Raw genomic sequence first — 72,089 nt, forward strand, 5'->3', positions numbered from 1 at the left:
GATGCTACCTTGACCAAAGTGAAACTTTAATTTATATTCAATATATGAGGTTTGACCTTTAATACAAGTTGTAGAACCTATGTTATACAACAAATTTTATAATTAAACCAATTCTCGATTCAATCTCTAAGTATCTCAAACAGTGCCATCACGATAGGATAAAAATCTGAATTCAGGATTCGAATTCTTCTAAGTCTGAAAATCAGTGTCGTTCGGGTCGACGTCCCGCGTTCCCAAATTTTTGCTAAACAACTCAAGTTTTCCCAAATATAAAAGTTGTTAATAACTAATAGAGGCACAACATATTAAAAGATGGCATTCATACGACTCCGTTTGACATGCTTTGACACTCAGTTTTTGCAAGTTTCCACTGATTTATAACCCACTGACAAACCAATTTTCTTGGGTCTATAACTCTCTAACCAGTGCCCGAATCACCTCAAGTCTTGTATAAGATTTGTAGAGTATACATCAAGAAACATATCTTTTGCAGTGATCCAGGTCCGATTCCAAACAAAAAAGGACGAAAAATGCCGCCCGATGTTGGCACTGTCACAGCTGCCACTGCTCACTGTCACCAGACATGTCCAGAGCTCCTGCTCTATAAATGGCAGCAGCATGCCTTCTCCCTTCTCCCCCCACGCCACTCCTCCCTCCCAGCACACGAGTCTTCTCCCAACCATGAGACCTCCTCTCTACCCCGCGCCTAGGAACACACCAGCCTTCTTCCCCACGTCGAGCTCGTCACCCATGGCCCCTCCTAGATCTTCTGCACGACTTCTTCATCGTCGTGCTCCCCTCTACTCGCACCCAGCCGACTGAGAGTGGCTGCCTAGGACCGGCTAAGCCCCTCCCAACGTGCAGTGGCCCTTGGCTGAGCGCCATGTGCCATGGCCGAACCCCCTCCATGCCATGTTCCTGTACGTACGTGAGATGGAGGAAGAAGAAGACCCCCCTCTCTATAACAAGTGGGCCCCTAGTGGTATGCTATTTTCTGCTGAAATTACAGATTCTGTGTTGGACTTTGGAAATCCGTAGAAAATCGTAGAAAAATCGTAAAAAGGTAAAAGAGGACATTTTGGAATCCTTGGGAAATTTTCTATACAATGGATCTATATGTTAGTATGTTGTAGTGGAAAAGGTTTTCTGTAGAAATTCGTATTTAAAACTGTTTTAGAAAATAAATGAACTTACTTCTCTCCATAGTTTTATTTATAAAAATCCAAAAATGATGAAACTTGTTTTGTTAGTTAGATGTTATCATACTCCATCTGATAAAATATAAAACTTATATGTTGTTCACTGTTTTCTTTGTGTGTTAATTAAAACAAGTTAAATAAAGAAAAGAAGATTTATTTGCTTCTTGTTTTTGTATCTGTAGCTCTATTGCTCCAAATGGATTCCAATTTTTACAGTAGACTCTTGGTGTAATGCTTGGTGACTGGTAAACATTTCATGAATTATGGGGCATGTATGATTAAGTTAGTGATTTAACTTGTTTAATGCACATTAAGTAGTTTTAAATGATTTATAAATGATATATGAATGTAAAAATGGAAAATGGTGTTACATTGTCCTTGCATGATATTATAGTAGCCTAAGAAAACTTAATATGGTCATGCATCCACAGAAAATAATTAGTTTTAGATTTAACTTGCTCTCACATGCTTTATTGCATTAACAATTTGTTATTTTTGTAGTAAATACAATATAAAACCTGGGTATGTGAAATTTATACATTAGTCATAATTTGTTATTACCTATGCCTCATAAAAATTCCAGCCCCAAATTATATAGTTTCATATGGTGCTAAAATGACACACATTTTATAATTATAAGAACAATTAGTGAAAAATTAGAAGTAAACAAAAGCTTGCATGTTTCTTGAAATGCTTAAGTGTCTTGATATAAATTGAAACTTAATAACTAAGTCACAATGATTTAAACTTGAGAATTTGTGGCACTATCGCTCCATGAATTTGTTTGGTGCTTGAGTTAAGTGCTATTATGACCGTAAGCTGAATTTCCTGCGTGTACAGTTTTAGCTGTGCGATTAATCTAGTGAAGTAGAATATATTTTCTATAGAAAAGTCATATATAAAAGTTGTACATAACTTTATTATCTTGCTTGTGTTAAAATTTGACAGCCATAAGTCTAATCGTTTAGACGTTATGCTTTTCACAAGATCAGTAACTGAATTCAGAGATTGCTATAGTTGCTTAAGTTAATTTTGAAATCAGTTATTGGTGGTCACATGAAAGTTGTAGATAACTTTATTACCTTACTTGTGTTAAAATCTGACAGCCATAAATCTGATCGTTTAGAAGTTATGCTTTTCGTAAGTTCAGTCACTGAATCTGTCCAATTTCGGTATAGATTTCAGAGATTGCATTGTTTGCTTAAGTTCAACTTAGAATCAGTCCTTGTGAATTATAAAAAAATTGTAGATAATTTCATTATTGTACTTGTGTTAAATTGTCATGACAATAAATCTGATAGTTTTAGAGTTATGGATTTTATAAGATGATTGTTGTATTCTGTCCACTGTCAGAACAGATTTCGAATACTGTTTTGTTTGATTTAGTCAAACATAAAATCACATCTTGGTGATTATAAAAGTTATGTAGTACTTTGGTCAGGCTTTCCAAAAAGCCTTAGATCACTCTTTTTGGTGGTCTAAAGTTAAAGTTATAGGAGTTTGAAGTGTGAAGTCTGAATATGTAAGACTTCCTAGTGTCTTTTAGCCTTGATACACTTTAAATCAACCTGGGTTGTTTATGAATGATTTGAAGACAATTTAATTATCTTTCTAGAAAGTCTAAGATCAAATGAATTGTATGTCTGAGTCTCTAGTTATGAATTATTGTAGTCGCAAGTCTCAATCTGTCTAAATCTGAACAGAGCTGTCGTTTGTCACTATTTAATCTTGTTAAGTGTCTAATCAGATTAAGATGACACTACCAAAGTTATAGAGAGTTTCTTATGCTTTCTAAAAAGTATTTGATCACTATTTTTAAATAAATATCTTGTGAGTTATGACTGAAACAAGCAACTGATGTGCTGCTGTCCTAATCTTGTTGATTGTGGTTGATTGCTCTACTCTCTTGTCTTGCTTAAGCATGATTGATAGTGTTATCTTAGGATCCCTATATTAGTAGATTATATAATTAGAGGTATACAGGTAACTAGTGCAGAAGTAAATTAAATTGTTGACGTCTAATAAGTAATTAGCTTCGATCAACGTTAATTTAACAAGTGTCAATATATGGACAAGAAACACAATTAACAATATGTTACCATTTCTAATACTTGCGCTACTAATCTAATATTACTAAAGAATCAACCTCATTAGACTAGTATAAAAGGCGTTGTGATTAGGCTAACACCTTCTATGTGTTCTCTTGGGTGTGCTTGCATTAGAATATTAAGAATGTTGGTAGAACCCGATTAAGTGATTATTCCCTATTAAACTAAGTTTGTCTGTATGATGTTTAGAAGTCATAGTAAATGTATGTGTGCCTAAAGTAGTTTAATAATAGAGTAACTAATAAATGATTGAAGTAAATGTGGTAAATGTTTGTACGAGTGATGTCGTGTTTGCGTTGGTTAATTATAGGTAGTTCGTCGTCTTTCCAGTAATGTTGACTTGTTGTGTCCGTTGACGTGTAGATAGCTAGCGCTAGTGTGTGTGGTTGTTCACGATGTCTCGCTATTTAGTGTTTAGTACACTACCGTCTATTTTGGCATTGTCTTGTGATATTTTTCATCACATTCATACATGTGCATCCTGCATCTCATTTTGGACCGAGAGATGATGATCGTCCAAGTGATGTGGTGCCAAGAACAAGATGCAGTTGGTGCAAGACCTAAGGAAGGATGGATATAACCAGTGGATGCTTGCCAAGCGAGTGTCATCTAGCAAACACCACCAGTGTTGAATTCCAGGCAAGCCCTAGTTTTATGCATAACCGTTTATATATGCTATTTTACTAAACTTAATGTTTGTAGGCTTGTACCGTGCACTTAAGTGTAGGAGTTGCCTGAAACCCTAGTTGCATGAACTCAGGATTCCTTTTGAGATGGATACTAGTATGTTAGGTCAAGTAGCTGCTATGCTAAATAAGGATCTCGGTAGAAGTCGAGTGATTTTTCTAGCACTCGCGCGAGGTCAGGAATTGGTTGTATCCATTTTGATAACAGCATGATGATGGTCTGTGGACACGGATCCATGGGGATGTGTTGTCTACGAGACGAAATTGAAATAAGGATTAACGTGCGGATACCTGTGTCAAGCGTTTGAACGTACTAAACACATGTCGGGAAATATGGTAACCGGTAAGCCTAGTACCTGAGTGAAGCTGGGCACAGACTTTCCCCCTCACTTGTCCTGAGACGTGGTCTCCCATTCCGGATATGGTGGGTACAAGTGCGGTCACTGCACGATGGTAGCCGGGGTCAGTGGAGCATTGTATGCCAAGGCGGTGAGCCCTGACCACGAACGGGGGATCGATGGGGACGGTTGACGTGTGTGGGGACAGAGTGCCCCTACATATCGTGTGTTTAGGTTTACCTTGCAAGGTTTAAAACTCGATTCGTATCGTCTGCTTCTCGCAGCTAATGAGACTGCTTGATCTATTGTACTGCATTGAGTAATAAGTGGAAATGAGGTTACTTACAAAAGATGTTGGTTGACTAAATTGCTTGATACCATGTATGGATAGTTAGTGCTTTTGGCAAACCAAACTCCCTCAGCCAAACAGCTTCATGGTCTAGAGGTAGAGGAGTAGACTCCTCACACCGGGTAAGTCTAGCTGAGTATTAGTATACTCAGCCTTGCTTGTGGCATAATTTTTGCAGGCACCTCCTTGATTTGGTTGATGGTGTGACTTGGCCTCCATCCCTGCCACCATAATAGATGGTCAAGTGGGTTGTTGCTTCCGCAGGAGAGGACCAGGAGGAGTAGCGTGGCCAGGCTTCACCATGTTACTCGGTTTTCTCCGTTAGTTATTTCCGCTGCATTAAAAATTATGGTTACTATTTTTGAAACTCCGATAATGTAATCACTACCGATACTTCTTAAATTTGTGGTATTATGCTTTATTGTATTTCTCTGTGCCTCACCTTTGAGTGAGCTAGTGGTATTCGATCCTTGGTAAGTGACTTTATCGGACTAGATTCGAGGGACTGACGAGTTATTCCGGTTTAAGTGTGTCGTTGCCTTTAAGGGTGCGACTTGGGCACTTAAGCTGGAATAATTCGGGCGGTTCTGCCACAACTGGTATCGGAGCGAATACCATTACAGAGAAGTCAATAAGTCATGATTTCCAACCTTTTCTAAAGTAAAACTTGCTTAGAAACCAATGTTGGATAGATCGTCAGGACGATAAGGATAGACCTAGCATGTGAAGCCTTAGGAAATAGATGCGTAGCTAGGTGGCTATATCTATATAAGCCATAAAGGCTATTATTACTACTATTAATAAGGATGTTGTAGCAAGCACCCAAAAAGTAGTTAGGTCTGAGAAGACGTTTAGAATGAGCATGCATCATGACTGTCGCATCATAAGTGTCTCTTGTGGATCAACATGCTTTTCTCACCTTTATTCCAGTAACAAGAAATTGTGAGTGATGTGATGTATTGCTATGTTATGAACTATAAGAAATGCCTTATCTCTTGTCTAATTAGTAAGTCTTGTTAGCTCGTGTTATGTGTTCTCTTGTCTTGCCATCTAGGTGGTATTGTAATTATTCAATCCTTTTTATAAAAAAAGTGTTGTCAGTTCTGCTCATTAAAAGACCCACTCCAAACAACCTTGAGTTTAGCAAGTGAAACCTCTTAAAAAATTATGCTTATGCCGGTATTTTTGAACCCTTGTGTATTTGACCCTTGAAGATACACCTGCACAGCTTGTAGACCCCCACAGCTTAACCGCTAGACCAACCCAAGTCTCCTTGTGCACTTGTTGTGTCAAAAAATTGGTGTTTGGTGTCTAGTTGCACAAACCCTATCAAGGCCATGTTTCTTTCCATAAATCCTTGCCCCCAAAAACTTCATGGCATTTCTATTGATCATCCTTGCTGATCTTGTTTGCCTACCTCTCCTTTCACCTAGATCTGGTAATATGTTTCCTTGTGAATCATGTTGTGACTTATCATCTGAATCCCCTATTGATTCTGCGCCGTTATCTGGTTATCTGCTATAACCCGTTCTCATGTATCAGTTGTGGATCAGCCTAATATCTTATGTTTGGTCAATCTCATGCTCTTCCTTCGAGGATCATGACGTCATTTTATCGGTTTTATCTGTAAACAACGTATCCATTCGGTTCAATGGATGTTGTTGTTATCTTTGGATCTCTCATGTCTCTGAAAAGCTCATTAATCATGAACTCTTAAGTGCTTCCTTCTCGTATCCCATCTCATACTAATCTATGGCCTGATAATCTCCGTGTTGATCATAAAATAGTTCTCTGAGTGGAAGAAAATTCTCATGTGATGCTCTTGTGCCATCAATCTTTGCTTCAACTTTAGTCACATTTTCTGAGCCATATTCTCATAGGTTCCATCTATCTGTGCTATGTGGATTTCTTATTAGTTACATTTGGTAATGGTGTTATGACTAACGACTGATGGTGCCACGACGAAAACCGAGAGCCTCCTGTGTGCGCGCACACAAGGTTGAGCTGCTCGACACGCGCTGGTATCGTGTTTAATAGTTGTGATCCATTATGGGACTATACCGATGTGCTATCTTTTGTGGACATCCTCTCAAACTGATCAGATCATTTTATCTCAATAATGTTGTGATATTATGTCTAAATCTATCTTCTATATCTTGTCAGATACCATCTCATGAATTTGCATCTATCTTCAGCGTGGGAGTTACATGCTTCTCCACCCTTAAAGATCCTCATTTGAATCTCGGGACGAGATTCTTTTAAGGGGGGAAGGTTGTCACACCCTAGGTATCTATTTCGTGTTATGTCGGGAGATTTGTCCCTAACTTGGATCGTTAGTGAAAATTTCTATTTCTCGATCGCTTCTATCTCCATTCATCAAGTTACTTGTGAAAGTTTCACTGAATTTGGAATTATTCGATCTCAAGAACAACCAAATTTGGAGCCTGTTAAAACCTTTTGTTTCTTGAAGAAAATGTAAATTCGAAATTCAATCTCGTCTTGCAACTCCCGTCCAGACTCATTTATTCGAACTCTCGATAGTTGTTATGTTATCCAATCGATGCCCGAATCCGCTTTCTCGATAGTCCGTCTATGTCCAAATACGTAGTTCGAATACGCATTCTCCAGCGGAATCTCTGTTGTGCGAACCTCTAATTAATTCTTATACAAATTGACTTGTTTTCTCTATATCATAATTCATCTCTATCTATCAAGTGTATTCTAAAGAATTCTAGAAGTTTAAAGCAAATACTCACATAAAAAGATAAATCATATACATGCTCGAAACTGCTCGTCTGAACAAATGCAAATTTTGAAATTCAAACAAACTATGTCATCTTGCTCAAACAACTCTATATGAACTCTACAACAAAAGTTATTAAGGGTTCATGTTGAGAAAATATCGAGAAAATACCCCGATTACCTTAAAAATATCATTTGAAGCTTTATAATGATGCTACCTTGACCAAAGTGAAACTTTAATTTATATTCAAGATATGAGGTTTGACCTTTAATAAAAGTTGTAGAACCTGTGTTATACAACAATTTTTATAATTAAACCAAGTCTTGTACCAATCTCTAAGTATCTCAAATAGTGCCATCACGACAGGATAAAAATCTGAATTCAGGATTCGAATTCTTCTAAGTGTGAAAATCAGTGTCGTTCGGGTCGACGTCCCATGTTCCCAAATTTTTGCTGAACAATTCAAGTTTTCCCAAATATAAAGTTTGTTAATAACTAATAGAGGGACAACATATTAAAAGATGGCATTCATCCGATTCCGTTTGACATGCTTTGACTCTCAGTTTTTGCAAGTTTCCACTGATTTCTAACCCACATACAAACCAATTTTCGTGGGTCTATAACTCTCTAAATAGTGCCCGAATCACCTTAAGTTCTATACAAGATTTGTAGAGTATACATCAAGGAACATATCTTCTGCAGTGATCCGGGTCCGATTCCAAACAGAAAAGGACAAAAACTGCCGCCCAATGTTGGCACTGTCACACCTGCCACTGCTCACTGCCACCTAACATGTCCAGAGCTCCTACTCTATAAATGGCAGCAGCCTGCATTCTCCCTTCTCCCGCCACGCCACTACTCCCTCCCAGCACACCAGTCTTCTCCCAACCATGAGACCTCCTCTCTACCCCGCGCCCAGGAACGCACCAGCCTTCTTCCCCACATCGAGCTCGTCATCCATGGCCGCTCCTAGATCTCCTGCACGGCTTCTTCATCGTTGTGCTCCCCTCTGCTCGCACCCAGCCGACCAAGAGTGGCTGCCTAGGACCGGCCGAGCCCCTCCCCGACGTGCGGTGGCCCTTGGCTGAGCGCCATGTGCCATGGCCGAACCCCCTCCATGCCATGTTCCTGTACGTACGTGAGATGGAGGAAGAAGACCCCCCTCTCTATGACAAGTGGGCCCCTAGTGGTATGCTATTTTCTGCTGAAATTACAAATTCTGTGTTGGACTTTGGAAATCCGTAGAAAATCGTAGAAAAAATCATAAAAAGGTAAATGAGGACATTTTAGAATCCTTGAAAAATTTTCTATGCAGTGGATCTATATGTTGGTATGTTTTAGTGGAAAAGTTTTCTGTAGAAATTCGTATTTAAAATTGGTTTAGAAAATAAATGAACTTGCTTCTCTCCATATTTTTATTTATAAAAATCCAAAAATGATGAAACTTGTTTTGTTAGTTAGATGTTGTCATACTCCATCTAAGAAAAATATAAAACTTATATGTTGTTCACTATTTTCTTGGTGTGTTAATTAAAACAAGTTAAATAAAGAAAAGAAGATTTATTTGCTTGTTATTTTTGTATCTGTAGCTCTAGTTCTCCAAATGGATTCCAATTTTTACAGTAGACTCTTGGTGTGATGCTTGGTGACTGGTAAACATTTCATGAATTATGGTGCATGTATGATTAAGTTAGTGATTTAACTTGTTTAATGCACATTAAGTAGTTTTAAATGATTTATAAATAATATATGAATGTAAAATGGTGTTACACTGTCCTTGCATGATATTATAGTAGCCTAAGAAAACTTAATATGGTCATGCATCCACAGAAAATAAATAGTTTTAGATTTAACTTGTTCTCACATGCTTTATTCCATTAACAATTTGTTATTTTTGTAGTAAATACAATATAAAACATGGGCATGTGAAATTTATACATTAGTCATAATTTGTTATTACCTATGCCTCATAAATATTCCAGCCCTAAATTAGATATTTTCATATGGTGCTAAAATGACACACATTTTATAATTATAAGAACAATTAGTGAAATATTAGAAGTAAACAAAAGTGTGCATGTTTCTTGAAATGCTTAAGTGTCTTGATATAAATTGAAACACTAAGTCACAATTATTTAAACTTGAGAATTTGTGGCACTATCCCTCCATGAATTTGTTTGGTGCTTGAGTTAAGTGCTAATATGACCGCAATCTGAATTTCATGCGTGTACAGTTTTAGCTGTGCGATTAATCTAGTTAAGTAGAATATGTTATCTATAGAAAATTCATATAGAAAAGTTGTACATAACTTTATTATCTTGCTCATGTTAAAATTTGACAGCTATAAGTCTAATCGTTTAGAAGTTATGCTTTTCACAAGATCAGTAACTGAATCTGTCCAATTTCTAAACAAATTTAAGAGATTGCTATGGTTGCTTACGTTAATGTTGAAATCAGTTATTGGTGGTCACATGAAAGTTGTAGATAACTTTATTACCTTGTGTTAAAATCTAACAGCTATAAACCTGATCGTTTAGAAGTTATGCTTTTCGTAAGTTCAGTCACTGAATCTGTCCAATTTTGGTATAAATTTCAGAAATCGCATTGTTTGCTTAAGTTCAATTTAGAATCAGTCCTTTCAAATTATAAGAAAGTTGTAGATAATTTCGTTATCGTACTTTGTGTTAAATGTTCATGGCAATAAACCCGATAGTTGGAGAGTTATGAATTTTATAAGATGATCGTTGTATTCTGTCCACTTTCAGAACAGATCTTGAAAACTGTATTGTTTGATTTAGTTAAACATAAAATCACATCTTGGTGATTATAAAAGTTATGTAGTACTTTGGTCAGGCTTTCCAAAAAGTCTTGGATCACTCTTTTTGGTGGTCTAAAGTTTAAGTTATAGGAGTTTGAAGTGTGAAGTTTGAATATGTCCAGTTCTAGACAACAAAGCCTTCCTAGTGTCTTTTAGCCTTGATACACTTTAAATCAACCTGAGTTGTTTATGAATGATTTGTAGACAATTTAATTATATTTCCAGAAAGTCTAAGATCAAATGAATTGGATGTCTGGGTCTCTAGTTATGAATTTTTGTAGTCACAAGTCTGAATCTGTCTAAATCTGAACAGAGCTGTCGTTTGTCACTATTTAATCTTGTTAAGTGTCTAATCAGATTGAGATGACAATACCAAAGTTGTAGAATGTTTCTTATGCTTTCTAAAAAGTATTTGATCACTATTTTTAGATAAATATCTTGTGAGTTATTACTGAAATAAGCAATTGTTGTGCTGCTATCCTAATCTTGTTGATTGTGGTTGATTGCTCTACTCTCTTGTCTTGCTTAAGCATGATTGATAGTGTTATCTTAGGATCCCTGTATTAGTAGATTATATAATTAGAGGTATACAGGTAACTAGTGCAGAAGTAAATTAAATTGTTGACGTCTAATAAGTAATTAGATTCGATCAACGTTAATTTAACAAGTGTCAATATATGGACAAGAAACACAATTAACAATATGTTACCATTTCTAATACTTGCGCTACTAATCTAATATTACTAAAGAATCAACCTCATTAGACTAGTATAAAAGGCATTGTGATTAGGCTAACACCTTATATGTGTTCTCTTGGGTGTGCTTGCATTAGAATATTAAGAATGTTGGTAGAACCCGATTAAGTGATTATTCCCTATTAAACTAAATTTGTCTGTATGATGTTTAGAAGTCACAGTAAATGTATGTGTGCCTAAAGTAGTTTAATAATAGAGTAACTAATAAATGATTAAAGTGAATGTGGTAAATGTTTGTACGAGTGATGTCGTGTTTGCGTTGGTTAATTATAGGTAGTTCGTCGTCTTCCCAGTAATGTTGACTTGTTGTGCCCGTTGACATGTAGATAGCTAGCGCTAGTGTGTGTGGTTGTTCACGATGTCTCGCTATTTAGTGTTTAGTACGCTACCGTCTATTTTGGCATTGTCTTATGATATTTTTCACCACATTCATACATGTGCATCCTGCATCTCATTTAGGACCGAGAGATGATGATCGTGCAAGTGATGTGGTGCCAACAACAAGATGCAGTTGGTGGACGACCTAAGGAAGGATGGATATGACCAGTGGATGCTCGCCAAGCGAGTGTCATCTAGCAAACACCACCAGTGTTGAATTCCAGGCAAGCCCCGGTTTTATGCATAACCGTTTATATATGCTATTTTACTACACTAAATGTTTGTAGGCTTGTACTGTGCACTTAAGTGTAGGAGTTGCCTGAAACCCTAGTTGCATGAACTCAGGATTCCTTTTGAGATAGATACTAGTATGCTAGGTCGAGTAGCTGCTATGCTAAATCAGGATCTCGGTAGAAGTCGAGTAATTTTTCTAGCACTCGCGCGAGTTCAGGAATTGGTTGTATCCATTTTGATAACAACATGATGATGGTCTGTGGACACGGATCCATGGGTATGCATTGTCTACGAGACGAAATTAGAATAAGGATTAACGTGCAGATACCTATGTCAAGCGTTTGAACGTACTAAATACATGTCGGGAAATATGGTAACCGGTAAGCCTAGTACCTGAGTGAATTCGGGCGCGGACTTTCCCCCTCACTTGTCCTGAGACGTGGGCTCTCATTCCGAATATGGTGGGTATAAGTGCGGTCACTGCACGGCGGAAACCGGGGTCAGTGGAGCATTGTATGCCAAGGCGGTGAGCCCTGGCCGCGAACGAGGGATCGATGGGGATGGTTGACGTGTGTGGGGACGGAGTACCCCTACATGTCGTGTGTTTAGGTTTATCTTGCAAGGTTTAAAACTCGATTCGAATCATTTGCTTCTCGCAGCTAATGAGACTGCTTGATCCATTGTACTGCATTGAGTAATAAGTGGAAATGAGGTTACATACAAAAGATGTTGGTTGACTAAATTTCTTGATACCATGTACGGATAGTTATGTGCTCATCTAGTCTAAATTATTATTCTAGAACCTGAAAAGCTAAAACTTGATTTTAGACACAGCTAGTGCTTTTGGCAAGCCAAACCCCATCAGCTAAACAGCTTCATGGTCTAGAGGTAGAAGAGTAGACTCCTGACACCGGGTAAGTCTAGCTGAGTATTAGTATACTCAGCCTTGCTTGTGGCATAATTTTTGCAGGTACCTCCTTGATTTGGTTGATGGTGTGACTTGGCCTCCATCCCTGCCATCGGGATAGACGGTCAAGTGGGTTGCTGCTTCCGCAGGAGAGGGCCAGGAGGAGTAGCGTGGCCAGGCTTCGCCATGTTACTCGGTTTTCTCTGTTAGTTATTTCCTCTGCATTAAAAATTATGGTTACTGTTTTTGAAACTCCGATAATGTAATCACTACTGATACTTCTTAAATTTATGGTATTATGCTTTATTGTATTTCTCTGTGCCTCACCTTCGAGTGAGCTAGTGGTATTCGATCCTTGGTAAGTGGCTTTATCGGACTAGATCCGAGGGATTGACGAGTTATTTCGGTTTAAGTGTGTCGCTGCCTTTAAGGGTGCGACTTGAGCACTTAAGCTGGAATAATTTGGGAAGTTCTGTCACACCTACAAACCACGGTTTTTCCCTACACAGGCTTGTTCACTCCCGCAGTGGTGTTATCCTGATGAGGTTAGGTTTTTTGGCTTTGCCTTTCTTGTCATACAAAGCCATGCCTAGGCGAGCCACCTCTTGCCTTAATTGCCCATTCTCCATCACAATCTCATCCGAACATGTTTCTATAACAACATTCTTAACAAGAACTTGATTGCAGGAATTAGAATCATCAATTAAATCAAAGCAAGAAGTAGAAGCGTCTTTCTTAATAATTTCAGGAATTTCAACTAAAGATGCTCCTGGAGTGCTACCGATGCTCTCTAGTTTACTAGTTAGCTCATTATTATGTATGCTAAGAATTTCCATTTTCTCTAGCAAGTTTTTAATAGCTTCTTGAGAGATAGCTAACTTAGCCTTCCATTTTCATTATTTTTGATAAGGCTATCATCGATAGTTGAGGATAAAGCATTATACTCTAATTGCTCAATTCTAATTGTTAGCTCACAATTCAAATTTACAAATGTTTCAAATTTTTCTAGCAAATATTTATAATCATTTTGAGAGCTAATCAACTTATTTTTCAAAGTTTTAAGTCAAGCCTTTTGTTTAGTGCAAACATCCTCAAAAAACTTAATGATATGCACAAGTTCATCTACCCTCATCATCACACTCATCATCACTATCACTAGAGGATGTGTAACACCCTGAATTTAGGAGTATAAAATTTCTTTCTTATGATCATCCAAATTCAGGTGTTATTCTTCTCTATCTCACTCTAGTTTACCCCCTCTCCTTTTCTTTTAATTAGAGTTAGTTGTATTAGTGAAGGATTATTTATTTTATTTTGCCCAAAACATATGAGTCATGGAATTTTGCATCATATTGAGCCTAAATATTCTTTGAATTGTTGCATATATTTGATTTGGCTTGAATTTGAAACTTGATTTGAATTTGAATTGAAAACCCTAGAGAAAATAAATAGAAAAGCAATTAGAAAATCCCTCGAAAAAGGAAAACCAAATTCAGCCCAAATCGGCCCACTTAGCCCAGCCCCCGCGCCCGCGCGCCCCCTGTGCCTGACAGGCGGGGCCCGCCTATCGGTGCAAACCTGAGCGCGCTCACTCCCCCCCTCTCTCGCTACTCGGTGGGACCGACCTATCGGCGTTGCTTCCCTTGCGCGCGCCCGCTCCCTCTCTCTCTCTGTCCCGTCGTCCCCACCTGTCAGCTCGTCCCTAACCTCTCGCCCACGATCCCTCGCCGTGGACGCGCCCACGTTTGCACGTTCTCCGGCCACGTCCGCGCCCCCGCGCCCCTTTTGAGCCTCGCGCCCTGCTCGCCCACCTCCCCTCTCCCATTCGCGCACTCTGCCAAACCCCCTCGCCCTCTCTCTCGCTTTGCGCGCGCGACCATAGCCCCGCCACCGCCTACCGATGCCCGCCGCCCGTTCTACGATCACCGTGGAACTCCCCGCCGTGTCTGTTGCCCAGGTAAGCTCCGTACTATCCCCCGCCACCTGGAATGCCCTTCGGTTCGCCCCTAATCCCTCTGGTTTGCCCGGTCCACGCTCACCGGAGTTCCTCCTATGCAGTCAGAGCTCCACCACTGTCGCCCCGTCAAGCCCTTGCGCCTCCACCGTTGCTTCGCGACTCCAACGCTTCTGCTCGAGGTGAGCAACCTGCCCATGCCCTTAATTTGGTCGTTGCTACCTTGTTTAGCGCGCGATTGTTCGACGAAGTTGCCCCGTGCCGCCGTTAGCCCGCCTTGCCGTGTGCAGCGCCCTCTGGTGCTCCTGCGCCGGCGCGATGCCCATGGCCGAGTCCGCTAGACCGTCCTGAATGCGCTCGAGCTAAAACCCGAGCCTCTAGTGCCCCGCCGTGGCCAGCCTTCTCGTCTCCGGCGAGCTCTCGCCGCAAGGCCGAGTGGTGCCACCGCGCCCATGCCCGCCCCTGGCCGTTAGATCCCAGTCGTTCGTCCGAGATCGGACAGTTTAGAGCTAACCCGAGCGGATCTAATCCCAGCCCTCCGATCTAGATCTGACTGCCCCTCTCTCTCCCCTTCCCTGCGTCTCTGCCTCTGGGCCCGGCTGGTCAGCCCGCCCTGACCCGTTGACGCCCTGGCCCCGCTTGTCAGCCACGTCCTCATGCCCACGCCCACGCGCGCCCGCGCGATCTAATCTAGGCCGCTGATCTCTGATCCGATGGCCGAGATTACCCCGTACCCCTTCGCATGTGAGTTTTGCTTAAGAGCCCCCTGGTTTTAGGAAATCAACCCGCCATCCTGTGTCTTAGCGCATAGGTCCCATGTTTCTTTTGAATAGCCCCCTGGACTTTTATTTAATCACAGATTTAGCCCTAATTTCATATTTCAAACTTTAAAACTTGTTTATTTCATATTTTTTCATATGAACTCCAAATTTAGTGGTCCAATTGCAAAATGTTCACAAAATTATTCTCTGTTCAAATAAAATATGACCAACTGTAATCTGTATACTTTATTTTTTACACTTAGAATATAGGATTAATGTATATATTAATTAATTTATTTAATGAAATAAATAAAAGGAGAATCCTAGGAGTTAAAGTACATTTAAACTTGGGAGATTAGTGTTATGCATTACATGGATTCATTGTTGGTTTAACCTTTAGGTCTTAATGACATAAATAGAATTAGGTATGTAATTATGGAAAACACTTAAAGCATAGTAAAATTCCTAAATAAGAGTAGTTCATCTTATAATTCAATCTTTTCCCGTTTAATTACTACTTAACCTTTTTGAACTATGTTCCAGACATTTAGAGAGTAATCAATCCCCCAATTAGGATTAGTCCATTTTATAACTTGATCTCATTCCCCTGTACATTTTTTGAGTTGTGTGCCAATGTTTGTACATGTGTGATGTGATGTTCATTTTTACCTTCTAAATGTATTGAATGTATGATCGCTTTATATAGACAACGAGCAGCTCGTGATTCCTGAGTGTGTTGCCGAAGATCCCTCTGAGCAACAACCTGGTGAAGGCAAGTGTCCTCAGACCTATCATGTCATACTTTACTTTATAATTCATTGTCCCGCATTACATTATTGAAACTTAAGGATTGACTAGTCTGTATTTACCTTACCCTTGTTTACCTTTTTGGGTTAATCATGGTTAGCTTATGCTATTGCTTTAACTTAATCAATAAACATGATGTGATCTTTTATGATACGATGATGTTATCCCAATGAGGTTCTTGTGATTACTTTAGGGGGCTCAGGCTGTTTCCTAAGTACCTCTCCGTAATGACCTGTTTGGGGAGTGACAACCCGGGATAACAGTGCAACCATGAGGGTGGAATGGGACGCACTTAGCTGATTAATTAGAGGAAACAAAGGAGTAGTTGGCTTCGCCGTAGGGCCATCAATGGGGTCCGGGCACAGTACTTGCTCTGCCAAGGCTGGTTGCAGAGGTTCTTTGATTTGGTTTTGTTAGTCACCCTTCCTTTAGGGAGATGTACTGTGTTTATCAAACTGGAGAAACCTAACGGACGGCTATGACCTCTGGGAAATCTTTGTAAAGGCTACGTAGTGAGACCCTTCTAGGTCACCTTGGTAGTGATCAATGGGAAGGCTAGAACCCCGGGCAGAATGGGAATCACAGCTTGTGGGTAAAGTGTGCAACCTCTACAGAGTGTTAGAAACTGGTATATCAGCCGTGCTCACGGTTAAGAACAGCCTTGAGATCCTCTTCGATTAGAAGAACTTTGATTACTTTCATGATGATGAATAGCAAGGATGATTATAAATCGGATCTCTGGTATTTCCTCTTGGAGGGAGTGCCTCAGGGTAATAACTGGGTTATTACTAAAATTTGGCTCTACTTATAGTAATAAAACTTGATCAACTAAAAGCAACTGCTTAACCTTAACTCCACATACAGCTAGTCCACTTTAGCCAAACGAGACATTTGCTGAGTACGTTGATGTGTACTCACCCCTGCTTTACAAACCACCCCACCCCAGGTTGTCCCCACTGTACTCAGTGCTTAGGAGGAGATGTTGGCACCATGGAGGACTTTGAGGAGTTCCAGGACTACGACGAGTTCAAGTTTACTTTAGTGGCAAACCCCCAGTCAGCTGCCTGTGTAGGTTTATCTTCTATGTTTCGTTACTCCGCACTTTGATAATATTGTTGAACCCTATGGATATGTATTAGACTCTGTGGATGTCTCAGACATCTTGATGTAATTAAGTACCCTTCCGTTATTTAATTCGAGCATTGTGTGATGATGTCCAACTATGTAATCGCTGTGTACGTGAGTTCTGATCCTGGCATGTACATGGTTCGCATTTGGTTTACCTTCCAAAACCGGGTGTGACATAAGTGGTATCAAAGCCTTGCTGACTGTAGGACCGCTAACCTAGACTAGAATGGTCGCCCTAAGGACTATAGACCCCTACTCTTACCTTGACCTTAGTATCTTTTCAAAAGTTGGTTATCTTGACCAACTCTATGTTATTTACTTATCTCAAAACTTTTGTCTCACTTTTCTTTCTGTTTACTTTCTGGTCTCATAGTTCTACTCTTACTCTTGTGCTTACGATGTCTTTTGTAGATGGCCCGTATCAGGTGCATTGCACGTAAGTCTGTGATCCCCTTTTTGCCTTCTCGCCTGGCGGAGCGTCCACTGCGTCACACGGTGTCAGGTCAGTCCAGTCACCTGGAGAGACTGCATCGAGCGCCGACGCCAGGAGCAGGAGCAGGAGCAGGAGCAGCAAGACTCTTCCCCCTCGCCTCAGCGGGAGGTGGAGTCTGAGAGGCCGCCTTCCCCTGCACCTCTGCTAGAGATGCCCCCTGCACCACCTCAGGGCATCCCGGCTTCTGGAGGAGACCCTAACGGAGACGGAGACGACGACGACGTCGGTGGCAGTTCAAGCCACGACACGGAGCGCTCAGAGGAGCCGGAGCCGGAGGGGTGGATCGCTAGACCCATCACTCATGACGCTGCTCGCGGGTGTCACTTCCACGACACTCTCGATACCCTGTTGCGTCGGGCCTTCGACCGACTCACTTGGTCTATCGAGTACCGTTGTGTAGTCTACCAGCATCATCGCGGGTTATACCCAGACTAGTGGGCGGCTACTTGCTTGGTGCGTCGTCCGGACGATGATCTCCGGGGTGCAGAGGCCTTCTCATAGCACTATTCTATTACTGAGAGGGATATTGCCGAGGCAGCCATGCAGGATGCAGCACGACGAGCACTTTCTCAGTATTGCTCGTTGTTCAACGGGGTAGCTGATGGTCTTGACCTGAAGTACTTCCCTCGCCGTTCGACCGGCAGTGCTGGAGGTGTGATTGTCTCGCCAGTTGGTGTGGGCAATCCCAGGCTGAGCAGCATGGTCAATCTGGCCGCCGTGCTCAACATAGAGTTAGACCACACCCTTGATGAGTTGGGCAAGGTTCGGGTGGAGGTTGCGGAATTGCGTGCTGAATGCGCGGCACGCCACTATCTTGATGGTGGTTCTCCTGCCCCTGTAGGGATTCAGCACCCTTACCGTTCACCGCCCCGTGGTCGCTTCAACTATGGTACCCCAGCCTGTAGGACCCGGATAGATTTAGATCCATAGATTGATGGAGTTGGAGTCTGTAATAATGCTTAATTCAGCGTCTTAGTCTAGTAAGTCTTAGTTAGAGTTAGTTTGTTTATCTTTTGCTGGATGCTTGTCATGATGAACATGTAATGAAGTTGGATCTTTGTAATGATTGTTACTAAGGTGTGGGTATCCTCTGCAACTTGGTGTAGTTATTAATAAAGTCAGTTATTTCGTTGGGTAATCCATTTATTTCCACTTTCCTCTTTATCTGAGAAGTTGTTAGTGAAGATGATCAATTGTTCAGTGCTATGAAGATTTTCGTATATCTTTTCTTATGCTGAAAGGTTGCAGAGTCAGATCTGATATGTGTATGGTTTCTACATACGTCTGAGAACATGTGTAGAGGTGCAAGGTGTGCCCAGCCAGAACAGCAGGCACCCCAGGAGGATGCAGATCATCAGCAACAGTTGCCACCGCCACCCTGATGATAGTTAAGCAGATGTTCATGATGCAAACTCAGGCAGTTCAGGCAATTGGTCAGACCTTAGCAACGATGCAGCAAGTGCAGCAACAGCCACTCCCACCATAGCCTCCAGTGCAAGTTCAAATGCCACAAGTGCCCAGAACCAAGCGGGCAGAGTTCATGAGGGGCCATCCCCCTGTCTTTGCCCACTCTGCTGATCCCATGGACGCAGAAGATTGGCTGCGTACTGTGGAGCGTGAGTTGCACACTGCCCAGTGCAACGATCGTGAGAAGGTGTTGTATGGTCCCCGACAGCTGAGGGGAGCAGCACAGTCTTGGTGGGAGTCTTACCTCGCCACTCATGCCAACCCTAAAGCCATTACTTGGGAGGAGTTCAAGGACAACTTCTGTCTCTACCATGTGCCCGAAGGACTGATGATAGTGAGGAAGGAGGAGTTTCTCGCCCTAAAGCAAGGTCCCCTGTCCGTCAGTGAGTACAGGGATAAGTTTTTGCAGCTATCACGTTATGCCCCAGAAGACGTCAACACAGATGCCAAGAGGTCGTACCACTTTTTGAGAGGATTGGTTGATCCCCTCCATTACCAGCTCACGAACCACACTTTCCCTACCTTCCAACATTTGATTGATAGGGCAATCATGACTGAAAGGAAGCGTCGGGAGATGGAGGATAGGAAGCGCAAGATAGGTGGACCTCAGGCCGGGAGTAGCAGCCGTCCCCGCTACTCAGGCAACTCGCCACAACAATTCAAGCAAGGTCACCAGCATCAGCGTAAGCACCAACACCAGTACTAGAGGCAGCTTCCTCAGCAGCAGCAGCAGCAGCAGCAGTACCGTCAGAACACTCAGCTGGGAGGAAATCAGTACCAACGTCAGAACAACCAGGCATCTCGTCTTCCTGCCCCAGCAACCAACCAGAATGGCCAAGCAGCCCCAGCACAAGTAGGAGGTCGTGCATGCTTCTACTATGGAGAGCAAAATCACTGGGCAAAGAACTGTCCCAAGAAAGCAGCCCAGCAGCCGCCAGCAGTCAATGCCCCAGCAAGACAAGGAGCACCACAACAAGCACCAGGAGTCCGTGGTCAGGCCTACATCCGTGGAAAGGTGAATCACCTGGAGGCCGAAGCAATCCAGGATGCTCAGGACGTGGCAGTAGGTATGCTTCCAGTCAAATCCTACCCAGCAAAAGTATTATTAGATACTGGTGCCACACATTCTTTTGTTTCTACATCTTGGGTAGAATCACATAACATCCCTATAGAACCAATGATCCCACCTTTAAGAGTTAATTCAGTTGGGGGAAAAGTTCAGTCCGATAGAATCTAAGGATTGAAATAAGGGGGATAGACTTCCTCGCTAGCCTAGTAGTAATGGGAACTCAAGGGTTAGATGTCATCCTAGGGATGAATTGGCTACATAGAAATCAAGCCACTATCAGTTGTGACAAGAGGACAGTCAAGTTGGTGTTCCCATCTGGAAAGGAAGTAGTAACCAAGCTATACTTATCTGAACTAGAAGAAGGAGCCTATCACCATTTATCAGTAAATGACAAGGAGTCCAATCCGATTGAAGCAATTAGGATTGTGTCAGAATTCCCTCATGTATTCCCTGAAGAGTTACCAGGCATGCCACCTGAAAGGAAAGTTGAATTTCCCATAGAGCTTATCCCAAGCACCGCCCCTATTTCCAAGAGAGACTATCGAGTGTCTGGACCAGAGTTGGTAGAACTCAAGAAGCAAATCGATGAGTTGTTGGAGAAAGGCTACATTAGACCAAGTACCTCAGCTTGGGTAGCCCCAGTATTATTTGTGGAGAAGAAGGATGGCACGAAGAGGATGTGCATTGATTACAGAGCCTTGAATGAAGTCACTGTCAAGAATAAGTACCCCTTGCCTCGAATTGAAGACCTATTTGATCAGTTGAGAGGAGCCAGTGTGTTCTCAAAGATAGATCTGAGGTCAGGCTACCATCAGCTTAGAATCTGACCCACAGATATACCAAAGACAACATTCATCACCAAGTACGGATTATATGAGTTCATGGTTGTGTCATTCGGATTGACGAACGCGCCAGCTTACTTCATGTACCTGATGAACAGTGTGTTCATGGACTACCTCGACAAGTTCGTAGTGGTGTTCATTGATGATATTCTTGTATATTCCCAGAATGAGCAAGAGCATGAGGAACATTTGAGGAAGGTACTTCAGAGGCTACGAGATTGCCAGTTGTATGCCAAGCTTAGCAAGTGCAAGTTCTGGATTAGTGAAGTCCTGTTCTTGGGTCACATTATAAACCGAGAGGGATTGGCTGTAGATTCGAAGAAGGTAACAGCTATCTTGGACTGGAAAGCACCAAAAGATGTCCGAGGAATCAAGAGTTTTATTGGAATGGTCGGTTATTATCAGCGTTTTATTGAAGGTTTCTCCAAGATTGCTAGGCCAATGACAGCCTTGCTAGCAAAGAAGGTTGAGTTCAAGTGGACCCAAGCGTGCCAAGAATCATTTGAGATGTTGAAGCAGAAGTTGACAACAACACCGGTGTTGGTTCTGCCAGATGTTCACAAGCCATTCTCAATATATTGTGATGCTTCGTACACCAGACTGGGATGTGTGTTGATGCAGGAAGGGAGAGTAGTGGCATACTCATCCCGACAATTGAAAGTTCATGAGAAGAACTACCCCACTCATGATCTGGAGATAGCAGCAGTGGCTCATGCACTGAAGACCTGGAGACATTACCTTTATGGGCAGAAGTGTGATATCTACACGGACCACAAGAGTCTCAAATACATATTCATTCAGCCAGAGTTAAACATGAGGCAGCGAAGATGGCTAGAATTGATCAATGACTATGAGCTGGAGATTCATTATCACCCAGGCAAAGCAAATGTGGTTGCAGATGCTCTTAGCAGGAAGAGTCAAGTCAATATGTTGGCCGCTCACCCGATGCTGTTTGAGCTAGCAAAGGAATTTGACAGGCTAAGTCTCGGATTTGTGAACAACACTCAAGGAGTGACAATTGAGCTGGAACCCACTCTGGAGCAAGACATCAGAAAAGGTTAGAAGGATGATGAGAAGATCAATGAGATCCGGCAGCTAATCATAGATGGGAAAGGTCCAGATTTCCGTGAAGATGCAGAAGGAGTGGTATGGTTCAAGGATAGGTTGTGTGTTCCCAACATCACCTCGATCCGGGAACTGATTCTCAAGGAGGCTCATGAGACAGCATATTCTATACACCCTAGTAGCGAGAAAATGTACCAAGACCTGAAGAAGAGATTCTGGTGGTATGGTATGAAAAGAGATAGCAGAGTATGTGGCCAGATGCGACAGTTGTCAGAGGATCAAGGCAGAACATCAGAGACCTGCAGGTTTGTTGCAGCCGTTGCAGATTCTGCATTAGAAATGGGATGAGATTGGGATGGACTTTATAGTTGGTCTGCCCTGCACTCGAGCTGGTTATGACTCCATCTAGGTAGTAGTGGATCGTTTAACAAAGGCGGCCCATTTCATACCAGTCAAGACCACCTATAATAACGCAGTGTTGGCAGAGTTATACATGTCTCAAATTGTGTGCTTGCATGGTATTCCAAAGAAGATAATATCGGATAGAGGCACCCAGTTTACCTCTCACTTTTGGTAGCAGCTACATGAAGCTTTGGGTACTCACTTGAAATTCAGTTCAGCTTACCACCCGCAGACAGATGGTCAGACTGAGAGAACCAACCAGATTCTTGAAGATATGTTGAGAGCTTGTGCTTTGCAAGAGAAGTTAGGATGGGACAAGAGGCTACCATATGCAGAATTCTCCTACAACAACAGCTATCAGGCCAGTCTGAAGATGTCACCATTTGAAGCGCTTTATGGGAGAAATTGCAGAACTCCATTGAATTGGGACCAACCCGGCGAAAGGCAGTATTCGGTCTAGAGATTTTGCTTGAAGCCGAAGAGAATATCAGGATGGTCTAGGAAAATCTGAAGGCAGCGTAGTCCAGACAGCGAAGCTATGCTGACACCAGGAGAAGGGAACTCAGTTTTGAAGTGGGAGACTATGTCTACTTGAAAGTGTCACCAATCAGAGGAACCAAGAGGTTTGGAGTCAAGGGCAAGCTAGCCCCTCGCTATGTCGGACCGTATCAGATTCAGGCAAGACGTGGAGAGGTGGCTTATCAACTCAGCTTACCAGAGAACCTGTCCGCAGTGCATGATGTGTTTCACGTGTCTTAGTTGAAGAAATGCTTGCGAATACTAGAAGAGCAGTTGCCAACGGAAGACCTTGAAGTCCAGGAAGATCCGACGTACATTGAGAAGCCAACGCAAATTCTAGAGACAGCAGATCGGGTCACTCGGAGGAACAACATCAGAATGTGCAAAGTCAAATGGGGCCATCACTCAGAAGAAGAAGCAACCTGGGAAAGAGAAGATGATCTGAGAGCCAAGTACCCTGAACTCTTTGCTAGCCAGCCCTGAATCTCGAGGGCGAGATTCTTTTAAGGGGGATAGGTCTGTAACACCCTGAATTTGGGGGTATAAAATTTCTTTCTTATGATCATCCAAATTCAGACGTTATTCTTCTATATCTCACTCTAGTTTCTCTCTCTTTAGTTTTCTCCCTCTCCTTTTCTTTTAATTAGAGTTAGTTGTATTAGTGAAGGATTATTTATTTTATTTTACCCAAAACATATGAGTCATGGAATGTTGCATCATATTGAGCCTAAATATTCTTTGAATTGTTGCATATATTTGATTTGGCTTGAATTTGAAACTTGATTTGAATTCGAATTGAAAACCCTAGAGAAAATAAATAGAAAAGCAATTAGAAAATCCCTGTAAAAAGGAAAACCAAATTCTGCCCAAACTTAGCCCAGCCCCCGCGCCCACTTAGCCCAGCCCCCGCGCCCACTTAGCCCAGGCCCCGCGCCCGCCCGCCCCCGGTGCCTGACAGGCGGGGCCCGCCTGTCGGCGCAAACCTGAGCGCGCTCACTCCCCCCCTCTCTCTCTCGCTGCTCGGTGGGACCGACCTGTCGGCGCTGTTTCCCTCGCGCGCGCCCGCTCCCTCTCTCTCTGTCCCGCCGTTCGCACCTATCAGCTCATCCCTAACCTCTCGCCCACGATCCCCCGCCGTGGACGCGCCCACGTGCGCGTGTTCTCCAGCCACGTCCGCGCCCCCGTGCCTCTTTTGAGCCCCGCGCCCTGCTCGCCCACCTCCCCTCTCCAATTTGCGCACTCTGCCAAACCCCCTCGCCCTCTCTCTCGCTCTGCGCGCGCGACTAGAGCCCCGCCACCGCCTACCAACGCCCGCCGCCTGTTCTACGGTCGCCGTGGAACTCCCCGCTGTGTCTGTTGCCCCAGTAAGCTCTGCACTATCCCCCGCCACCTGAAACACCCTTCGGTTCGCCCCTAATCCCTTTGGTCTGCCCGGTCCACGCTCACCGGAGTTCCTCCTGTGCAGTCGGAGCTCCACCACCGTCGCCCTGTCGATCCCTTGCGCCTCTGTCGTTCCTTCGCAACTCCAGCGCTTCTGCTCGAGGTGAGCAACCTGCCCGTGCCCTTAATTTGGTCGTTGCTGCCTTGTTTAGCGCGCGATTGTTCGCCGGAGTTGCCCCACGCAGCCGTTAGCCGCCTCGCCGTGTGCAGCACCCTCTAGTGCTCCCGCGCTGGCGCGATGCCCATGGCCGAGTCCGCCAGATCGTCTTGAATGTGCCCGATCTAAAACCCGAGCCTCTAATGCCCCGCCTTGGCCAGCCTTCTCGTCTCCGGCGAGCTCTCGCCGCGTGGCCGAGCGGCGCCACCACGCCCATGCCCGCCCCTGGACGTTAGATCCCGGTCGTACGTTCGAGATCGGACAGTTTAGAGCTAACCCGAGCGATTCTAATCCCAGCCCTCCGATCTAGATCTGACCGCCCCTCTCTCTCTCCCCTTCCCCCGCGTCTCTGCCTCTGGGCCCGGCTGGTCAGCTCGCCCTAGCCCGCTGATGCCCTGGCCCCGCTTGTTAGCCACGTCCTCGCGCCCACGCCCGCGCGATCTAATCTTGGCCGCTGATCTTTGATCCGATGGCCGAGATTACCCCGCACCCCTTCGCGTGTGAGTTTTGCTTAAGAGCCCCCCTGGTTTTAGGAAATCGACCCGCCATCCTCTATCTTAGCGCATAGGTCCCTGGTTTCTTTTGAATAGCCCCCTGGACTTTTATTTAATCATAGATTTAGCCCTAATTCATATTTCAAACTTTAAAACTTGTTTATTTCATATCTTTTTCATATGAACTCCAAATTTAGTGGTTCAAATTGCAAAATGTTCATAAAATTATTCTCTATTCAAATAAAATATGACCAATTGTAATCTGTATACTTTATGTTTTTACACTTAGAATATAGGATTAATGTATATGTTAATTTATTTATTTAATGAAATAAATAAAAGGAGAATCCTAGGAGTTAAAGTATATTTAAACTTGGGAGATTAGTGTTATGCATTACATGGATTCATTGTTGGTTTAACCGTTAGATCTTAATGACATAAATAGAATTAGGTATGTAATTATGGAAAACACTTAAAGGATAATCAAATTCCTAAATAAGAGTAGTTCATCTTATAATTTAATCTTTTCCTGTTTAATTACTACTTAACCTTTTTGAACTATGTTCCAGACACTTAGAGAGTAATCAATCCCCCCAATTAGGATTAGTCCATTTTATAACTTGATCTCATTCCCCTGTACATTTTTTGAGTTGTGTGCCAATGTTTGTACATGTGTGATGTGATGTTCATTTTTACCTTCCAAATGTATTGAATGTATGATCGCTTTATTTAGACGAGCAGCTCGTGATTCCTGAGTGTGTTGCTGAAGATCCCTCTGAGCAACAACCTGGTGAAGGCAAGTGCCTTAGACCTATCATGTCCTACTTTACTTTATAATTCATTGTCTCACATTACATTATTGAAACTTAAGAATTGACTAGTCTGTATTTACCTTACCCTTGTTTACCTTTTTGGGTTAATCATGGTTAGCTTATGCTATTGCTTTAACTTAATCAATGAACATGATGTGATCTTTTATGATACGATGTTGTTATCCCGATGAGGTTCTTGTGATTACTTTAGGGGGCTCAGGCTGTTTCCTGAGTACCTCTCCGTAAGGACCCGTTTGGGGAGTGACAACCCGGGATAACAGTGCAACCATGAGGGTGGAATCGGATGCCCTTAGCTGATTAATTAGAGTAAACAGAGGAGTAGTTGGCTTCGCCGTAGGGCCGTCAATGGGGTCCGAGCACAGTACTTGCTCTGCCAAGGCTGGTTGCAGAGGTTCTTTGATTTGGTTTTGTCAGTCACCCTTCCTTTGGGGAGATGTACTGTGTTTATCAAACTGGAGAAACCTAACGGGCGACTATGACCTCTGAGAAATCTTTGTAAAGGCTACGTAGTGAGACCCTGCTAGGTCACCTTGGTAGTGATCAATGGGGAGGCTAGAACCCCGGGCAGAATGGGAATCACGGCTTGTGGGTAAACTGTGCAACCTCTACAGAGTTTTAGAAACTGATATATCAGTCGTGCTCACGGTTAAGAGCAGCCTTGGGATCCTCTTCGATTAGAAGAACTTTGATTACTTTCATGATGATGAATAGCAATGATGATTATAAATCTGATCTATGGTATTTCCTCTTGGAGGGAGTGCCTCGGGGTAATAACTGGGTTATTACTAAAATTTGGCTCTACTTATAGTAATAAAACTTGACCAACTAAAAGCAACTACTTAACCTTAACTCCACATATAGCTAGTCCACTTTAGCCAAACAGGACATTTGCTGAGTACGTTGATGTGTACTCACCCTTGCTTTACAAACCACCCCACCCCAAGTTGTCCCCACTGTACTCAATGCTCAGGAGGAGATGTTGGCAACATGGAGGACTTTGAGGAGTTCCAGGACTACGACGAGTTCAAGTTTACTTTAGTGGCAAACCCCCAGTCAGCTGCCTATGTAGGCTTATCTTTTATGTTTCGTTACTCCGCACTTTGATAATATTGTTCAACCCTATGGATATGTATTACACTCTGTGGATGTCTTAGACATCTTGATGTAATTAAGTACCCTTTCGTTATTTAATTTGAGCATTGTGTGATGATGTCCAACTATGTAATCGATGTGTACGTGAGTTCTGATCCTGGCACGTACATGGTTCGCATTTGGTTTACCTTCCAAAACCGGGTGTGACAGGATGTAATACTTATTTTACCTCTTGCCATAAGGCATTTGTGAGGTAACCATGAAGAGCGTGATGAAGACCGGTGGCTGCAATTCCTTGGAGGATCATGTTCACTTGAAGAATCATCCCAAGTCTTGACACTTGTGAGTGCCTTGCCTTTGCCCCCCTCTTTGTTGGTTCGACCATATTTGGACATTTGTCTCTGAATTGGCCCTTCTCCCCGCATGCAAAACATACTCTCTTTCTTTGCTTTTTCATGTCAATGTTAAAGAGAAGATCCTCAACCTGTAGGGGCACATCCATTAGATTAATCTTGTGAATCATCCCCATTACCTTTTTGTCGCGTCGAACTGTTTCTTCATCCTCGAAGGATGATGTTGAGGGTTGATCTCTTTCATCATCATCATCTTCTTCTTCTTCCTCTTCTTCACTTGAGCTTGGAGCCTTCTTCTTGCCTTTCATCTTCTTGTGTCCATCACATGCAAAAGCATATAACTTAGAAGAAGTTGGCTCCTCTTGTTGACCCATTTTCCACGACATCTCAAATGCCGCAATTTTTCCAATCACAATCGTCGGTGTCATTTGGCTCTAATCTTTGAGGTTGTGAAGGATGGTGATAATGCTCCCAAATGATGAAAAGAAGAAAAAGGAAAGGAGAACTACATATTTGGGCCCAAACTACCTTGGCCCAGCATACCTCGTGCATGCACAGCAGCCCAACGGCACCCGGTGTCCACACCCAGCCCCGCATGTCGGTGGCTCAGCGCGCACGTTAGGATGTGCCGATGTAACACCCCGTCCAATCCCGGACCGGCGGTACTCACTCCTGGCAGTTCTCTAGGATAATATATCGTCCTCATAGACCAACACAGGTCTTTTGTGCGCACTTTGTCCTCACTCATGCGCACCCGAGAAAACATCCCGGTCGGTCACCCATCCCAAATTGCTCTAAGCCAAGCACGCTTAACTTGGAGGTTCCTTCGAGATAGGCTTCCGAAAAAGAAGATGCACCTTGTTGGTATGTATACTCAATTAATGCTATTAAGCCTATGGCCAGGATATCACCATCCCAGGGGCCAGGATATCACAATCCACCCCCTTAGAAGACTGACGACCTCGTCGGTCAACCCCAATCTAGGAACCTCCCCTCTTAGCCACGTCTGTGTGTCTAGTGTCATCATATGCCATGCCATGTGACCACTCCAGGCCCACATGCACCATGCGCCATATACCTGAACCCTCTAGCCCACACACGCCCGTGAAACCTTGAGGGTTGGCTCTAATACCACTTGTAACACCCCGTCCAATCCCGGACCGGCGGTACTTATTCCTAGCAGCTCTCTAGGATAATATATCGTCCCCACAGACCAACATGGATCTTTTGTGCACACTTTGTCCTCACTCATGCGCACATGAGAAAACTTCTCGGTCGGTCACCCATCCTAAATTGCTCTAAGCCAATCACACTTAATTTGGAGGTTCCTTCGAGATAGGCTTCCGTAAAAGAAGATGCACCTTTTCGGTATGCATACTCTATTAATTCTGTTAAGCCTTGGGCCAGGATATCACCATCCCAGGGGCCAGGATATCATAGCCGACCAGTGGGCCCTCTCCGTCAGCCGCTCAGCACAGCCCTGTAGATCTTCTCAACGGATCGCCGCCAACCCTGCAGTCGCAATGGCCACCACCGTGATCTACTAACCCCAGCTGGCCTTGCCAACCGACTCCCCACATCTATAAGTGTGGTGAGTCCCCTTGGCCATGCGCACTACACCCCAACAGCGACAAAACCACCGCCACTCGCTTTGGGAGAAGGGTAGGTGCCACCGCAAGCATTACCGACTCGTCGTTAGGTCAGCCTCGTGGCCACGCGTGGAGAACCTCGTCGGGGTGTCATCGAAGCCAGTACAGGGATCACCCATGGCCAGAGTTGTCCCCCGGCCGTGAATTGCTCATCGGGGCAATTATCCACCGCGGACCCGCCATGCCACGATTCGTCCCGACGGCCGCACCACCCCTGGTGAGACTCGGCCCTAGCCCTTGCCTATCCTCATATGACGCTTAGCATTGGTATTTGTAGATTGATGAACATTCTAGTCGTGTGAATTGCTCGCCATAGTCATTGCGCCACCGAGGTGCCACTAACGCGCGTGGTAGGGACCATACCATGCTTCTACTCTCAATAATAAGGCTCTGGATAGCTTCGCTAGAGTCTCGACATTGTGATACATCGAACCACCATGGGATTAGGGCCCTGGATCCCTAGATTACCTTCTCCGGTGAAGATCGTCGCCGCGGAGGCTTAGGCACCGCCATGGTCAGGTGCGCGAGCATGGGTGATGCGTCCACGATCGTCAGATCCGATAGGGTCGGTCCAGATTGAAATCACGAATACCTCTTCGTGTTAGTTAGCTCCGACTGCTGGATTTTTTTATCAACGGTTGTGATAGCTTACCACTTCGGGATGACCCCCATCTAATCTAATCCCTTGATTCTAGATCAGGCGGTTGATGTGAACCCATACCCCTTTCAGTCACCATCTTTTGCATGAGAGCCCTTATGCTATTTATAAAACAACCCACCGTCCAGTCTAAGTAGTAAAGTCATTGCGGTTGAGTCCATTTTTACGAAACCGACCCTCAGGTCTTTGTATTAATGCCCGCTGTCCAGAGACTAATGTGTTTCATAAATTCATTCTGAAAAATCATTTCTACTATAAAAACAATTCATAAATGCTTAGAAAATCCATAACTTTCTCGTTTTAACTTCGTTCCCCCTTTCCAGTTGCGTTAACTTCATAAAAATATTTCCTACGCACTAACAACATAATCTATACCAGCACACATATGTTTATAGTTAGAAAATGTTCCATATATATTCAGTAGATTAACTCCTCTATTCTAGGTTAATTTATATATTATTATAATTTAACTCAAATATGATTTCTAATCAAGTAGTGACTTGGATTAAAGTTAAACAAAGTTAGTTATGTCTTTTCTGACATCAATTATATTAATTAACATAGAATATATATATCTTCATTATTTAATCATCTAGAACTTCAGAATATCATATCTTTATAACCATAACTTCGATGTTAGTGGATCTTGAACCTACGATCTTGTATCGACGAGTAGAACATTAATATGCAATTCATCCTCATGTTTGGTGTGATGTTAATTTCTCCTATGCAAATTGTTTGTTTGTATTATTGCGAATAGACGAGCAAGTGACCGAGGAGCCCAGAGTACAGCAGGTTGAAGATTCTGAGTAGGAGCTCATTGAAGGCAAGTTGTGCCCTCGATCACTCCTCTTTACCTAATAATGTTCCTGTTAATCACTGTGGCATGCTCGGGTTAATTTGATGGGACCTAATAGGTCACCCTAGTTTTGTTTACCCTACACCTTGCATGCAAATGAATTATTGGGTAGTTTGGCTATGCTCTACCTGATTTTTGGGAAGTAATACGATATGAATTAAGATCATACTTTATTATTATTGTAGGATTATTTACTTTCATGATAAGATTATTGTGTTAACTGGAACATAGAGAACCACCTGGAAAAACAGTGCTACCTGTTGGGGACTTGCTCTCAAATGCTATGAATTAAGAACAAGGCAACATAAAATGTCAAATATTAATGCCCTTCGTCCGCTGAAGCATTATTTCCCTAAGGATTTAATGAACTTCGGACGAAGACCATGAGCAGAATATTACGAAGGTTATACCTTCGTAATTAAAATTACAAAGATAATACAAAGTAATATACAATGTGAAACATTAAAGATGAATATATCGGAAATAAGTGACATTATTCACATATCTTATCATACGAATTTAAGATGCTTGAACATAATGTTTTATGAACATTTATACCTCTGCCTTGACAAATAATAATTCCCGAGTGAAGCGTTTGCAATTACAGGAATGCGTGAACAGTAAAAGAATACTGTTCACTATTTATAGGCACAGGACACGACCCGTGAGGAATTACAATCATACCCCTCGTAAAAATTTACAACAATGACTCGGACTCTTATGGACTAAAAAGTCATTCTATCTTTAAGTCGGTTTGTAATTCCGAAGCTTCACGAAGTGGCACCTTCGGCATCGCGTACAAGCAGCTTCAGCCGAAGTTGTTTCTTTCTACAGGACATTCGGCGACGAAGCATGGTCCCAACACTACCATAAAGGTGGAATGAGATGCCCTTGGCTAAATAATTAGAAAAGCTAGTGTGAGTTGATCTATGTTTTCCCTTTAGTGTGAGTTAATCCATGAGTCACAAACTCGGAAACCCTAAACCCTAAACCACTGGAGGAGGACTACTATGACGAGCTCGATGAAATGTAGATATCGTCTCCTAGTCACCTGTTGGCGCCAAGGAGATATTTATCTTAGTTTAATTTATTTATTATCAGTTATTTTGTAAGATATTTTCGTTATGTAATAAAGTTTGTGATATTTCTCTCTATATACTGAGTTATTATATGTGTTAATTTTGTTTGACTCATATTTAAGACGCATCTGGATTCGCTCTTAAATACTATCGAAAAAATGGCGCAACATACTTTCCCAAATACAGACTCCTAGAAGGCGCAACACTGATGTCAGCTCTAGTGGGTCTATAATTTCATTCTAGGCCAAACAATAATAGTCAGACTAGTGAGCTCCAAGTGAGAGCGAGTTAGTGATTTTAGGGGTCACAAGGGGCTAGGAATGAAAGTGGTAATCCGAACTGATAGAATAAATTTAATATTTTAAAATAGATATGTATAAAATTTGATGTTGATCTTTTTTTATGTTATCTAGCACATTAGTATAAATATGAATAAAATATTACATAAATTTTTTTATATATTATTTGCTCCCTACAACATAAAAGGTTAAAAAATTTACCGAAATTGTTTCCGAATCCATACCAAAGTTTATATCTATTATTTAAGAAAATATATGATGAGTTTGATGTTTACCTTTTATGAATCTTTACAAGCTAGATGTTAAAAACAAGAATACAAATTTGTATTATAGATTATATATCCTATTTATTCGCAATTAAAGAAAAACAACTAAAAAACTGATTATCAAATAAATACCGTTTCCGACCGTTTTTCATCCCTGTAGAGGGCCCACGTTAAAATAACCCACGCGCCAGGGCCAGGGCGCCACACGGGCACAGCGCAGCGCACCCGCCCACAGTTTCTGCCCGCCGCCGTGCGTGACACGCGGGTTCCACGTTTCTTGCCCAGCATGTCAGAGAGAGCGGCCGGACGGACACGCGCGGCGCGGTGCTTTCAGTTCGTGCTCCAGCTTTTCCGTCTAGTTTAATGGTTTTTCCTAGTCGTCCTCCGTCCTCCTCAGCTCTGGCTGCCAACCCCAAGAAGAGAACAGCCTTGCCTAGTCACTAGGCCCTAGTGTGCCCATTGCCTAGGGAAGGAGGAACCCAAGGAGAGGTGCGCGGCTGGTGGCATGCGAGTGGCAGCGGTGCCGCGGGACTCTTCTCCTCGCTGGCCGTGCGCGCCGTGCCCCGACGGTGAGCATGTCCACCCGCTTTCTTTCTGGGACATGGTGCTGTACTGAGTGCTGTTGTGTCTAGCTGCCGTCGTTTCTTTTTCTGCCGCTATTGCGATTGCGGTGAGGCCAATGTGCTGTTCCTGGTAGTGGGTGGTTCTTGCTCCGCTCGTAGGCTGCCTGATTGTAGGACTGCCGTCATCGGCGCAGCCGCGCAGATTCGTTCTCGTCGATAGTAGGGGTCGGGGGTAATAGATAGTTGATGCGGTTCATTCTAAACCTTTGATTCAAGCTCCGCGAAGTCTCAATTATACCGGGCTTATTATGATACCGGTATGGGATCTATTGGGGCTAGGCGAAGAAATGGTTCCCTGGTGGCATCAGGATATTAGCTCTGCAATTTTGCCCTGTTTATTGGAATGAGCATACCTTCTTATCGTAATGTGAATATGATGATGCTCGCTACATCAGTGTTATCCTAAAATCATTATTAGATACAGATAAGAATCCATGTTTTGGGTGTATGTTCACCTTTAGATTGATGGCAACGACTGCTATGCAAATAGTCCTTCTGTGCAAGCGTGCAAGCAAATCATCTGATCCATTAGATCGTGATCCAACCGTAAGTCACATTTAACACTTAAACCCTTCCACCACCAGCTCAATAATCTTTATAAAAAAGCTCCTAACAAATCATGGTTGTATCTATGGTTGGATCGTAATCTAATGGATCAGATAGTTTGCTTGCACGCTTGCACAGAACCACTGCTTGCATAGCAGTCGTTGCCTTGATTGGTTACCCATTTAGGCGGCCAACCCATTGCTGAAGCACGAAAATACTATGTTACCACTAGCTACTAATTAGGTATCACCACACTAATTGTATGGAGTTTTTTAGATACTGAAGTTAGTCACTCACTTCTATATCAAAATGGCATCTTTGACGACTAGGTGAACAAGTTGTTCTCTTATATAAGTCAATGATAACACTAGCTACTATTGACCATGTCTTGATATCTTGTGTGTTTTCACGCCTAGCGTGGTTTGCTGTGCTTCATCGTCTGGGACTTAATGTCCCTGCGCCATCACATGACGATGATAAATTCCAAGCATGGTGGTGATGAAGCATGAGGAGGGTGCCCAAGGCAGCAAGGAAGGGACTAAACACATAGTCATCATCATTGCTTGGACGATCTTGAAACATTGGAATCAGTGTGTGTTTGATGTCATGTCACTGTCGGAGCTGACGATGTTGCATGAGTCGAACGAGCCATGTCACCTCTGGGACATCAGTTGGGCTATGCTGTTTCTATCTAATTTAAAGGGCTGTACTGAGCTCTCTCCTAGGACATTAGCTGGGCTATGCTGTTTCTATCTACTTTAATGGGGGCAGATGTACAAGAAAACTAACCAAAGCCGTGGAATCAGCATGTATTCGGACTGTTTTGTCTATCTATTAATGAAATAATATGCAGTCCTCCTGCGTGTTTGAGAAAAAAATGCCGCCTCACTAATTTAGGAAAAAAAATCAATGACCTAGGTAAAATGGCTCCCCGCAACTTCAATTACAGCTCTCATTACTTTACTCGATCCAGTTTCTGACTCCCTGCAATGTTTCCTTTACATGCTGCCACTCATTTGGTTACAAATTATGATATCATCAATGCAATCAGGAAGATTTGCTGAGCTGAATGGTCTCACTCGTATACCACTCTGCAAAATTATCTCTAGAGAAATATGGTACAGAATTGTGTCATCAAATTTCATGTTTTCCTTTGATCTTAGGTGATCCTGCTAAAAAATTGAGCTCTGGCCGTGCTGTGGTTTCACACATAAAAAAGTGAATATGCACGGAATGGATTTTAAAATTTCATCCCAAATTACTTTTCCAGGAATCCAGGTGACACCCTGATATTGATGTGAAGTTTTGTGGAACCTCCTGCATCCTTATATGGTATTAACAATAATTTAATTGTCTGGGTGATCCATTTGAGCAAATGGAAGGCAACGACCTACCCCCTGGAAACATGTTGCAAGGGGCTCCCTATGATAGTTTAGACTTACATGGCGACTCTATGGCAAAACATGCCCCAAACTCAGGAAAACAGATCTTCAGCAGCTCCCAGATGCCGGGGACTTTCACAATGTCTATGACCAGGGCTACAGAACCTGATGACTTTCCTGGGTTTCAGTTCAAAGAACATGGAAAGAGTGATGACCACCACCACCACCAATACCATAGTCATCACCAAAAGAACTGCATGAGTGATGGTGAAGAACATGATATGGCTGAAGATGCTACTGATACCCCAAGTGGAAAAGGCAAGAAGGGCTCTGCATGGCATCGGATGAAGTGGACAGATTCAATGGTAAAACTTTTGATTACAGCAGTGTCTTACACTGGAGATGATCATGGTGCTGATTCTGGTGGTGGCAGGAGGAACATTGCAATAACGCAGAAGAAGGGCAAATGGAAGGCGATATCGAAGGTTATGGGAGAGAGAGGTTGCCATGTGTCACCGCAACAGTGCGAGGACAAGTTCAATGACCTTAACAAGAGATACAAAAGGCTGATAGACATCCTTGGCATGGGCACTGCTTGCAATGTTGTGGCTAATCCAGCACTTCTTGATAGCATGAATCATCTTTCTGATAAGATGAAAGACAATGCAAAAAAGATACTTAGCTCAAAGCACTTATTTTATGAGGAGATGTGTTCCTACCACAACAACAACCGTGCAAATTTGCCTGAAGATCATGCACTTCAGCATTCACTACTGCTTGCCCTTAGATGTAAAGAGGAGCATGATCTTCGGAGAGCAAGTGGAGATGCTGATGAAGACGATCGAAGTGCGGATTCTGATTATGGGGAGAATGATGAAGAGCAATATCCTGTGCATACACGCATGAGGGAGCCCTCAACCACCAAAAGGAAGCGCCACAGAGATGTGGCTTTGGTCACATCAAACTCTCATGAAGGCAGTGAGAGGTCTGATCCCCATGATGTAACAGTGGACATCAACAAGGCTTTCACAGATGCAACCAACATGGTTTTGTTGCAACAGGACTTGGCTTCACAAGCCATAGAGATTCAGAAACGTCGCTTGCAGATTGAAGCAAAGGAACTGGAACTCACAAAGCAACGTCACAAGTGGGAGCGGTTCAGGAAGAAGAAGGACAGGGAGATAGAAAGAATGGCACTGGAGAATGAACATATGGTGATTGAGAACAAACGCTTGGAACTTGAGCTGAGACATAAGGAGTTAGAGCTAGAGCTTAAGCTGAAAGGCAAGGGGAACCATCCATAACTTAATTCTTGATCAACACTACAATATTTAAGATGGTAAACAAGTAAGTGGGCTTTTGAACTATCTTTACTAAGGAAAGGCTTTCTATTCATCATCTTTTTTTTTTCTCAAATGCGCACGAGAGGTGCACATAATTATATTAAAAAGAAAAGAATTGAACTGCTATTTTTTATTCAAACCTTTTCTGTTTTAATTTACTAGATATGGAACTTATTCTTGTTTGTGTTTTCTGTTAATATAGACATTTTTTATCTGTATATTAAAAAAATGCATCAATGTTTGTTACCGGAGGGAACCAAAAACAACAGTGTAATGAGTTTTAAGCTAGGTGATTCCTAATATTTCTGCTCATATTGGATTTACATATAATCAAAGCATTGCTTTAATCATCAACTTGTGATTGGCTACATTTACCGTATCTATGCTAACTGCAGTTATATAAATGATCTAGGAATAACAGACTATTTACATCAAGTGTGGAAGAATTGTGGTATCCATACTGACGCTACCCTGATTTCACATTATTTGTGCACGATGTGCTTGCTGGTTATTGGGGATTGTGGGAGGGCGCGCAGGGCCCTGCCATTCTCTCGTGCCCTTACACTTCTCCTTAGAATTTTCAGGCCGAACGGATCATTCGCACCACCACTAAAATGATCTCCTGCCTCCCTTTTCAGGCATCTCTTCCTACCAGCTACTTCGCAGAAGCCCTGAACACTGCTACCCATCTCCTTAACCACCGGAGGGAGGGCGTGCGGGGGCCCCTGTCGACAGAGGGTGAGGGGCCTTGCCTCCGGAGGGCGCCCGACCACCAGATGGCACACCGTAGAGGGCTATGGTGGAGGCAGGGGACTAAGTCTCCAAGGTGAGCTCCTCGAGGACAAGCTCATTGCGGACGTTGTGGAAGGTGGGGAATGGCACAGTTCGCTCGATGAGTGCCTTCAAGCTGCTATAGCGGGGGCTAAGGCCACACAGAAGGTTCAGCACTAGGGTGCGGTTGACGATGGGCTCACTGAGATCATGGAGAGAGTTCTCCATGGCACCATGCCCTTCATCCGACGGCAGTACTCGCTGACGGAGAGGCCCCTCTAGGAGAACAGGTGGAACAACGCGTCGAGGTGGAGCTCCCGAGCCTCCCGGTTGTCGAGGAACTCGTCCTCGAGGGCAACCCAAGCCTGGCGAGTGGTGAGGGTGCCAGTAATCCATGAGAGGAGAACATTGTCCATCTAGTGCCATGATGGGGACAACGGGGTGGCTACGTCACCGAGAACGTGGTCAACGAGGGCGAACCACCGGAGCGTGAGGAGCACCTGATTGTGCCAGCGGGGGTATTGTGGGGACGGCGTATCCAACATGACGGACACCAGACCGGATGTTGTGGACATCGGGGGTCTGAGAGTGAAGGGCGGCGATGGTGTCGACGTCGAGCCCGGAGGCGTGAGGAGCCTCGGGGCTAGGGGGCTGCACTACGGTCGAGGAGGAGGCGCTGAGTGGTGGCCATTTGAGAGGTCAAGGCGGCACCCACGGTGTGCTCATGCTCCCAAGCAAGAGACACAGCACGCTCACGTTCTTGCGAGGCGGCCACAACAGCCTGGATGGTGGCAAGGGCCGCAACTAGAGCAGAAAAGTCTTCAGTCGGTAGTGGAGGTGGTGGCAGGGAGGTGACAGAGCAAGGAGGAAGCCGGAGGGCATGCGCCGAGCGTGTTGCGTGGTGTAGTCATGCGCACCAGGAAGAGGGCTCGTGGCCGCGGCCGTGCCGGAGAGGACAGGTGCAGCGACAACGATGTTGGGGATGAGGCTGGACGACACGGAGGAGAGGGCGTCGGGGCTCTTTGCGGCTGTAAGGTTTGGCGCTGGAAGGGAGACGTCGGGGAGGGGCTCGAGGCCGGCGAGGCAGCCCTAGTCCCGACGGCGAGATCAGCGGAGTTGGGGTGCGCCGGAGAGGAAGACATGGACGCGACGGCTTCATGGCAGGAGTGGTGGCGGGACGACGGCACAGGGGGCGACGCGGTCCAGCGGCGCGGGCGTGCGTGCTCTAGGGAGCGGCAGGGGTGGCGCAGTCCGGCAGCGGGGCAGTGCGTGCTCTAGCACCATGGCGTGGCGGGGACGGCGACGCAGGGAACACCGGCGACGATGCGTTTTGGGGACATGGCAGGCCGTGGGTGGCCGGTGACCGGGTTGGGAGGGAGGGAGAAGAGAGAAAACGGGAAACCTAGCTCTATACCATGTGGGAAACCCTAACGCTAATCCAGGGTTGAGTGTATATTATATAGGGCAGTTAGGTGGGCCAAGCCCATTTTATTGGGGCTAAACAGGTAAATACAAGAGAGCCCTAGGTTAACTCTAAATAGGAGTCTAACAGGGCTGACGAGACATCTTTGCCGCTTTTGGCAGCATGCAGTTTGATATGGCAACATCCATTACCATTTACACTTAAACTGGAAATTGTATGGTTATTAAATTGGAATCGCTATGGTCCTCTGTGATGCTGAAACACCTGTAGATGTGAGGTATACAGTAGCTATGCTTTGCTACCTTTTTTTTATTGGTTCCTCTGCCCGTTGTACATACTACTGTCCAATATTTATGTGAAATGAATGAACGTTTCTTCCTACTGCCGTTTGAATGAATCATACTCCCTCCATTTTTTTATTTGACGTTTTGTAGTTTAATTTTACACTATTTAGCGTCAAATAAAAAAGGATGGAGGTAGTATAAGCCAAGCATTCTTCATAAGTAGCAACATGATTTGCTCATTAGCTTTGACAAGAAGTTACATAGTTGAGAGCTCGGAGACCCTTGGATGCTTATGCTTGTTCTAGTACCGAAAGCCCAACTAGTAGAAATTACATGGGTGAGGATTAATTTAGTCCAAATACTTATTATTTTAAGGCTTGACGATTTGTTGCTTATTGCTTAATCTAACCACACGCTGGTTATCCTGGGCTTTGATGGTGAGTACTAACATTCCTTCTTTTTCTGTTGTTTCAGGTCACGGTTGAGCTTCTGGAAGATAAAGGTGGTAGATTAGAGCAGAACCTGACAACCATTTCTGTGCGTATGACTTTTGTTCTGTGTTTTTCTGCCCTGTGTCATGTACTGGTTGGGCCTCCTGCATGTTTACCCTTTCTGCGGCAGTAGTATTGGGCTTGATGTGATCTGTAAGACTGTTACTTCCATCTTGCCCAGTGTTTCAATTTTTTTCGTCAGCATGTATATCGAGGTGATGCGATGATGTGAAGGTAGTGGAAGGTCTGCTGATCCACATTGGCTTCAAAACGTAGCATTACCAGAGATAGCAGCAACTGACACTACACTGAACCCTTGGATGGCCCACGCCCTTGATTAGTACGGCGAGAACGAAACTCAGCTAACTTCTCTGGATACTTAAGAAAACATTGATCAGACCGATGCGTAGGCTCAAAGTAGCCACCTTTTCCATCATACTTGTGAGAAGCTGCTAACACATTATGGGACAAAGGAGTATGAGGTACATACATAGATGAGAGGTGAGTCTCCTCAGCAAGCAAATCATATAAAGCCTCTGTCATGGTCAGACTTGTAGATCTATGAAGCAGCTTGGTACGAATAGCCTCAAAATCTGTCCTGAGACCCATAATAAATCTATATGTGAAGACTTTTTCAATAACTTATGGGCAGTGCACTCATCAGCAGTGCATGAAGGAACCATAGACATCAAAGGACCCATCAGACGATCAAAAGCTGAATAATACTCATCAATGGACAGATCATGCTGCTCTATTAAATGTATTTTCTGCATAAGAGTATGAAGAAGAGCACCACTATCTTGAACATAACGCTTCTGTAAATAAAACCACATAGCTTTTGCAGTCTTGAATAAATAAAGACTCATAATCATGGATGGCTTGATACTGTTAACAATAGCAGCCATCACTTTTCCATCATTAATTGTCCAAGTCTTGATTTCAGAAGCATTACTGTTATTTGCAGTAGGCACACGTGGATCATCAATCAAATGAAAAGCAAGACCATGACCTCGCAAAGCAGTTTCTACACAGAAGTACTATTCACAGTAATTTTGACTATCCAAAGTGATATTGATAATAATTGTAGTAGTGTGTGACATGGTATACTAGCACTGAAGATTGTTCCAACCAAAACTGACCAGAGGACCAGAGGAGCAGCTTGATGCAGACAGGAGCAGAGGGATGGACCTTGACCGAGGATGAGGAAAACCTCGTCTGGACGATGGCCGGGGCGTGGGATCAGGCGGAGCAGGGCGCGTCGTCTAGACGATGGCCGAGGCGTGGGATCAGGCGGAGGAGGGCGCGTCGTTTGGACGATGGCTGGGGCACGGGATCTAGCGGAGCAGTGCGCGGCCGAGGCGCTTGGCGCAGAGAAGAGGACAAGCCGCAACGACGTCCGACGAAATCCCACGAACCGCGACGGCGGTGGCGCAGAGAGGAGGACGAGGAGCCACAACCGCGACCGATGAACTCCTGACGAGGAAACGCGACGGTGGCCGACGAACCGGACGAGGAGCCGCAACGACGGCTGACGAACCGCGAGGACGAGGAGCCGCAACGATGGTCGACGAACTCCTGACGAGGAAACATGACAGCGGCCGACGAACCGCGACGACGACTGACGAACCGCGGTGGTTCCCGATGACGAACCGCGACGGCGGCAGCCGACTCCCGACTAGGAACCAGGATTAGTGGCTAATAAGCCGGATCTAATTGGCTCTTTGATACAATGTTACATATAATACGTACCAGGAGATTTCATAATAATTATACAGTCCCCTGATGACTATATATATAGGTATATGAGCCAATATGGGCCTTAACTTTTTTGTCAGCATGTATATCGAGGCGAACATGTTAAAGACACAACCCCGATTTGTGATTTCGTTGCCATGGTGACAAAGAAGAAGGATGGTCTACTCCCCCCGCCGGTGCCTCTCAGAAGGAGAAATAAACAGTTACCGCCTGATTTTATCCCTCGCCGAAGTAGCAGATTGGCAAAGCGGAGGACCCCAAATGATGCAACCAGGCAGATCCAAATTGACTTACTAAGAACAATGGATATTGTTGATGCGGATGAGGCATTCAGCGATGAAGCTCTTGAAAAATATGGCAGGCTGTTCAACTCCCCCCTGTCTGAATCCCATATTAAAGCCTTGGCTGCTTTGTTCGGATGGTCAGTGCCTGTCGATATCCATCTTCAGGATGTCCAGGTGTTGCCTGCTGACCTAGGTCCAGAGGATATAATGTAAGCCATCACCCATGGTTATGTAGTTCTTGTTGCCCTTGTTTCCTATGGATCCATCAAAAATTCTTTTTTGGAATGTTAGAGGTTTGAATAGAAAAGTCAGAAGGGATGTAGTTCGTGCTATGGTCAATAGTACTTGTCCTGACGTGGTATGTTTACAAGAAACAAAGAAGAGTTCTATCTCTCGTTTCATGGTTACGTCTCTCCTGGGAGTTGTTTTGATGAATTTGTAACGCTCCCGGCAGTTGGCACTAGGGGGGAATTTTATTGGCCTGGAAAAGTACTTCGTGCAAGGTTATTCAATATAGAATTGACACCTTTTCAGTCTCAGCTCAGTTCCAGCATAGCGATGGCACTCCCTAGTGGCTCACTGGAGTTTATGGCCCCCAATTGGATAACCTCAAGATTCTATTCCTGCAGGAATTGCAACTGATTCGTAATTTGTGCAATGGCCCGTGGATGATTAGGGGGATTTCAACCTTATTTATAAAGCTGAAGATAAAAACAATGGCAACCTAAACAGAGCTATGATGGGAAGATTTAGACGTCTGGTAAACGAGCTAAATCTGAAGGAGCTGCCATTGCTTGGAAGGAAATACACATGGTCCAATGAGAGATCTTCCCCCACCCTGGTCCGTTTAGACAGGGTGTTCCATACTGCAGTTTGGGAAACCTTATACCCCAACTCTGTCCTACAAAGCTCAGCTTCCATGATTTCTGATCACTGCCCCCTTTTACTTGGTTTGCATGAACTCGTACAAGGAAAAAGAAGGTTTCATTTTGAGAGTTTTTGGACAAGAATAGAGGGTTTTATGGATGAAGTGCAGCAGCCTTGGCTGCAACCTTTGGAGGGTTGCTGCCCTCAGTAGTGTTTTGCTGGGAAACTAAAGAGGCTGTCCAAACATCTGCATTCTTGGAGTCAGAAAAAGGTGGGCAACATAAAAAGACAGGTGTTGATGGCTAAAGAAATTCTTCATAAGCTGGAAATTGCAAGAGATCTAGATCTCTCCCCCCACAAGAAGAGTGGCTAAGGCAACGATTAAAACATCATTCTTTGGCTTTGGTTTCCCTGGAGACAACCATAGCTCGTTTGAGGAGTAGGCTGCTGTGGATGAAAGAAGGTGATGCCAACACTGAATACTTTCACCAGCACGCCAGATATAGGAAAAATAAGAATTTTATTGGAAAACTCCAGGTTCAAAACAGATTAATCGTTGATCAAAAGGAGAAAAAGGAGGCTATTTGGGATTTTTATAATTCACTGCTTGGAATGGTTCCTCCCAGAGCTTTAGCCCTGAATCTGGAAGCCTTTCATAGATGTCCTTTGAACCTCCATGAACTTGAGCAGATGGTCACCGAGGAGGAGGTTTGGCACACCATCAGGTCGCTTCCTTCTGACAAGGCCCCGGGGCCAGATGGGTACACAGGTAGATTTTACAAAAAGGTTTGGCCTATCATCAAAATGGATTTTATGTTAGCCTTGAAGAAAGTTTGGCAGGGGGATGCTTCTAGATTATATCTGCTCAACTCGGCCTATGTTACTTTGTTGCCAAAGTAGAGTGAGGCCATTTAGGTGAAGGATTTCAGGCCAATAAGCCTAATTCACAATTTTGCAAAAATTGTTACCAAGATTTTTGCTAATAGACTTGCTCCTAAGCTCCCTGACTTGGTCTCTGTGAATCAAAGTGCGTTTGTGAAAGGTAGAAGTATACATGATAATTTTGTCATGGTGCAGCAAACATCCAAGGCCATTTATGGGCAAAAAATTTCTAGAATCTTATTGAAGTTGGACATTGGAAAGGCTTTTGATTCTGTCTCTTGGACCTTCCTTTTTGAGGTTCTTAGACATTTGGGTATTGGTCCTCTGTGGTGTGGAATAATCTCAAGGGTCCTGAGTTCATCCACTACTAGGGTCTTGGTTAATGGAGAGCCTGGGGATATTATTCATCACAGAAGAGGTCTTAGGCAGGGGGACCCCCTGTCCCCTATGCTCTTTATCATTGTTATGGATGTCCTCAACTCGTTGATTCTGAAGGCACAAGATCTGGGTTTGTTGCATCCTCTTCTAAGGCGCGGTAGGGGCCAACGCATTTCCTTATATGCAGACGATGTGGTGCTGTTTTTAAAGCCTGAAAGAGATGAGCTCAGTATGCTGAAGGAAATATTAAGGATTTTTGGGGAAGCTACGAGTCTTGTCACAAATATCAACAAATGTAGCATCACGCCCATACATTGTAATGAGCAGCAAGTTGACATGTCCCAGGAGATTTTCCCTTGTAATGTGCAGCAGTTCCCCTGTAGATATTTGGGACTGCCTCTATCAGTAAAGAAGCTTCCAAAGATTGCTTTTCAAGAACTTATTGACAAGGTGGCTGACAAATTGCTAGGGTGGAAATCTGCCCTGATCACCAATGCTGGAAGACTGACATTGGTTAAGGCTGTCCTCACTGCCATTCCTATATACCATCTTCTTGTCCTTCTATGCCCTAAATGGGTTATCAAAGTCATTGACAAGATTCTCAGGGGTTTTCTCTGGAAGGACAGAAAAGATATCAAGGGAGGCCATTGTGCTATTGGATGGACAAGGGTGTGTCGACCACTTAAGTTTGGCGGCTTGGGTATTCACAACCTGGAAATCCTTGGTTGGGCTCTTAATGTGAGATGGCTCTGGCTCAGAAAAACGCAGGTAGAGAGACCATGGACTGAGTTCGACATAAAAGTTCATCCCAATGCTGAAGCTCTCTTCCAGGCCTCGGTTCACTCTTCTGTGGGGGATGGTGCCACAACCCTCTTTTGGATGGATAGGTGGATTCAAGGATAGTCTATTGCAGTTCTTGCCCCTTACCTGTTTAGCTGTATTCCAAGGAGGGTCAGGACAGGCCGTACGGTGCAGGAGGCTCTTGCTGATAATAGTTGGATTCAGGATATCTCTGGGGTCTGACTGTTGTTGCCATCAGGGAGTTCCTTCTGGTTTGGGATCTGATTCAAGATGTTCATTTACAGACAAGAGTTCCTGATGTCCACATTTGGGTGCCTTGCGCTTCTGGCCTCTATTCCTCTAAGACGGCTTATAACAGCTTTTGGACCGGTACAACATCTTTTGAACCAGCTAAAAGAATTTGGAAGAGTTGGGCTCCTCCAAAATGTAAATTCTTCATTTGGCTAGCTTCACTCAACCGGTGCTGGACGACTGACAGATTGGCCCGGCGAGGTATGGATCACCATGACAAATGCCTCTTTTGCGATCAACATGAAGAAACAGTCCATCATATTTTGCTCTCTTGTGTGTTCTCTAGAAACATTTGGTGGCAACTGTTGTGTAAAGTGGGGCTGCAATACCTGGCGCCTGGGTCTGAGGACATGATTTTTCAAGATTGGTGGAGCAATGCCGAAGGTCAGGTTTCTAAAGAGAAGAAAAAAGGTTTTAACACGTTGGTAATCTTTGTGGCCTAGTGGCTGTGGAAGCATCGAAACACTTGTGTCTTCGAGGGAGCTTCTCCGAGCACTAGAGGTATCCTGCAGCACATCCACGAGGATGCAACGCTGTGGGGTATGGCCGGGGCTAGAGGGCTTAGGGGCATTTGGCCTTAAGACTAGGGGGGCCTATTTTTGTGTCATAGATAAGGGATGAGTATGTTTCTGTATTTGTGTTTTCGACCTCCGTAAGGAGTCGTTTGTACCCGGTCTGTTCTCAGACCTCTATCTCTTTCTTAATATAAATTATACGCAGCTCTCCTGTGTGTTTCGAGAAAAAAAATATCGAGGCGATGCGATGATGTGAAGGTAGTGGAAGGTCTGCTGATCCACATTGGCTTCAAAACATCGCTTTCAGATATTGAAGCGACGAAGCTGGTCCCAGGAAGCAATGTCTCAGGTGGAAGCGATTCACGGAGAAAAAGGAATAGGGCATGACATGGGTGAATGGATATATCAATATATATATCATGAGTGAGAACATACAAGATCTAAAGCTAACGACCAGGGGAATCACCCAGGACCTGTGTAAAACGTAATCTAAAGCTGAGAAAAGTTGAGTATCTTGAAAAACTTGTTCTTTGTAAAAATTAAAAAAAGGAGATCGAGTTCCTATCCCTGCTAGATGTGGAACACATATGCGCCGGTTGTGCTTGTTATCTTTATATCGCGGATCTGCGCCAATATTTCATACCAGAGGGAACTAAACAACTTAAACCTCACTAGTTGCTCCTGCGTTACTACGGTTTGGTAGGTCTTAAATATAATAGTTATTTAAACATGGTCTAAACATGTATAAGCACACATACTAGTCGGCGCGCCTCCAATGCCTCACGTAGATCTATGCATTGCGGTGAGTGTAGCTAAATCACCCAGATTATTTCAGCTTAAGTGTCTAAGTCTCGCCTTAGAGACAACATCACACTTAAATCGGAATAACTGTCAGTCCGTCGGATCTAGTCCGATAAAACCACTCAACAAGGATTGAATACCACTTGCTCACACGAAGGTGACACACAAAGAAATGCAATAAAGTATAATACCATAGATTAATGAAGTACTTGAGTTATTACATTAATCGGAGTTCAACAGTAAGAAACATTGTTTTTAGTGCAGCGGATAACAACTAATTGTGATAACCGCGAAGTAGGGTGAAGCCTGGCCCACTACTCGTTCTGATCCTCTCCTGCTGAGGCAACATCCCGCTCGACTATCCAACCCGGTGGCAGGGTGGCTGGCCAAGTCACACCATCAACCATTTCTTGCAAAAGACCTATAAAATTATGTCATAAGCAAGGCTGGGTATACTAATACTCAGCTAGACTTACCCAGTGTGAGGAGTCTACTCCTCTATCTTTAGACCATAAAACTGTTTGGCTGAGGGGTTTGGTTTGCCAAAAGCACTAGCTGAGTTTATGTCAAATTTTAGCTTTTTCAAGTTCCATGATATTCCCTAAACTAGGTTTGCTCTTCTAAGCATACATAGTAACAAGCATTTAATGCAATCAACACCTTATCTCATGAAACCTCTTTCACTTTTTACTCAATGCAGTACAATGGGTCAATCAGTCTCATTATCTGTGAGAAGCAGACGATTCAAATCGAGTTTAAACCTTGCAAGGTAAACCTAAACACACATCAACTGTCCCCATCGATTCATTGGCAACAGAATAGGGCCTCGTTGCCTTGGCATACAATGCTCCACTGACCCCGGCTGCCACCATGCAGTGACCGCACTTGTACCCATCATCGCTAGCATGGGAGACTCTGTCCTAGGACCAGTGAGGATAAAGTCCATGGGCAGGTTCACTCAGGTACTAGGTTTACCGATTTACCATATTTCTCGACATGTGTTTAGTATGTTCAAACGCTTGACACAAGTAGCCGCTCGTTAATCCTTATTCCAATTCCGCATAGACAGGGCATCCCCATGGATCCATGTCCATAGACAAATCATAATTCTATTATGAATTGGATACAACCAATTCATGACCTCGCGCAAGTGCTAGAAAAATCACTCGGCTTCTACCGAGATCCTTAATAAGCATAGCAGCTACTCGACCTAGCATACTAGTATTCATCTTATAAAGGAACCTAAGTTCATGCAACTAGGGTTTCAAATAATCCCTACACTTAGTGTACAATACAAGACTACAAGCAATAGTTGCACTAAAATATCATATTAAAGGTTATGCATAAAACTGGAGCTTACCTTCAGGTGCAGGTGCAGCGGGGAGTTCCTCAACGACAGGATCGGGAGCTGGCTCATAGACTTCTTCTTGTTCGACTCCTTACTCATATTTGTATTAGTGCTAGGGACTTTATGAACTCAATCCAAAAGGAGCAAAAGGGATTCTAAATAGAGAAGAGAAAGTTGGACTGCATTGAGTTGCACCGAACGGTCCGGTGCCACCCACCGGACAGTCCGGTGCACGGTCCAACCAACTGCTTGCTCTCGAAAATTTTTAGCCAGCGTCGACTATAATTCACCGGATGATCTACGCAGAGTGCCGGTCAGTCCGGTGTGTCAGCTAGCCAATGGCTAGCTGTCACGTCGGCCGAGGGCCCACAGTCACGTGGTGCATCGGACGGTCCGGTGCTACCCACTGGACAGTCTGGTGCCCCCAGAACAGGAAACCAGCCAATCACACGATTCTCTGTCGGTGCATTGTTCACTGTCCAGTGTGCACCGGACAGTCCGGTGCACCCGTGGACAGAAGGCAACCAAATCCTACCAAATGGAGCTCCAACGGCTCCTAGGTCTCTTAGGGCTATAAAAGGGACCCCTAGGCACATGGAGCACTACACCAAGCATCCTTTGAACATCTTTAGACACCAAGCTTCCTTTGAACATTTTAAGACACCAAGACACTGCGATCACGCTAGAGCTTTTATAGTTTGAAATTCGAGCAAGGGTTTGAGTTGTAATTCCGTTGTGTTGTTTCTTGTGCTCCTCTCTCAACTTGTGAGCATGTGTTGCTGTGATTTTTTGTCTCATGTGTGTGTTTCTACTCCCCCCTTACTCTTGAGTTCAATTGAGATCAAATTGTGTAAGGCGTGAGAGACTCCAAATTGTGAAGATTCCTCACAACTGGGTAAACATGAGATAAGAAAGAAAACTGTGGTATTCAAGTTGATCTTTGGATCACTTGAGAGGGATTGAGTGCAACCCTCGTCCATTAGGACGCCACAACATGGAATAGGCAAGCATTTTAGGCTTGACCGAACCACGAGATAAAAATCACCGTGTCACCTGTCTGTTACACTTTATTGTGATTCTATTCTTTCTAGCACGTCACTTCACTTCATAATTGCTCTAAGTTTAATACTCACCTTGTGAGAGCAATTAAGTGAAGAAGTTCTCTCCTCTCATTCTATTCATTCAGACTTGGCTTTTGATTTCACTAATTCAATATTAGTCCAAGTTTGTTTTGTTGAGTTATTTTTACAGGATTACCTATTCACCCCCTCTTTAGGTGCTCTCAATTGGTATCGGAGCCGTTCTCTTCATCAAGGGACTAATCGCCTGAAGAGATGGATCCTAAGGGCAAGAGAATCATGATCAACGACAATGAGAAGGAGATCCTCAACGTCAACGAGCCAAAAGGCGACAATGTCACGGACTCAGGTTCGAATAATAAGAGAAAGGACGGGAATAAGAAAATGTGCATCAAGAAGATCATCTACTATGACAACGACGCCTCCTCTTCTTCACCAATGGATGACGACGATGAAGACTCATCTACGAAAAAGAAAATAATTAATCAAAATTATTCATTTAATTATTCTCACATTCCGTACAATTCAAATGCTCATTTATTGTCTATTCCACTTGGAAAACCTCCTCACTTTGATGGAGAAGACTATTCTTTTTGGAGTCATAAAATGCGTAATCATTTATTTTCTCTCCATCCTAGTATTTGGAAAATAGTGGAAATTGGAATGCAGTTTGATAGTAGCGATAATCCCGTATTAATAAATGAACAAATTCATAAAAATGCCCAAGCTACTACTGTTTTGTTAGCATCTCTATGTAGGGATGAGTACAACAAAGTCAGCGACTTGGACAATGCCAAGCAAATATGGGACACCCTTAAGTTTTCTCATGAGGGAAACGACGTCTCTATGATCAAAAAATGGAGTTGGTGGAAGGGAACTGGGGAGGTTCGCCATGAAAAGGGGAGAGGATCCAACTGAAACCCGCAACAGGCTCAAGACCCTGGTGAACAAGATTCGAATCTATGGGAGTACAAGATGGACGGATCATATGATGTCGTTCGACTCATGCTAAGGTCATTTACAGTTATTGATCCCCATCTTGTAAACCTTATTCGTGAGAATCCCAGGTACACCAAGATGACGCCCAAGGAAATTCTCGAAAATTTTGTAAGCGGGCGTATGATGGTGAAAGAGGCAAGGTACGTTGATGATATTGACAACATACCACTTTCTCTCTACGAGCCGTATCCCGTTGCTCTCAAGGCAACAAACAGCAAGGAGGCCCTACCTAACAAGGTAGCACAAGTGGAGGCTGTCGAGCTTAACAAGAAAGAAATGGCGTTTGTGATCAAGTGCTTCATGACTGCATTGAAGGGACATAAGGAGTACCCCAACAAGAACAAATCAAGGGGAAAGCGTTCTTGCTTCAAATGTGGTAAGTCTGTCCACTTTATTGCACAATGTCCTAATAATAAAAATGACCAGGGACAAGAAAAGAAAGGGAAGAAAGAGAAGAAAAAGAACTATTGAAAGGCAATGGGCGACGCTCACATCGGCAAGGAGTGGGACTCAGACTGCTCTTCATCCGACTCCGACGATGAGGGACTTACTGCTTCCACCTTCGACAAGTCCTCCCTCTTCCCCAACGAGCGACATACTTTGCCTCATGGCTAAGGAGAAGAAGGTACCTACACAAGATACCCCTAAGTACACTTCTTCTAGCGATGAGGATTCCGATGATGAGTTAGATTATAGCGATATCTTTAAGGGCTTAGATAGGTCCAACATTGATAAAATTAATAAATTGATTGATGCCCTTAATGAGAAGGATAGACTATTAGAAAAACAAGAAGATAGTCTTTATGAAGAACATGATAAATGTGTTAATGCTGAAAAATCTCTTGCTATAGAAATTAAGAAAAATGAAATTATGTCATCTGAATTGTCTTCTTGCCATGAGTCTATTTCTAGCCTTAAAGGTTTAAATGCTGATTTAAATGCTAGAATAGAAAAATTAAATGTTGCTAGTCCATCATTAGAGCATGTTTCTATTTGTAATAGATGCAAAGACTTTGATATTGATGCTTGCAATAATCATGTTTCTACTATATCTAAGTTGAGTGATGAAGTTGCAAATCTTAATGCTCAACTTAAAATTCTCAAGAATGAATGTGAAAAAAATAAAATTTGCTAGGGATGCCTACACCATTGGTAGACATCCCTCCATTAAGGATGGACTTGGCTTCCAAAAGGGAACCAAGAACTTAATAAGCCAAAGGACTTCCAATCTCATCAAGGATAAAGGGAAGGCACCCTTGGCTAGTAGTTCACATTCTTTTCATAACAAGAAGAACCATGCTTATTTGTATGCTCATGTTAAGAATGCCTCTAATGTTTCTCATCATGATAGTTGTTATGATCATGCTGTTTTACTTATATGTCATGATATTGTCTTTGATTCTCATGCCATGTTTGCATCATCTAGCTCTTCATATGTTCATGGTAGGAGTAGATTTAGGCACCATGTTGAAAATGTTGTTTCTCATACGCCTAGGAATGCATCTAATGATGAAACTATGCTTTATCATACTTATGATGCTTCATATGTGCTATACTGTAAAAATGGTAAAGTTGTTGCTAAAAATGTGGGCCTAAATGCAAGAAAGAAAATACTTGCATTTGGATTCCAAAATCTTGTATGACTAACCTTGTAGGACCCAACAAGAGTTGGGTACCTAAATCCAAAGCTTAAACTACCTTGCAGGTTTATGCATCCGGGGCACAAGCTGGATTATTGATAGCGGATGCACAAACTAAGATAGAATGTCAGGTGGCTGTAATTGACTTTGGTTCAGAGTTGGAAATCTGAAAACCAGTGAAGAATGCCAAGTTTGGAGTTCTATTGTGGCAGATCCTTATGGTTTTGGACTAAGAATTGTATATTAAAGGTGAATACCAAGGTATGGTAAGTAAGTTCCCTAAAGTGAGATAGACTTGGTTCTATATAAATTTGGGAGTAAAATGCCTCCAAACTTCTGCTGTCAGACATAAGTTGAGATGAACTTAGTGGACTGTTGCTGTGTGATTCAGTGAGTTTTTACCCACATTTGGAGCTCTCTGGTAATTAACCTATAGAGTATGAGCCCTACTATATGCAGCAAAGTTAAAGATCATTTGACGAAGAGCAAGTTTTATGCAGAGGGTTGGCTTGCTACTATATAGGATTTAGAGAAAAATGGGTGGCAAAACCCTCTGTCAGACTCATTGTGGTGCTGTTTCAGACTTCTGAAACTGAGTTTTCAGTGATTTTGGTTAAACTTTGGAGCACCATAGTTTTTGTTCTATATGTTTTCAGTTAGGGGTTGCTATACAAAAGAGGTAGATCCATGAATAGAGAATAATTTTGGCTAAGGGAGAGTGGTCTGTTGCTATGTGAATTGTGAGATTAAAGGGACTAAACAGGGAGGGTGCAATGGAGAAATGAGTGCTGTTTCACTGAACTAGTGCCTGAATTGGGGGAATTTGAAGCAGAATCTCCTCTCCCTGTGATCGCACTTGTAGGTTTAAATGAAGATAAGGGTGAAGTGCTTAGCCTTGGTACTAGGGGCTACTTTCCCCACTGGAAATATCTTGTTTGGACTATATGGGAGCAGTGAGAAGTGGGTATTAATTGGTTTTGGTTGTTGTCTGCAGTAGGGGAACAAAGGAGATACTTGTGCGTTGGGATTAAGATAAGAATGAACTGGACAACAAACATTCCAGTGGCCTCACCCTCTCCTAGAATATCAAGTTTTAGGCTTGTTTGAGCCTACCCACACTGGTGTTCTTGTCTGCTTATTTTCTGTATGCAGTATAGAACAAGTGGGATATTTGCAGCAGTATCTGTAAGCTAGCCTAAATTCAATGCTTTGTGGTGCTTCACTCCACTGCAAGGACTGAGATAAGGTTGGACTATATAACAAAGGTTCTAGTGGTCCAGTTGTACTGCAGAAAATATCACCCTTGAACCAATTAGAGCTTATCCATAAGGATATTTGTGTGCTGCAGTTGCAAGTGGACTAAGTTAAATGTCCCAGCTGCTTCTGTGATCCTATGTTGTGCTGGTGCATGGGAGCCACGTTGGTCAGCTCATATGCTACTAGCACCCTGAGAATACTCCTCCACTGCATGATGGACATGTTTAATGGACATCTGCCTATTTCAGTTACCTTAATGGGTAGATTTCAATCAGGTTTATCCCCTGCCTTGAACTCTAGTCAGAGTCCAAAAGGTGGGAGTGGTAGTCCTTGTGCTCCTGCTGAACCTCTCACTAGTCCTCAGGTCTACTCCGTCCCAGAGCCTGGCATAACATCTTGTGTCTGTGGTGACCATAGCCCGCCCCCAAGTGTTCACCTCGCCATGACCAGGTAACTTCAAGGGTTTCCTTAGCCAAGCTGTGCATGTTTTGTGCTCTGCATAAGATAGTGAATCTCATATGATGGTGAACAAATACCGTTGAGACAGTTTGGTTGGATGATAGATGAAAATTGGAGTAAAAGCTGCCTAAAGTTGGGCTGTCGGGTTAGCTGTGATTGAGTTTGTTCAGTTCCTGATGTTGGGGCGAAGGCGAAGACGCCACCCTTCGCTCGATGCCTTCGCCGTAATCGTCGGACCAACGGAGACAAGACAGCGGGCAGGTTCACCCTTCGCCCCATACGTCACCAGACGAAGACCTGTGACGAGGTCGTCCTATCTTGCAACCTCGTCCAGCATGGAGGCCCACGTGTAATCCGGCCCATTGTAACAGGCCCTGCGTGGCCGCTGCGCATTACGAGCCTAATTTGTAAAGGCATCCCTGTAATTACGGTCTGTAACCCCGCTTTATGGGAATATTCCGGGGATAACCTAGGTGTCCGAGGGCACATGCGTCCTTAACACAGGACGCTGGACACTCAGATACCTATAAATACCCCCGCACAGTGCCCGTGAGAGGCTAGATTAACAGAGCTTTTGCCATCTCGTGCGAGAACCCTGTTTGCATCAACTCTCACCCCCGTTGGATCCCCTTGCACCTGGTAGCAAGTTCCAACATTTGGCGCCCACCGTTCGTGCTACGAAAAAACCACCCGCGATGGCACCCAAGAAAGCTAGCTCGAAGGCTGACGAGGCTGCGAAGGCTGCACTGCTGGCCGCAAAAAGGGCAAGGCCCTCGCCCTCACCCACTCCACCCACCAAGAGGCTACTGGAGACGACATTCTCCGCACCTGCGAAGACGACGCTCTCCGCACCTGCGGCCTTGAGGGACAATCGCAGCCTCCCCCAGGCCTCGCCCCACCGGAGGGCGCGGACCTCACCGAGGACGGTGAAGTCCTCGGCGTCTCAGCGGAAGAACAGCTACAGCTGCGCGCCCTGCGCCTCAAGAACCGCAATCTCCAGAGGCCAAGCGCCAGCGCGTGTCCGCACTAGCCAAGGTGCGGCAAATGATACGCGACGAAGAGCAGAAGGCCCAGGACCTCGAGCGGGAGATCGCGCTGATGCAGCGCGAAGGCCACCTCGGCCTGCAGCACGAGCCACCCCTGCAACAGCGCGCACAACTAGAAGACATACGCGAAGGCCACCTCGGCCTACAGCACGGGCCACCCCTGCAGCAGTGCGCGCAAATGGAAGACCCACACTTCCCCCAGCGCGACCACACCTTCCCACACGCCGCGCCATTCCAAGGGGTCAACTACCTCGACGAGCGAAGTCCCCTGGCACCACACCTGCAAGTGACACCCTGGCCTGCCAACTTCCGGGCAGGGACCTATCCCAAGTACAACGGCAGCACGAACCCAGCACAGTACATCATGAGCTATCAGGTCGCCGTTGCATCTTCCGGAGGGGACGACGCCACGATGGCCAAGTCTTTCATCATCGCCCTCGAAGGCCCAGCTCTCACCTGGTTCACCAGGTTGCCCCCGCTGTCCATTGACTCCTGGAGAAGCCTCCGGGACAAATTCCTGCTCAACTTCCAAGGGTACCACCCAGACACCGACGCCTTGGCCGAACTCTCACTCTGCAAGCAACTGGAAAAAGAGACTCTGCGGGAGTATTACCGCAAGTTTCTAACACTCAAGTCACAGCTGCCCTCAGTTGATGACCAGATCGCCATCCACTACGCCATCAGTGGCCTTCGCGCCGGCGTCCTTTACAGCCACTGCATCAGGGACCCGCCCAAGAACCTCCAGGAATTATATCAGCTTTTTGAAAAATATGCCAAATCCGAAGAACTCCACCAGCGCAAGGTTGAGTTCTAGAGGAAACCCAAAGATGCTCCACAGTCCAGCCGCACGTGGACGAGGACTCCGCAGCCAGACTCCGGTCGAGACGGCCGCAATCAGCAGCAAGTGCACAACATCACCAACCAGCACCCCGCTGCTGACGCCCCTCGCCGCCAGGAGTATCCCCCCCCAGGGCCGCGGAAATGGAACTCGCAGGAGGGGTCGGGGGCGTGCGCAGCCGCCGCGTCGATTCTACTGTCTTTTTCATGGCGAAGACTGCGCCCACCAAACCAGAGACTGCCCAGAAACGAAGGCCACCAAAGACAGGATGGCACGGGCGCAGCCAGCCGACAACCCCAGAGTTGTCGCACATACTTATCAGCAACCCCCTCCACCATACATCCACGCCCCCGCCCCGCATCCACCGCACCACGCATACCAACACCACCAGGAAGTACAAATCGTACCTCCCCCACCCCCACCTCCACACCAGCAACATCAGAACATCCCCCACCCCACGCCCCAAAACAAGAAGACTTCGCCGATCAGCCGTATCGCGGAGTCATTCATATGATCACTGGGGGGTCCAGCACCGACTTCGACACAAAGCGGCAGAAGCGGGACCACTACCGCAGCATCAACCACGTCGCCATCACCGGCCCAGTCGTGCAGACGAACTGGTCCCACGTACCGCTAACCTTCGACGCACGAGACGTCGACCTGCGCAGCGCCCCCCACATCGACGCCATGGTTATCAACTGCAGCGTGGCAGGCTGGGACCTGCACAAAGTCCTAGTCGACAATGGCAGTCAAGCAGACATCATTTTCCTCCATGCCTTCGACCGCATGGGCATAAGCCACAGCCTGGTCAAGCCTTCGGACAACCCATTGTATGGTTTCGGCGGCAAGGGCACTTTTCCTGTCGGCAAAATAGAGCTGCCTCTCTCCTTCGGTGTAGCACCCAATGCCCGAAGTGAGCAAATAACCTTTGATATCGTCGATATGGTGTATCCGTATAACGCCATCATGGGCCGGGGCTCTATCAACAAGTTTGAGGCAGCCATTCACGGACTGTACCTGTGCATGAAGATACCAGGTCCGTTAGGCGCCATTGCGATCTACGGCAATCAACAGACTGCGCGCAACATAGAGCGGGACTTCGTCCCCGGACAAAGAAACGTGCACTGCCTCACGGCCCAGCGCGAGGTCCCTGCGTCCGTCAGCCCAACCGACAAAGAGCACGACAAGGCACAGCTGCAGAGCAACGACGGGACCAAGACTGTTCCCCTCGACCAGGCCACGCCCAAGCAGACAGTCATTATCAGCGAAGACCTCACTTCGCATGAAGAGGAGAAACTCCTCTGCTGCTTGTCCAAGAACAAAGATGTCTTCGCCTGGTCAGCCCTCGACCTGGTCGGGGTCAGCCGATCCATAATTGAGCACAGCTTGGGAATCGACCCTTCGGTGAGACCGAAAAAACAACGTCTTCGCAAAATGTCCGACGAGAAGACAGAGGCCGCCAAGGCAGAGGTACACCGCCTCCTGGAAGCCAAATTCATCGAGCCGGTGGCCTACCCCACGTGGCTCTCCAACGTTGTGATGGTGCAGAAAAAGAGCGGCAAGTGGCGAATGTGCATCGACTTCACCAGTCTCAACAAGGCCTGCCCAAAGGACAACTTTCCACTGCCGCGGATCGACAAAATAGTCGATAGCGCGGCCAGATGCGAAGTCATGTCACTCCTCGACTGCTTCTCCGGTTACCACCAGATATACATGAAGGAGGAAGACAAGGCTAGCACCAGCTTTATAACACCCTTCGGCACATATTGCTTCATCAGAATGCCGGAGGGACTCAAGAACGCCGGGTCCACCTTCTCCCAGCTTACCAAAACAGTGCTCGAAGGGCAAGTTGGCAGAAATATATTCACATATGTGGACGACATCGTCGTCGCCAGCAAGAGCAAGGAAGACCATCTCGCTGACCTCGCCGAGACATTCGCGAACATGCGAGACGCACGACTTCGCCTGAACCCGGAAAAGTGCGTCTTCGGCGTTCGCCAAGGGAAAATATTGGGCTACCTGGTATCACGCCGCGGCATCGAAGCCAACCCAACCAAAATTCAGGCCATCATCAACATGACGCCTCCGCAGTCCGCCAGAGACGTCCAGCGCCTGACGGGCAGGTTGGCCGCCCTCAACAGATTCATCTCCAAATCCGCTGAGCGAAGTCTCCCTTTCCTCAAAACTCTCTGTGGCGCAAAAGACTTCGCTTGGGGACCAGAGCAGGCAGTGGCCTTCGCCTCATTAAAACAGTACCTGTCGGAGTTGGCAGTCCTTACAAGCCCCGACTCTTCACTACCCCTGTTGCTCTATGTTGCGGCTTCGCGCATGCGGTCAGCGCGGCACTGGTGCAGGAGCAGACAGTTGAGGGCGTGATCAGGCAGTGCCCAGTTTATTACGTCTCCGAAGTGCTAACACCGTCCAAATGTAACATGACAGAACTGGAGAAGATTGCCTACGCAGTTGTTATGTCTTCGCGCAAATTGCGCCATTATTTTGAAGCATTCAAGGTCCGAGTCACCTCAGACAGGGGACTCGGTGAATTGTTCAGAAACCCAGAGGCATCGGTGAGGATTGCCAAGTGGGCGGCCGAACTCTCCGGCTACCACATCAATTTCGAGCCCAGAACAACCATCAAGTCACAAGTCCTGGCAGACTTCGTCGTCGACTGGACTGGGCCAATAACACAGCCGGACCCGTCTGAAGAGAAGGTTTGGACGATCCACTGTGATGGCGCATGGTGCCATGCGGGGGCAGGAGCCGCTGCAGTCATCACCTCACCCGCCGGGGTCAAGCACAGATACGCGGCACGCCTCAGTTTCGCTCTGGAATCCGACAGGTGCACAAATAACATAGCAGAATACGAAGCAGTCATCCTCGACCTCCGCAAGCTGAGGGCCCTCGGGGTCACCACCTGCATTATCAGAACAGACTCCAAGGTAGTTGCTGGCCAAGTCGAGAAAGACTATGCAGCAAAGGACCCCACACTTATGCAATACCTCGCGGCCATCCGAAGTCTCGAGAGACAATTCAAGGGATTCACCTTGCAGCATGTGGACCGGGCCAAGAATGAAGAGGCCGACGCACTGGCCAAGGCTGCCGCCAGAGGCGAGTCCTTGCCCTCCGACGTGTTCTACCATGTCATCGGCACGCCAGCCGTCCGGAGCCCCGAAGGGCTCCAAATAACCAATGACAGCGAGGGACACCGCATAGTCAACCTTATCATGACCGAAGACTGGCGGGCACCAATAACTCTGTTCCTACAGGGGTACTACCACCCAACCGACATAAACGAGGCCAAGAGCCTCAAACATCGAAGCCGGGACTTCGCACTGATTGAGGGCCAACTCTACAAGAAGGGGGTCAGTCAGCCAATGCTTAAATGTGTCGCCCAAACCGAAGGCGTCCAGATCCTGCGCGAAGTCCACAGTGGTACCTGCGGCTCTCACGCAGGGCCAAGGGCCCTAGCCGCAAAGGTGATCCGCCAAGGTTTCTACTGGCCCGCAATGATCTGCACCGCAAATCGGGTCACAAGGTCCTGCGAAGCCTGCCAGAAGTTTTCCCCTCGATCAGGCAGCCCCTCGCAATTTACAAAGCTGATCGCCCACACATGGCCTCTCCAGCGCTGAGGCCTGGACATCGTCGGGCCCCTGCCCACGGCTCAGGGGAACCTCAAGTTCACCTTCGTCGCTGTTGAGTACTTTACCAAATGGATCGAGGCGAGGGTTGTTTCCACAATAACATCAAAGACTGCACAGAAATTCTTTTGGCAAAACATTGTTTGCCGCTTCGGAGTACCGTCCGAACTAACAGTCGACAACGACAAGCAGTTCGACAGCCAAGACTTCAAGGATTTTTGCTTCTCCATTGGCACCAGGCTTGCCTTCGCCTCAGTATATCACCCGCAGTCCAACGGAGTTGTGGAACGCGCCAATGGAAAAAATTTCACAGCTGTCAAAAAGATGCTCCTCGACGAAAAAGGGCAAGTGGGCCGATTTGCTACCTGAGGCGGTCTGGGCGCTAAACACGACTGAGTGCAGGGCGACCGGGTTCACCCCTTTCCGCCTTCTATATGGATCGGAGGCCATGACCCCACAAGAAATAAAACATGGGTCCCCGCGAACAGTTCCGTCAGTCGTCCCCGACGTGGACGAGCCCACTTCGAAGGATCTCATCGATGGAGACCGAGTCTTCGCCCTACAGGCTCTAAACAAATACCAAGCCCAGACAAAAGCATGGCGCGACCACGCAGTCATCCCAAGGGAATTCAGCGAAGGGGACCTCGTACTCGTCCGAACAGCTCAGACAGAGTCCAGGGGCAAGCTGAAGCCCAAGTGGGAGGGCCCTTTCATTGTCAAGACGAAGGCTTCCCCCAGCGCTTACAGGCTCGCAACACCAAACGGCAAAGACCTGGAGCACTCCTAGAACATCGACAATCTCCGCAAATTTTTTGTTTGACTCATTAGGGCCGATTCGCCCTTGTAATTCGCAAAAACAATTTTATTCTGGCCTGCACTCTTTTCCTCCCGGGGGGTGAGGTTTTTAACGAGGCGGAGTCATGTAATATACAAGTGAAAAATCCCCCGCAAAAACCTACGTCGAAAAAAGACCGCGCTGACGGTCTTCGACATTCGACCAATACAAAGTCACCGCGAGGCCCAGCGCTAGCTACCCTCGCGTGCGACGACTCCGCGCAAAAGTCGCCTAAGGGTGCAGCCGGACTAGCACAACAAGTGCGAAAAATCGTAGTCTTCCGCGAAGACTATCCATGCAGAAGTCGCCTAAGGGTGCAGCCGGACTAGCACAACAAGTGCGAAAAATCGAAGTCCTTCGCGAAGACTATCCGTGCGGAAGTCGCCTAAGGGTGCAGCCGGACTAGCACAACAAGTGCGAAAAATCGAAGTCTTTCGCGAAGACTATCCGTGCGGAAGTTGCCTAAGGGTGCAGCCGGACTAGCACAACAAGTGCGAAAAATCGTAGTCTTCCGTGAAGACTATCCGTGTGGAAGTCGCCTAAGGGTGCAGCCAGACTAGCACAACAAGTGCGAAAAATCGAAGTCCTTCGCGAAGACTATCCGTGCGGAAGTTGCCTAAGGGTGCAGCCGGACTAGCACAACAAAGTGCGAAAAATCATAGTCTTCCGCGAAGACTATCCGTGCAGAAGTCACCTAAGGGTGCAGCCGGGCCAGCACAACAAGTGCGAAAAATCGAAGTCTTCCGCGAAGACTATCCGTGCAACAGTTGCCTAAGGGTGCAACCGGACGAAGCTTAACAAGTGCGAAAACGACTACACCAAACTGTCCGCACAAAGACCAACTACATGCGCACCAGACCAACATAACAAATACTCAAGACCAAGTACGTAACGCCTTCACGAACATAGCCGAGTGTGCGAAGGCACACAACCTCATCATACAAGCCATTACACATGTACAAGCGAGGGCATCACACTCTACATCGGCTCAACCTTCGGAATAATTCTCATCTCCCTATAGTTAAACAACATTATCCTAAGCTCCTCACCCGCAAAAAGGCTTCGCAGCTCCCCCTCACCTGCACTCACAGCGGCCGGCAAGGACAACAGTTCCTGCCTGCCAGCCCTACTCACACGAAGCCAACCGCCGTCCGCCCCACTCACTCTACGCTTCGCAACCGCCCTTCGCCGCCTACGCCTAGTGCTCGGACCAGGCACAACTTCAGCATCCGCAGCATGCGGCGAAGCCTCCGCCGCTGCCACATCCAAGGCCGCAAAGTAGTCCAAGTCCTCATCCGACGACTCCTCAGTCCACTCAACCGAGCTTCCAGAGTCACCAAAATCAGAAAACTTAGATGCAGACCCATCTGATTTATTACCATCATCCACGGTCGAAGCCGCCAAAAAATTAGTAGTAGCGGTTGCGTGCGCAGGCCCAAAATCTTGAACCTGCGCAGCAACCAAGATTCAGCAACATATCCAAAATTCCCTAACTACCCACACCCACTAAGCCACCTGCGAAGACCCAGCCGTCACGGGATCCTCCGCTGCCGGCTCCACCGTCACCTTCACAGGATCCGCAGCCCTCGGCGCGGCAGTTGGCGACGGGCCTCCGCCGGCCGCAGTGGCTGCGGGGGCATCAAGAACGCCTTCGGCAGTTTCCGGGGGCGGCTCTAGGGCGGCCTCGGACACAGCCGCCGTCGGGTTCGGCTCCGGGTCAGGCAGCTCGCTGTTCAAGGCCCCAAAGTCATCCACCCTCTCGCCACGCGCCGCCTGAGACACAGCACACAGATTCAGCAAACCCACATATAGCCCACACTCAACAAACACCAAACAAAAGCCAAACATTACCTGACCCCTCGCCGTCTCGGCCCGCTCCCTGACCACCTCCCGAACGTGAGGGCCCCACATCCGGTCATAGAGGGCTCCCGCGGATTCCTTCACCACAGGGTCCTCAACCTTGTAGATATCGCGCTCGAAATCCTCATCAGCTTGGTCGAAGACCTCGTAGTGCCGGCACCCTTCGCGAGAGAGCGCGTTCATCGCCCCCTCGCAGGTGACCAGGGAGGCATAGGACATAAACCCCTCCACGATGGCGGGAAGCGCCAGCAACTCCTCCTGTATCCACTCGAGGCAGCGAAGTCCGGGCTCTCGGTCCGGCACTTCGAAGTCAGTGGTCCGCGCGCCCAGCTCATGGTATGAATCCATAAGCTGTTTGCGTGTCCGCTCAGCCTCCGAGCGCGTCGAGGCCTCGGCCCTCTCCACACGGGTTTGCAGAGCGCTGAGCCGCTCCTCCAACTGCTCGGCGCGCTGCCTGGCAAGATTGCCCTCCGCCCGCGCCAAATTGGCCTCCGCCTGCGCAGACTGCGCCTTGGCGAGGGCCTCATTAGCTTCCTTCCTTTCCTCCGCCAGTTGGTGCCGGAGGTCAGTCCTCTCACCCTCCAGCGCGGCCACTTTATCCGCCAGCTTGCGGCACTTGCTGTCGGCGGCCGACTTTTCCCGGACGGCGTCGGCATGTTGCGTCCGAAGTCTCTCGACTTCGGCAGACACAACTGCCGTCAAGGCCCCCGACGCCGCGCGGTCTGCGAAGTCAGCCGCCTACAAGACACGCATAAGACCACAACCCCAGCAAAGCCGGTAAAAAACCGAAGTCTAGCTCAACGTACCTGACTTAGTGCCTCCTTCATCTCCTTCAGCCGGCGGGACACAGCACCCGCCTCGTCCCTGACGGCAGTGAGTGTCGGTATCTCGCCGCCGGCACTAAGAGCACTGCCCTTCGCCCTGGGCACCACGACAGCCGCTGCGGTTGCCACGGCAGGTGGAACAACAACGAGTTGTCCTTCGTCCGACCCTGCGACATATCAACAAATTAAAAAAAACAAAAACTCGAGCCAATGACTTATCGACAAAATAATCTTTCACACTAATGTCGGTGGCGAAGTCGGCGACGCGCTTGCCCGGTGGCGGCAACTCTCGGGCCGCCTTCGCAGCCTCCGGCACCCTGCTGGACACAGGGGCGGCCTTCACAGACTTGGAACCACCGGCGGCAGCCGCCTTCGCAGCTTCCAGCGCCCTGCTGGACCCAAGGGCGGTAGACTTCGCCGCCAGCGGCGGCTGGCTTCCGCCGGGGGCAGCAGCCTTCGTAGCCCCCCGTTGCCTCTTCGGCCTGGCCTCATGAAGCCTGACGACCGCCTGGCGCTTCTGCGCAGCTCCCTGACGATCCTTGTCCATCACTGCCGACACAACAGCAGCAATATTCCGCCCGTAAGGAAACACTCTCCAATCACGAACCATGCGAGATGTAAAAAAGTCTTCGCCGGCCGCGCGGGGGATAGGAACATTCTTAGGCCACCAACCCCCGTTAACCCTCAGCATCCACGCCGAAGACTCCCGGAGCTCGGGCGAAGACATCCTTCCCCCCGGGGCCACGCATGTCCTCATCAATTCCCTAGCAAAATCATCAGAAACCCCCAGTCCTCCCATAGCAATACCTAGTTTCCTCTTCTTAGAGGATGGGGCGGTCGCCGGCGCGGGGTCGTCTCCAGTCTCTACCACCGGCTTCTTCCCGCGACGATCCACATCGTCTTGGCCGGGATAACCGCCATAAGGCAGACGGTTCAACTCAAAAACCCTGTTCAAGCGGTCATTAGACCTGTAACGCCCTGAATTTAGGGGTAGAATTTTTTCTTCTTTTCTCTCACCAAATTCGGGCGTTACTCTCTTTTCTCTTTCCCCGTTTGCTCCTTCTTCCCAATTTCAAACCAGTATAGCGGCAGGTGTCCGTGTCATGTATAAACCAAAACCTAAGTGTCATGGGTGTTGCATCATGCCGAAGCACATTTCTTTGTCTGAGGTTGAGTGTTCGTCTCGTTCCGTTCCGGATTTCGATTCGCGTTTTAAGTCCGTTTAGTGGTCCGCGCGCGTCGTGGGTTTTCAATCCGCGAAGTGGCTCGGCCCAGCCCAACTTAGCCCAGCCCAGCTCAGCCGGCCCGGCCCGCCCTGGCCTGCGCGCCCCTGGCGCCCAACCCCCCCTGCGCCCCCCATCCTCTCTCTCTCTCCCTCATTTGGATCTCCCGCGCAACAACTTCCCTCTCCCTCTTCCACCTCTCTCTCCCCGTGGTGCCCTAGGGTTTGGAGACGGCGATCACCGGATTTTGGACCCCGAGGTGAGCTCCCCTCCCCTTCTCTCTCTCTCTCCCTCTCCCTCCTCTTCTCCCCCCCCGCGCGCGCCCTCCCTCTCCCCTGCCCGCGCCCGACCCCATCCCCGCCCCTGCCCGGCGTGGCGGCGCCCCTGCCCGCCCCTCCCCGCGGCGGCGCTCGGCCTCCCCGCTCGGCCCGCCCGCTCGGCCCCTCCCCCTCCCTCCCCGCGGCGGCGCTCGGCGCCCGCCCCCGGCTCGCCCGCTCGGCGCCCGTCCCCGGCTCCCCCGCCCGGCCTCCCTCCCGCGGCCTCGCCCGCCCCCTCCCCGCCCGCGGCGGCGGCGCCCGCTCCCTCCCTGGCCCGCGGCGGCGCTCGCCCGCCCCTCCCCCGGCCCGCGGCCGGCCTCGCCCGCCCCCTCCCCGGCCCCCGGCGGCCTCCCCCTCCCCTTCCCCGACCCCGGCGGCCTCGCTCGCCCCCCGCCCGTCCCCCGGCCCCGCGGCGGCGATCCCGCCCGCCCCTGCTCGCCGGTTCGCGTCCCCGGCGCGGCCCCCGGCGCGGCCTTCGGCCCCGGCGCGGCCCCGGCCGACTCGGCCGCTCCTGGCCGGTTCAACCGCCCCTGGACCGGTTCAACCGCCCTCCCCCCCCCCCCCGTTCGGCCGCCCGTTCCCGTCCCGGCCTCGCCCGACCGTATCTTCGCTCGCCCGCGCTCGCGGTGATTATTCGTTAATTAGCGTGTTGCGTCGCGCGCTTCGCCGCGCGACGGTTTGTCTAATTTCAGATTCTATCTTGTGTTGTGTCGTGCGCTTCGTCGCGCGACGATCCATTTTTGTTTCAGGTTGTTTAAGGTGTAACGCCGCGTGTGTATTCACGCGACGTTCCACTTTGGACTCAGTTTAGTCGACGTATGCCGTCGTGCGCTTCGTCGCGCGACGTTTAACGTCTCCTCGTATCTAAGGCGAAGTGTCTCGTTGCGTGCTCGGTCGCGCGACGAGTCGTTAACTTCTTAATTTGTTTTAGAGAGCTTTGTCGCGCGTCTCGCCGCGCGACCATCCTTTTTATTTATCTCCACCTGCTTATAATAATTGGACATGAAACATGACTTTACTTTACGCTAAACATAGTGTCTACATTAAATTTCCTTCCATTAAGCGAGTGGTTAATTTATAATTATGTAACGTGATCGTTTCTCGACTGTCTTTTCCTCTTTCTCTCTTAACCGTACTCGCGAGCCCGCGTGGAACGTCTGTTTACTTATTGCATTCTATTGTATGGTGTACTGTTCTTTTGTATTAAATGTGTGGATGTATGTATGTTTGCGCTCGCATAGAGAACGATCCGGTTGAAGAGCCCGAGGAACTCGCAGGAGAAGCCCCTGAGCAGCAGTCGGTTGGTGGAGGCAAGTGTCCCTTGACCTATCTCTGTCCTACTCATTCTTTAATTCACCTCCCGCTTTACATATTTATACCTAAGGTTTGACTAGCTTTTGTTATCCCTATCCTTGCTTACCTATTTGGGTTGGATTATTACTGTTTAGCTTTATGCTATTGCTCAACTCTAATCAATGAACATGATGAGATTATCTATGATACGCTGTTTTCCCTTCTCTTGTTATGATGTTGTACTTGTGACCTTCAAGGGGACTCGAGCGGTTTCTCGAGTGCCTCTCCGTAAGGACCTGTTCTATGGATGACCGCCCGGGAAAATAGTGCAACCATGAGGGTAGAATGGGGTGCCCTTAGCTGAATAATTAGAGGATCCGGGGTGTAGTTCACTTAGCCGTCGTGCCGTCAATGGGGCTCGGTGTATGCGGCTCGCTCTGCCAAGGTTGATTTGTCCCTTGGGGAGGAGTGCGGTACATTTAGGAAACCTAACGGGTGGCTACAGCCCCGGGGAATCTTTGTAAAGGCTACGTAGTGATGCCCTGCTGGGTCACCTTGGTAGTGATCAATGGAGAGTCATGATCTCCGGGTAGAATGGGAATCACGGCTTGTGGGTAAAGTGCACAACCTCTGCAGAGTGTTTGAAAACTGATATATCAGCCGTGCTCACGGTTATGAGCGGCCAAGGGAGCTCCAGTGATTAGTGGTACTTGATCAGAGATACTTTGGTACAGGTGGTTATGAGATTGATGATTTTGGTTATGACTATGGTGCTGGTAAGTGGTATTCTTTCCGTTTGGAAAGGGTACATCGGGCTAATAACTTGGGTTAATGCTAAAACTTGGCTTTCTACTAGTAAGTAATAATCTGACCAACTAAAAGCAACTGCTTGACTTATCCCCACATAAAGCTAGTCCACTACAGCCAAACAGGATACTTGCTGAGTATGTTGATGTGTACTCACCCTTGCTCTACACACCAAACCCCCCCCAGGTTGTCAGCATTGCAACCACTGCTCAGGAGAAGATGAAGCTGTGGAAGGAGACTTCCAGGAGTTCCAAGACTACGACGAGTTCTAGGTGTGGGTTAGCGGCAACCCCCAATCGGCTGCCTGTGAAGGCCGCAGTTATCTACGTTTCTTTTCCGCACTTTGATTTATTGTAAGAACTATATGGACGTCTCAGACGTACGATGTAATCGACTATTATTCCCTTTTAATACTATTTTGAGCACTGTGTGATGATGTCCATATTATGTAACTGCTGTGTACGTGAATAACTGATCCTGGCACGTACATGGTTCGCATTCGGTTTGCCTTCTAAAATCGGGTGTGACATAAGTGGTATCAGAGCCGTGCTGACTGTAGGACCGCTAGCCTAGAGTAGAATGGTCGTTCTAAGGACTATGGACCTCTGTCTCTGCCTTGACTTTGATATCCTTTCAAAAGTTGGTCATACCGACCAAACCTATGTTCTACTATATACTATACCTTGCTGAAAATCATGTTTTATCCTAATCCTTCATTCACTCATGATTCATTATTTGCTAGTCATATTAATTATGTTCTCACCCTTTTGCTTGCGATGTCTTTTGTAGATGGCTCGACTTAGACACACTGCACGAAAGTCAGTCATCCCCTTCTTACCCTCCCGCCTTGCTGAGCGTCCGCTTCGCCGTCCCGTGGCCGGACAGTCCAGCCACTTGGAGAGACTGCACCACCGCCTTCATGAGGAGCAGGAACGTCGACGACAGGAGCAGGAGCAGCAGGGCTCTTCTTTCTCGCTCCACCAGGAGATAGAGTCTGTGAGGAGCTGCTCCCCTGTGCTTCCTCTGGAGGCGCCCCCTGCATCACCACTGGGCGTCCCAGCTTCTGGAGTAGCTGCTGGAGGAGACCCAGACGACGGAGGAGGCGACGACAGCTCGAGCCACGACACCGACTTCTCTGCTAACCTTGAGCCGGAAGGATGGGTTGCTCGACCCATCACTCGCGACGCTGCTCGCGGGTGTCACTTCCACGATGTGCTCGACACCCTGCTACGTCGGGCATTTGACCAGCATACTTGGTCCGTCGAGTATCGCTGTGTGGTCTACCAGCACAGTCGCGGGGTCTACCCGGACCGCTGGGAGGCAACCTGCTTGGTGCGCTGTCCGGAGAACAGTCTCCAGGGTGCTGAGGTCTGCTCAGAGCACTATTCTATCTCTGAGCGGGACTCAGCTGAGGCAGCCATGCAAGATGCTGCACGGCGTGCGCTTTCGCACTACTGCTCAGTTTTCGGTGGGGCAGCTGACGGTCTTGACCTGAAGTATTACCCCCGCCGTTCATCTGGCAGCACAGGAGGCGTGATTGTCTCACCTGTCGGTGAGGGCAATCCTAGGTTGAGCAGCACAGTCAACCTAGCCACCGTGCTAAACACGGAGCTGGACCATGCACTAGACGAGCTGAGTAGGGCTCGTGCTGAGATCGCCCTGCTGCGGGCTGAGCGCGCGGAACGTCGTCACCTGGACGGTGGTTCCCCCGCTCCCGTCGGGACTTAGCACCCGTACCGCTCACCTCAGCGTGGACACCAGTCTTATGGCAATCCCGACTGCAAGACCAAGATAACTCTAGAACTATAGCTCGTTAGAGTTGGATCTTGTAATTAATACGAAATATATATACATAGAAGCTTCAGTCTTAGCGTTAGTCTCGCTCTTAGTTAAGTCTTAGTTAGACAGGGTAGTTTGCTATATCCTGTGCATTTATGTTTGTCATGATGAACTTTGTTTGGTTTGGATCTTTGTAATGATTGTCACTAGAGTGTGGGTATCCCCTGCATTTTGGTTTACCTATTATGTTAATAAAGTTAGTTATATAGTTGGGAAACCCTTTATTCTCCTTTCCTCTTTATCTGAGAAGTTGTGTGGTCTGTGTTGGAGATCAGTGAAGATGCTCATCTGTTCAGTGCTGTTGAAGAATTCTATCCTCTTTTCTTATGCTGCAAGATTTGCCAGATCAGTTCTGATGTGTGGTTGCATTCTGCAGATGTCAGAGAACAGGCGCAGAGGAGGAAGGCGTGCTCAACAGGAGCGAGCCGCTCCGCAGGATGAGGTGCCCCAGCAGCAGCACCTGCCGCCCCCGCCCCCGATGTCGATCGAGCAGATGTTTCTGATGCAGACTCAGGCAGTTCAAGCCATCGGTCAGACTTTGGCCGCCATTCAGCAGCAGCAGCAGCAACAGCAGCAGGCCCCACCTCAGCCTCAGATGCCTCAGATGCCCAGAGATAAGCGTGCTGAATTCATGAGAGGTCATCCACCAACGTTCGCTCATTCTTCTGACCCCATGGATGCTGAAGATTGGCTGCGCACTGTGGAGCGGGAGTTGCATACCGCTCAGTGCGATGACAGGGAGAAAGTCTTGTATGGTCCCCGTTTGTTGAGAGGAGCAGCCCAATCATGGTGGGAGTCTTACCTCGCCACCCATGCCCACCCTGACGCCATCACCTGGGAAGAGTTCAGAGGAAGCTTCCGCCAGTACCATGTCCCTGCAGGTCTGATGACAGTGAAGAAGGAGGAGTTCCTGGCCCTCAAGCAAGGGTCATCGTCTGTCAGTGAATACCGGGACAGATTTCTGCAGCTGTCTCGCTATGCTCCTGAAGATGTCAACACCGACGCCAAGCGACAGTACCGTTTCCTGAGAGGCTTGGTTGACCCTCTGCAGTACCAACTGATGAATCACACTTTCCCAACATTCCAGCACCTGATTGACAGAGCAATCATGACAGAAAGGAAGCGTAAAGAGATGGAGGATCGTAAGCGCAAGATCAGTGGACCCCAGCCTGGAAGCAGCAGCCGTCCTTGTTTCTCAGGCAATCAACCTCAGCAGTTCAGGCAGAACCAGCGTCCACCTCAGTAGCATCAGCAGTTCCAAAGGTAGTATCCTCAGCATCAGTACCAGAACCGTCAGAGCAATCAGTCAGGAGGTCAGTTTCAGAAGCAGAATCAGCAGGCATCTCGTCTTCCTGCCCCAGCAGCCCAGCAGAGCAGTCAGGCAGCACCAGCTCAGGTTGGAAACAGGGCATGTTGCCACTGTGGAGAGCAAGGCCACTGGGTGATGCAATGTCCGAAGAAGGCAGCCCAGCAGCAGTCAGGCCCCAATGCCCCAGCAAAGCAGAATGTGCCTCAGTCTGGAGCAGGCAATCGCTCTCAGCCGCGCTATAATCATGGAAGGCTGAACCACTTGGAGGCTGAAGCAGTTCAGGAGACCCCCGGCATGATAGTAGGTATGTTCCCAGTCGACTCCCATATTGCAGAAGTGTTATTTGATACTGGAGCAACGCATTCTTTCATTACTGCATCATGGGTAGAAGCACATAATCTTCCAATTACTACCATGTCAAACCCCATCCAAATTGACTCAGCCGGAGGTAGAATTCGAGCCGATAGCATTTGTTTGAATATAAGTGTGGAAATAAGGGGGATAGCGTTTCCCGCCAACCTTATAGTAATGGGTACTCAGGGAATAGATGTCATCCTAGGGATGAATTGGCTAGATAAGTATCAGGCAGTTATCAGTTGTGATAAGAGGACAATCAAGTTGGTGTCCCCACTAGGAGAGGAAGTGGTGACCGAGTTAGTCCCGCCTGAGCCAAAGAAAGGAAGTTGTTATCAGATGGCCGTTGATAGCAGTGAAGCAGACCCAATTGAGAGTATCAAGGTAGTGTCTGAGTTCCCGGATGTGTTTCCAAAGGACTTACCGGGTATGCCACCAGAGCGGAAAGTTGAGTTTGCTATAGAGCTTCTTCCCGGAACCGCCCCTATCTTTAAGAGAGCTTACAGAATATCTGGACCAGAGTTGATTGAGCTTAAGAAGCAGATTGATGAGCTGTCAGAGAAAGGTTACATCCGGCCAAGCACCTCGCCTTGGGCCACCCCTGTCTTGTTCGTGGGGAAGTGGCCTATCAGCTCAGTTTGCCAGAGAATTTGTCTGCTGTGCCAGAAGAGCAGTTGCCAGTGGAAGGTCTTGAAGTCCAGGAGGACTTGACCTACGTTGAGAAGCCAGTGCAAATCCTTGAGGTTGCAGACAGAGTCACCCGAAGGAAGACCATCAGAATGTGCAAAGTCAAATGGAATCATCACTCTGAGGAAGAAGCAACCTAGGAGCGTGAAGATGATCTGATGGCTAAATACCCTGAGCTCTTTGCTAGCCAACCCTGAATCTCGAGGGCGAGATTCTTTTAAGGGGGATAGGTTTGTAACGCCCTGAATTTGGGGGTAGAATTTTTTCTTCTTTTCTCTCACCAAATTCGGGCGTTACTCTCTTTTCTCTTTCCCCGTTTGCTCCTTCTTCCCAATTTCAAACCAGTATAGCGGCAGGTGTCCGTGTCATGTATAAACCAAAACCTAAGTGTCATGGGTGTTGCATCATGCCGAAGCACATTTCTTTGTCTGAGGTTGAGTGTTCGTCTCGTTCCGTTCCGGATTTTGATTCGCGTTTTAAGTCCGTTTAGTGGTCCGCGCGCGTCGTGGGTTTTCAATCCGCGAAGTGGCTCGGCCCAGCCCAACTTAGCCCAGCCCAGCTCAGCCGGCCCGGCCCGCCCTGGCCTGCGCGCCCCTGGCGCCCAACCCCCCCCTGCGCCCCCCATCCTCTCTCTCTCCCTCATTTGGATCTCCCGCGCAACAACTTCCCTCTCCCTCTTCCACCTCTCTCTCCCCGTGGTGCCCTAGGGTTTGGAGACGGCGATCACCGGATTTTGGACCCCGAGGTGAGCTCCCCTCCCCTTCTCTCTCTCTCTCCCTCTCCCTCCTCTTCCCCCCCCCCCCGCGCCCTCCCTCTCCCCTGCCCGCGCCCGACCCCATCCCCGCCCCTGCCCGGCGTGGCGGCGCCCCTGCCCGCCCCTCCCCGCGGCGGCGCTCGGCCTCCCCGCTCGGCCCGCCCGCTCGGCCCCTCCCCCTCCCTCCCCGCGGCGGCGCTCGGCGCCCGCCCCCGGCTCGCCCGCTCGGCGCCCGTCCCCGGCTCCCCCGCCCGGCCTCCCTCCCGCGGTCTCGCCCGCCCCCTCCCCGCCCGCGGCGGCGGCGCCCGCTCCCTCCCTGGCCCGCGGCGGCGCTCGCCCGCCCCTCCCCCGGCCCGCGGCCGGCCTCGCCCGCCCCTCCCCGGCCCGCGGCGGCGCTCCCCCGCCCCTCCCCGGCCCCCGGCGGCCTCCCCCTCCCCTTCCCCGACCCCGGCGGCCTCGCTCGCCCCCCCGCCCGTCCCCCGGCCCCGCGGCGGCGATCCCGCCCGCCCCTGCTCGCCGGTTCGCGTCCCCGGCGCGGCCCCCGGCGCGGCCCCGGCCGACTCGGCCGCTCCTGGCCGGTTCAACCGCTCCTGGCCGGTTCAACCGCCCCTGGACCGGTTCAACCGCCCTCCCCCCCCCCCCCCCCCGTTCGGCCGCCCGTTCCCGTCCCGGCCTCGCCCGACCGTATCTTCGCTCGCCCGCGCTCGCGGTGATTATTCATTAATTAGCGTGTTGCGTCGCGCGCTTCGCCACGCGACGGTTTGTCTAATTTCAGATTCTATCTTGTGTTGCGTCGTGCGCTTCGTCGCGCGACGATCCATTTTTGTTTCAGGTTGTTTAAGGTGTAACGCCGCGTGTGTATTCACGCGACGTTCCACTTTGGACTCAGTTTAGTCGACGTATGCCGTCGTGCGCTTCGTCGCGCGACGTTTAACGTCTCCTCGTATCTAAGGCGAAGTGTCTCGTTGCGTGCTCGGTCGCGCGACGAGTCGTTAACTTCTTAATTTGTTTTAGAGAGCTTTGTCGCGCGTCTCGCCACGCGACCATCCTTTTTATTTATCTCCACCTGCTTATAATAATTGGACATGAAACATGACTTTACTTTACGCTAAACATAGTGTCTACATTAAATTTCCTTCCATTAAGCGAGTGGTTAATTTATAATCATGTAACGTGATCGTTTCTCGACTGTCTTTTCCTCTTTCTCTCTTAACCGTACTCGCAAGCCCGCGTGGAACGTCTGTTTACTTATTGCATTCTATTGTATGGTGTACTGTTCTTTTGTATTAAATGTGTGGATGTATGTATGTTTGCGCTCGCATAGAGAACGATCCGGTTGAAGAGCCCGAGGAACTCGCAGGAGAAGCCCCTGAGCAGCAGTCGGTTGGTGGAGGCAAGTGTCCCTTGACCTATCTCTGTCCTACTCATTCTTTAATTCACCTCCCGCTTTACATATTTATACCTAAGGTTTGACTAGCTTTTGTTATCCCTATCCTTGCTTACCTATTTGGGTTGGATTATTACTGTTTAGCTTTATGCTATTGCTCAACTCTAATCAATGAACATGATGAGATTATCTATGATACGCTGTTTTCCCTTCTCTTGTTATGATGTTGTACTTGTGACCTTCAAGGGGACTCGAGCGGTTTCTCGAGTGCCTCTCCGTAAGGACCTGTTCTATGGATGACCGCCCGGGAAAACAGTGCAACCATGAGGGTAGAATGGGGTGCCCTTAGCTGAATAATTAGAGGATCCGGGGTGTAGTTCACTTAGCCGTCGTGCCATCAATGGGGCTCGGTGTATGCGGCTCGCTCTGCCAAGGTTGATTTGTCCCTTGGGGAGGAGTGCGGTACATTTAGGAAACCTAACGGGTGGCTACAGCCCCGGGGAATCTTTGTAAAGGCTACGTAGTGATGCCCTGCTGGGTCACCTTGGTAGTGATCAATGGAGAGTCATGATCTCCGGGCAGAATGGGAATCACGGCTTGTGGGTAAAGTGCACAACCTCTGCAGAGTGTTTGAAAACTGATATATCAGCCGTGCTCA

The 72,089-nt window shown here is 47.0% G+C and overlaps 1 protein-coding gene across 8 annotated transcripts; it reads left to right on the plus strand.

Annotated features, from left to right (window-relative positions):
• The first annotated feature begins 32,445 nt into the window (after positions 1–32,445).
• LOC100383956 (uncharacterized) lies at positions 32,446–39,320 on the plus strand. 8 transcript variants are annotated; one of them, XR_002268644.3, is made up of 7 exons: positions 32,524–32,770; positions 34,422–34,488; positions 34,641–34,648; positions 34,753–36,099; positions 36,508–36,546; positions 36,734–36,921; positions 39,048–39,291. XR_002268644.3 is itself a non-coding variant. In XM_020551705.3 (5 exons), exons 1-4 carry the CDS (start codon positions 32,707–32,709, stop codon positions 36,054–36,056), a joined length of 1,443 nt encoding a protein of 480 aa, XP_020407294.1. In that variant the 5' UTR covers positions 32,524–32,706; the 3' UTR covers positions 36,057–36,099; positions 39,048–39,291. The 8 variants fall into 8 exon arrangements, 4 of the variants coding, with proteins under 4 accessions (XP_008677660.1, XP_020407294.1, NP_001353781.1 ...); XR_002268643.3 differs by lacking the exon at positions 36,508–36,546; XM_020551705.3 differs by lacking the exons at positions 36,508–36,546; positions 36,734–36,921.
• The last annotated feature ends 32,769 nt before the right edge of the window (positions 39,321–72,089 follow it).

This window comes from Zea mays, chromosome 4, assembly GCF_902167145.1.
Source record: "Zea mays cultivar B73 chromosome 4, Zm-B73-REFERENCE-NAM-5.0, whole genome shotgun sequence".
In the NCBI taxonomy this organism is placed as follows: Eukaryota; Viridiplantae; Streptophyta; class Magnoliopsida; order Poales; family Poaceae; genus Zea; species Zea mays.

Excerpts from the sequence above, each read along its gene's own strand:
- LOC100383956 (XM_020551705.3), top strand. The coding sequence starts at position 32,707 with ATGCGAGTGGCAGCGGTGCCGCGGGACTCTTCTCCTCGCTGGCCGTGC. Across the intron at positions 32,771-34,421 it reads GTGCGCGCCGTGCCCCGACG|GAAGATTTGCTGAGCTGAAT; the intron begins GTGAGCATGTCC and ends CAATGCAATCAG.